We start from the raw sequence: 72,089 nt of genomic DNA, 5'->3' as shown, positions 1-72,089 counted from the left end.
AAGAGGCAAGTGGATCAAATTACCTGATTCAAAACAGGAGCCATAGAAAGGCTCCACCCCACGACCAATCACGTATCAGCTGCTGGTCTTGTGGGAGGAAAGGACATAAATCAAGGGACTGTGACGCCCACAAGGAGGCTCCAGCCAATGGGAGCTCTCACCAAGTTGAACAAAGAGCTAGCAAAGGCAAGAATGCAGCTTCTGGTCACAAGAGGGACAGAGCTACAGAAAGGCCAAAGAAAGAAACTAAACAGAGTGCATTTATAGCTTATGAAGTTACACCGAGCTACCAGAGAAATAGAGGCTCATGGATTATTGACAGTGGATGTTCACAGCATGCTACTCATGACAAAACATTTTTTAAAACTTTTGATTCATCAGCCAATGGGCAAATTAAGGTGGCTGATGGGAACTGTGTGGAGGTGCAAGGCAAGGGGTCTGGAACTTTGATGTGTCTAACACCAAATGCAGTCTATGAAACTACTGTAAGTGACGTGGTCTATGTTCCCAACCTTGACTGCAATATGCTCAGTGTGTCAAGTCTCGCGAAAAAGGGTTTTGATGTACATTTTTATGGTGAAAAATGCACAGTTGAAAAGGACAATGAAATATATTTAGAAGCTTATGAATCTAATGGCATATATAAAGTCAGTCTCTTAGATGAACAGGTGCAGATCAACACAGCGCAAACGGTGCAAGAAGAAGTGAGCAGCCTGGACCTGTGGCATCGCAGATTTGCTCATAGAGACACAAGTGCAATCCTGGAACTGCACAAAAGGAACCTGGTCAACGGACTTGAGGTAAAGCCACATGACAGTAACAAAACATCCAGGTGCGTAAGTTGCCTTACAGAAAAAGGGGTCAGACCCTCATTTCATTCAAGTACTGAACAAAGAAGCACAAAAGTGTTAGACTTGATTCACACTGACTTATGTGGACCAATTAATGTACCATCGATGGGAGGCAACAGATATATTCTAATTTTTCTGGATGTTTTTTCAAGGTACTGTGTCACCTACCTACTGAAGGACAAGAGTGAAACCCACAACCTTCTGAGGAAGTACGTGGCCATGGTGAGCAACAAATTTGAAAGAATGCCTAAGGCTTTTCAGTCAGATAATGGTGGTGAGTACATTTCAAACCACACACAGACATTCTTTGAGGAACAAGGTATCCTACACAGAAGGACTGTTCCATACACACCAGAACAAAATGGAGTAGCTGAGAGAAAACTAAGGTCTCTTCTGGAGATGACTAGATGCATGCTTGCAGATGCAGAGCTACCCACCAGGATGTGGGATGAAGCTATTATAACTGCTACTTACCTTCAGAACAGACTACCAACAAAAGCTACCACAAAAACACCATTTGAACTTTGGCATGGTAGAGTCCCAAACATCTCACACATTAGAGTTTTTGGGAGCATTGCATACTCTTACATTCCCAAAGAGAAAAGGCATAAGTTGGACTCTAGAACTGAACAAACAATTCTTATTGGGTATGCTTCGGGTGTCAAGGGTTACAGAGTCATGAATCTGAGAACTGGTGAGGTCAGTACAAGGCACGTGGTTCACTTTGATGAACAAAGGAAGGCTGACAAGAGAGGGACTGTGCTAGACAACTCTGATGAACAGAATCAATACAGCCAACCTCTCCTAGACATACCTATCCCAGTGCCCTCACAAAACGAACCAGAGGAAGAGGAAGATGACGATGAGATGAAGAATGAGAGCAGTACACCAACAGAAGGGGATACGGATGGAGCAGTTGACAACTCTGCAGAACCAGAGGATGGCACCACGCTGCCAGAGGTTCCAGAACCAGAGGTCAGACGCTCATCACGGTCCAACAGAGGTGTGCCGCCGCTTCGCCTGTCCTACCTTGCAAGGTTGCCGCAGACAGACGAGCCAGCGAGCTGGGAAGAAGTTGAACAAATGCCAGCACAAGAGGGAGCCAAATGGAAACAAGCTGCGAAAGAGGAGATAGAAGCCCTACACAAGAATGAAACATGGACATTGACAAAGTTACCAGCAGGAAAGAAAGCAATCGGATGCAAATGGGTATTCAAAGAGAAAAAGGGAGCAGATGGAGAAGTGGAACGCTACAAAGCAAGATTAGTTGCCAAAGGATTTCTACAAAAGTATGGAGAAGACTTTGATGAAACCTTTGCTCCAGTTGTGAAACACAGCACTATAAGAATGCTCCTGAGTATTGCAGCATCCAGACAGATGCTAGTCAAGCACCTAGATGTCAAAACTGCATTTCTTCATGGCGAAATTGAAGAAGACCTCTACATGCGACAACCACCAGGCTTCATTGACAAGAAGCACCCCGACTTTGTCTGCAAACTGAAGAAAGGCCTTTATGGACTGAAACAGGCAGCCAGAGCCTGGAATGAGAAGTTGAACAAAATGCTACTTCAGCAAGGCTTCACGCAAGGAAGAGCAGATCAGTGCCTGTATACTAGGAACAGGAATGGACACTACACATATATTCTAGCCTATGTTGATGACCTCATAGTAGCAACCCATGAAGAAGGGGAGTACAGAGGTATAGTACAGAATCTGAGCAAAGAGGTAGAAATAAAGGAGCTGGGAAATGCGACATATTATTTGGGTATTCAAATTGAGAAAGCAGCAGATGGCTCATATTTATTGAGTCAGAAACAAAAGATACTTGAACTGTTAGATATGCTAGGTATGCAGGATGCCCATGGTGCTGCTACACCAATGACTACAGATTTTTACAAAAGTAAAGAGAAAGGAGAACCTTTGCCCGACAATAACCAGTATAGAGCAGCTATAGGGAAGCTCTTATACTTGACAACTACTGCAAGACCTGATATTGCCACTGCAGTAGCAATATTGAGCAGAAAAGTCAGCTCACCGACACAGAGTGATTGGACAGCAGTAAAAAGAGTAGTTAGATACTTGAAAGGGACCATGGACTTTAAGATAAGACTGCCAGCTAGTGACACCCCAAAACTTGCGGGAATGGTAGATTCGGACTGGGCTGAGGATCCAGAAGATCGTAAATCCACTAGTGGTTTCCTCTTTATGTATGGGGATGGTCCTATCTCATGGGGCAGTCGTAAACAGGATGTTGTAGCTTTGTCTTCCACAGAAGCAGAGTTCATTGCAGCGGCAGAAGCATGCAGAGAACTGCTATGGCTGGAGAAGCTGCTGACGGACTTCGAGATAGAAGGAGGAACACCGTTCCAGATGATGGAGGACAATCAAAGCTGCATCAGGCTATCGCATGCAGAAAAGATGAACGCGCGCACCAAGCACATTAGTGTGAGACATGAGTTAGCGCGAGACCTGGTCCAGAGGGGTACCATTCAGATGACCTACTGTCCGTCCACGGAGATGACAGCAGACATCCTGACAAAACCTCTACCAAGAGATCGCTTCCAGAACCTGCGAAGCATGATGGGACTTGTTGAAATTTAGCATGCTAGATTGAGAAGGGGTGTTGGATGGTCAAGCAATCTAGATGTAAATTTCAAAGGGGAAGGGCCTGCAACACAAACTAACTTGTTTGCTTGTTTGTTTACATGCTGACCAATTAGAAAGTTTGTTGTTCTCGGGTAGGGAGGCTCCACCCCTGTTTCCGGCCCTCCTGGCCATGAGGTGATTCAACCACCATTGTTGGTCACCATTCCTGCACACGCTCTTCACCTGGAAAGATGTAAAGGTTCCATGCCGGCCCACTGAGCCTGGAGACCTCTCCAGCCACGTGGGGCCAGACCAGAAGAACATTGTATTCGCTATTTTTATTCCTGTATCTACCTGAAACCTTCTAAATGCTTATCTTCGTGAGTAGAATATAGATTTCTTTCTTTTATACAAAAAGGCCTCCTGAGTGTTATTCTTGAGTGCTAGTGTTTGGTGAGGGGCGGGTACAAAGGGAAACTTCTAGCTAATTCTGCCTGAACCGGCTGGCACTTCCGCTGTGCATTTGTACTGGAATTCAGTACAGTACCAGAACTCTCAACAACTTCTTCCAGCAAAAAATGAATTCCGTCCAACATGATTTAGGTCATGCACGGTTGTCAACAGCAGTCTGTGCTTTCATGTAATTTGATAATTACATGATTAATGCTTCTGGATACATGTTCACTGTGGCATTTCTTCTTATATGAAGTCGATGCCAAATGTGCCCTTTAATAAGCAAGGAAACATTATTTTGATTCATTAATCACCCTCTACATCACAAGCAATCTAGAGACATTTGGGAATCATGGGAATTATTACAAGATATGATCTATCCTTAGCAGGCCAGCTTAGTATCCCAATGCACACGAGAAGAAATCATACCTACACTGTTTGATTTTTTTTGTTGTTGCTTTTCCATTCCACAGCAGTTATTCCTGACCTTCTGCTAGCTTCTGTGCCCTCTTCTCTTTCCCGTCCATCTTGTTGTTTCTTAAGTATTTGCAGACATGTTCGAAATTACCCCTGCTTTTTTACTGGCAGTTCCTTCAGACATCAGAAGCTGACAGTTGTGAAAGGTGGTGATGACAGGGGCACACATGGAAATCCAGCCCCCAACATAGGTACATACCAGCACTTGTAAGTGTATTCAGCTCACATGAAAGCACTGCCAGTGTTTCTGTGATTAGAAGGCCTGCCTTCTCAGAGGTTGTGACCACAAAAATGTTGTGTGTTCAGTGAGCATACAAAGATCTGTCTGACATTGAGATGGGGTGGGAATGTGAGGGGTAGGGCTTACCTTTGTCCCCAGGTCCTTGCCCCACTTCAGTTCCTATGTGGTTAAGGCTAGCCCATCTTTTGTTCACTAAACACAGAGATACAAGTTACTTACGACATGCCAAAGGCATGTAAGGAAATCCCAAGAGCCACCATAGAGGGAAAGCATACTCTGGAAAACAGCTGATAGTAGAACAGAAGTTCAGAAACCGTGACACAGATAGAATCATAGAATAATGGAGTTGGAAGGCCTGGCAAAAAAAGCGAAAAGAAAAGAAAAATGTATTTGCGAAGGGATCTAATGGTTGTTGTGGGTTTTTCAGGCTCTTTGGCCATGTTCTGAAGGTTATTTTTCCTAACGTTTCGCCAGTCTCTGTGGCCGGCATCTTCAGAGGACAGCAAGAAAAGAAAAAGTTCACCCTCTGTGCCCTTTCCTGTCACCCCCTCTGCAGAGAGGGCAAAGCTAGATTTCTTGCAGGTTATGATTTTACTACCATTGATTTCATCTGCACACGTGATGCAAGGCAAGATGACAAAGTGGAAATCCGGAAAGGGTGTAATTGTATATACAATCATTTGAACCAAATTTGTAATAATGCAGCTTGTGATAATATAAAATTACAGTTTGTGCCACAAGTAGAGAACTGGAAGGGTCAAAGAACATGAACCATAGAGGTGTTAGGTTTGGAACAGAGACAATAAGCTGATTCAGAAAAGAAAGAAAAAAGACAATCTGGTGTTACAAACCAAAATAGGTTGGTCCCAGGTGTCATGCAAAGGTACGTCCCCTGGTTGCCATCATTCGGTTTGCCCTGGGAAGTTGTTAAACAATCCTCTTGGTGCTGGGTTCAGCCCCACTGGCAGGGACAATTATTGCAAGAAGAACCAGAAGGAGGAGATAAAAGCTTTGTTTATTAAACTCTTTGGGTACATTGAGATCACCATTCAAAAAACATAAAGGGATATTTGTATAACTCTAAACTGTACACATGCTTCTGTTCCGTTGCTCTAATTATTATGAAAGATCCATATTGACAGAAGTGCCATTGTATACAACATAACACTAATGGGTTTAACTCACAGAAATGGGACTAGATATCAAGCCAATAATCAGGTTTGTTTCACTTCTTTCCTTCTGCTGCCCCAAATTTCTGGACAGGAGAAGAGGACACCAGTTTTAAGAGATAAGAGGCCTCAGATGTCATGGACCTCATTAGCATGTGAAATGGAGTAAAAATCATTTGATTAGGCAACAATTGATCTTAATTACTGTGGGATGGCTTCGGATGTGTTTTGTCTATACATTTTGTTTGAATGGAGTGTTATTATTGTTATTTTGTTAACAATCATTTCTTTCAGCATGGATGGAAGAGCTGTCTAAGACTTTAAAATCCATTATTTCTATTGTTGCATTTTCCCTCTTACATTACACATGAAAACATTAAAAGAAAGATGACTGTATAGATAAAATGATTTTTTAAAATGAGCATTTATAGTGAACCCAAACCTATGCCATTTGAAATGTTATTGACCCTAGCGGGAGAACTGTAAGCAAGTGGTTAAAAGGTCTGGAATTTGGGTTCTGAATCTGGAATTCTATGAATTGTACTGTAGATGTGGTCTGGATAATATAATGAGAAAATCCATACTATAACACCTTAGAGTTCTAGTTGTTAGTAGATCTTCGGTTTATCAAATAAACATGTCAAAATGCCATTTGAAGATTTGTTCTTTCCTTAAGCAGGGATTTCTGACTTAACAAGCCAGTCTCGAAACAAAACCTTTCATTTAGAACATTAAAGGGAAGCTCCATTGAAAATGGCTATTTAATTCTTTTGAAAGAATGGACAGGGCTGCATCATGCTATTTTAAAAACCGAAGGCTGAATAAGCCTACATCCAGTTACGTACCTGGTGGAAAACTTAACATGAGCTCAGTGAGATTTACTTCCAAGCAGAACTTCCAAGCAGACCTGTATAAAATTGCACTGTAAGTCCAGTAAGAACAGCCGTGCAGTGACCTCCAGATCATGAATTGGCCACATTGTTCAGTGAAGCTGCCATCGTCTTCTTTTGCAGAGAATGAGTGAAAGCTCTGTACTGTAGAACAAGCCATGAATAAGAGCAGAGATTGAATGAGCCTGTTGTTTTGGGACACAGAGATTTCAAAATCCCATAATGGGAGTTTCTTGGAAGTCAGGTAAAATGGTCTGACAATTGTCTCCTAAAGTGAAAATGGCTATTCCAATCAATAACAAAACTTTTGTAGCACAGATAAGAATTGTACAATTGCCGGGAAGCTGAAACTACATCTTATAGATTGGGTTGTAAGAGAAGAATCAGATCCTTTAAGTGCTCTGTGCTACAAAAAATGAACAGGGACAAAATATCTTTTGTTCTAGAAGAGATTCGTAATTATCAGTACAGTGCAAGTGGGCAGGACTGGGTATTGAAAAGGAGGGAAGGTTACTTCCATGAATATTCAACCACAGTACTGTATGTTGCTTTAAATAGAGGTTGACTCAACTTACACATGGCCCTCACTTCTCAAAATCACACACAAGCCTAGAAGAAACTATTTGTTTGTTTATTAGACAAACAGACATCAAGGGAAGAGATGTGTCCTCTCCCCTTAACATCCAAGGCAAGTTTCTAGCTTCCTATATTTGCCTAGGGACAGGGGAGACACATGCCTGAGTTAATGTAATAAGCAGCTCGAATTGATGAAGTACTGGAAGCGGAAAAATGCTAGATAGAAAGAATGGCAGTTGTGCTCATTTTTAGAGAGATCTGATCTGTTCATGGTGACATATGCCTTTGTTACATCCCAGCTGGTTTACTGTAATGTATTCTATCTGGGAATGCTATAGGCAGTGTCCGGAAATTTCAGCAGGTCCAAAATGCAGCAGCCAGATTGCTCACTGGGGCTGGTTACAGGGATCAGATAACCCCCCCCCCTCCCCGGTTACAGCAATTCCACTGACAGCCATGTTGGTTCCAGGCACAATTCAAAGTGCTGGTTCTAATCTATAAAGCCCTAAATGGCTTGGGTCCAACCTATCTCAAGGACCATGTCTTCCTTTATGAGCTTGCTTGGGTGTTAAGATCATCAGGAGAGGACTTTCTCTCAGTTCCACCACATTCACAGCTGCATTTGGTGGGAACACAGGAGAGAGCCTTCTCTGTTGCTGCTCCAAGACTTTGGAACTCCCTTCCACAGGAGGTCAGGCTAGCTCTATCTCTGCTGTCTACCCACAAGCTGATGAACACTTTTCTCTTCAGGCAAGCTTTTCCCCAGTGACTGGCTGCTTGAGTGAGGTTTTTAAATGGATGATTGTACTTTTCTGCCATGAATATGTTTTGATATTTACTGTTTTCCAGTGTGGCACTTCTTTGACCCTCTTTAGTAATTTTATCCTACTGTTTTTAGCTTCAAATATTGTCTTTTAATGATGTAACTGCCTTGGGTCCTTTTTAAGGAGAAAGGTGGGGTAAAATGTTTTAAATAAATTAATTAATATTCATTTTGTAGTACTCCATATGGAAGACTCTACCAAAATAGAGGAAGTTAGATACCTGTGTTCCCAGACACATCTCTGTTGATGCATCCATAAAATGACAGATCCTACAATACAATGTGCACACATTAAGACAAAGAATAAGAAGTAGGGGATGAACTGCCACTGACACACTGAATTGTCTTTTCCTGCCTAAGACTATTTTACACAATAGGTAAACTGTTTTCCCAAATGGATAGACCCATGCCCTTTTCCATCTCGACCTTCTTCCAGACATGAATGTTGTATAGGCACTTACTTATATGCAGAATACATCATGCGAAAGGCAGGACTAGATAAATTCCAAGCTGGAATTAAGATTGCTGGAAGATATGCAGATGATACCACTCTGATGGCAGAAAGTGAGGAGGAATTAAAGAACCTCTTAATGAGGGTGAAAGAGGAGAGCGCAAAAAATGGTCTGAAGTTCAACATCAAAAAAACTAAGATCATGGCCACTGGTCCCATCACCTCCTGGGAAATTGAATGGGAAGATATGGAGACAATGACAGATTTTACTTTCTTGGGCTCCATGATCACTGCAGATGGAGAAAGCAGCCACAAAATTAAAAGACAGCTGCTTCTTGGGAGGAAAGCAATGACAAACCTTGACAGTATCTTAAAAAGCAGAGACATCACCTTGCCAACAAAGGTCTGCATACTCAAAGCTATGGTTTTCCCAGTAGCAATGTATGGAAGTGAGAGCTGGACAATAAAGAAAGCTGACCGCCAAAGAACTGATGCTTTTGAATTGTGGTGCTGGAGGAGACTCTTGAGAATCCCCTGGACTGCAAGGAGAACAGACCTATCCATTCAGAAGGAAATCAACCCTGAGTGCTCACTGGAAGGACAGATCCTGAAGCAGAGGCTCCAATACTTTGGCCATCTCATGAGAAGAGAAATCTTCCTGGAAAAGACCCTGATGTTGGGAAAGTGTGACAACAAGATGTGAAGGGGACAACAGAGGATGAGATGGTTGGACAGTGTCACTGAAGCTACCAGCATGAATTTGACCAAACCCTGGGAGGCAGTGGAAGACAGGAGGGCCTGGCATGCTCTGGTCCATAGGGTCACAAAGAGTCGGACACGACTTAACGACTAAAGAACAACATGCCATTTGAAGCAAGGTAAGAAGTAGAGTTTCAGCACTGTAACCTGTGAGCCTTCCTGTTGCTTACACTCTGGAGAAATTACACAGGCCCAGGGAGCTTGTAGAGTCTCCATGTGGGCTTTCTGTAGGCCTTTCATAAGCCCTAGCTGCTGCCACCATAGACTAGGACCTCCCTGCATATCATCTTCCAGTCCTTGTCTGCCCCATTCCCATTCCATGATACCACAAGGACTTGCCCTCGAGGGTGTAGTTACACATCAGAATATGGCTCCTTTGTGTCATACTTCATATGCTTGAAACTGAGCTTAAAATATATCCATTTATATGATGCACAGCTAAGTGCACTTTTTTACCTGGGAAATGTGGAGTTTTTTATTCAGAACTTGAGTTTGTTTAAAACAAACACCACGTTTCTTTAAACACGTAACTAGGGCAGTACAAGGTTTTATTTTATGTTTTTGGTGCAATTTCATTCTGGTAATTCATAGCCTCAGGAGGGTGAAACACAGGAAGCTGGAGCCCTGCAATACCAATTTTAAAACATTTAAAAGCCCACACAGCCACACATCTTACACCCAGATTACAAGTTGTCCCAACAGGATGCACACACCAACCCAAAAACCATGTGACTGCTGCATGACTTCAAAACGATTTTTAAAAAAACCAATCTAGACCCTGGTTTATAGTGTAACCATGCTGTGAGTCTCTGATTTGGGGCCTGAAATTTCAGGGAGTGGATTGTTGTGGACCTGCCAAGCAGTATTCTTCCTGTTTTCTCATGAAGTGCTTCAGGCTACCTTTGTAATGCATGTCTTTATGCTGTAGTGTGGTGGATTTTCCTCTGGGTCCCACACTTCCTTCTTCAAGCAATTTTCTTCATATCTGCCACCGCCTTACCTCACACTGATTTTAACCCAGGCTTTTCACCAACGCAAGCATCATGTTAGAGTTCAGTTTTCACAGCAGAAATTAACAACAACAAAAAAAAAAAACCCAAAAAAAACACACCCTGATTTACTGTGTCTGATTGAGAAGAAATCTGCCACATTTTGCCTCATGGGAATGGAAGTCATGCTGCTGTCTCAAAAAGAAACATGAGAAAGGTCAGTCAGTATTGGTTGCAAAGAGAAAGTTGGATAGCTCTCACGTATGACCAAAATAATTCTCTGACCTAGATATATAGCTTCATCATACCTGTCCTTTGCTTTCAGACACAGATGTGACTTGTATGAACACTCCCCTGTCATAAAGGGAAGTAGTCTTTATTACTTTGGATACAGTCCCAGACATCTGGAATACACTAGAATCCAAAATAATCACATACCTTTTGTGTATTATTGGATGTATTATTCACTGATTTTCTTTCTTTAACCAAACAACCATTGCAAGCAGACAATAATAACATCACAGGAGCAGTTTCCAAATACCAGTACATACTTGTCAAAACATGAACACTTTCTGTAAATTACCAGCATTTTCTCACAATCCTGAGCTACTGTAGCATAAATAAAAACAGGAAAGCTATGCCACCTAGAGAGAGAGAGAGAGAGAGAGAGAGAGAGAGTAATATAGAGTACATAGAGAAAGAAAGGGACCAAGTATGAAGGGGGAGAAGAGGCTGATAATTACCTTGCTAGGGATATTTAAGCTAGCTGGATAGCTCAGTGAGTTCAATTCCCCACTGTGCCAGCTGTTAGTAGAGCCTTGGGCAAGCTGCACAATCTGAGGGCACCCCCCAGAAGAAGGGAATGGTGAACCTCTTCCGAGTATTCACTACCTAGTCAGAATTGACTTGATGGCGAAAAAAGAGGAGGGAGCTTTTAGAAGGACAGTGGCTCAGTAAATATCAGCCAAAGTGCTGATCACATTCTGTCATCAATGATTGTACTGAGGTAGAATTACAAAAGAGACTAACATCAATAGGATTTAAAAAGAAGCAAGGATTCTTAGCAGATGATAGACAGACATGATATAGCTATAGCTAAGGGGCTCTTCTCCTTGATACAGCCTATGGCATAACTATTCCTTTGAGGAAGTTGATTATAATCCACATCTGCTAAAACACATCAACACAGGTACATTGAAACATGAGTAATAAACTGAACAGGCTGGCTGGTGGATTTTGAGACTTAAAATTCATAGTTCTTAAACTCTAGCTGAGTTTATATGAAGGGTCATGACTCATTGCTTTTCATCAGAGCAAACATGATTCTCAGTACCTAGAATGATCTGAGGTATCTGTCAGGTTTAGCTTGCACTGCATGTGTGTTTCTTTGGGCCAGACATTCAGCATGTTCTCAGAAAAGTTGCTTCTTCAAATGGTGAAATGTGTTAATCACCTAAGGGTCTAAGGCTACATTTGCAAAGGATATGTCGACTTGTGGATTAGACTGGCCTACAGATATATTGCTCATAGACTGGACTAATGATCTGTGGAATGGCCTGCCTAGTTACCCAGAATGAAATTAGTTATACGTAACTATGTAGCTAGTTGCTTCTAAGCTCTGGTTAAAATAAACCATTTTTGAAATTTAATGTATTGGTTTCAATAGCAGAGGTAAGCTTCAATGAGTGCAGTGATGTCAATAGAAACACAACATTTGGTCTCTACCATTTCTGTATTTTTTTTTAAAGCATGTGTTAAGTTTTAGAAATGTCAACTCTGAATTCTCTCTCAGTTTTCAAACTGGTGTAAAGTTTTTGTTTCATTTCTAATTTAACTGGTTGATCTGTCTCCCCTCACTGTACCTGCCATGCATCCTTAAGGTTTTTCAGTTGCACACACAATACCCAAAGGTTAAGAAAATCATACATACATAATTTGCCAAAGATAACATGCTGGAATGTGGCTTTTATTCTTCATGCTAAGGGCACTTGGATTCTGAGAGAGTTCACATTTGCACATGTTTGGGCTGGATCCATCAACAAACATAATGGATGTTTTAATTAACAGTCATTAGACCAGAAGACTCTGATTACACTTTCCCTGCTGAAATTAACTTAATTCCTCGCCCCCAGTAATTTTAATTTGTCTTGATTGTTCATTGACATACTTGCTAAATCTCCTGATGATGTTTAAATAAATTCTGCCTTTCCAAAAACCAGGTCAAGAAAGACAGCTTAATCTCTGTGTGTCCTCTCCTGCCATTTTTTTTTTTAGGTGCTTGTGATTCAAATTGTTTTTGGATGTATTGTGTTGACTAGACTGTGAGTATAATTTGTTGGATAATGTGAGGCAATTCCTGCCTCTCATGCCAATGGGCAATATGCATTAACATGCCACAGGAATTTTTAAGTTTGGTTTGGTTTTTTCAAAGAGGCCCCTTGACTAACTGCAGGATTTCAAGTTGTTCTTCCACTAATAGTTCTGAGCAGCGTGTTTGTCACTCTCTCACACCTGCTAATAGATTCACTAACAATGCTCATTTATCTAAAATATTTTTACTCCACCTTTCTCCTTAAATGGGACCCAAAATGGCTTACAGTGGGGTCTCGACTTGAGAACTTAATCCGTATTGGAAGGCGGTTCTCAAGTCAAAAAGTTCTCAAGTCAAATCTGCATTTCCCATAGGAATGCATTGAAAGCCGTTTAATCTGTATCTGCTCTTTTCTGTCCATAGAAACTAATGGGAAGCTGCTATTCCGCCTTTGACCACTAGAGGGGGATATTTTGTTTCTTTTTTTCTTAGGTCAAGAAAGGTTCAGGGAAGGCAGGGAAAATACAGTCCAGACAGTACCAGGCAGTCTGAAGACTGTCTCCCAATCCACTCTCTAAACGCTGGGAGGAGTGAGGAAGCAGACAGGCACCCTTTTCACTGCCCAACAGTTAACTGAAAGTTCAAATTTTGCACTTTCCCTGCCTCCCACGTGGGTTTTTTTTCAGTTCTTAACTCAAATCTAAGTACTTAAGTCAAGTCAATATTTTCCTATGAGAGCGGTTCTTAAGTCAAAATGTTCTTAACTCAAGCCGTTCTTAAGTCAAGACCCCACTGTATATCTTTGAAAGACAGTATTTAAAGCTGCAAACAATGAGTATACAACAGTATTTTACACCATGAAAAGTCAATATTTATTTATTTTATTTATTTATTTATTTAATTAATTTATACCCCGCCTATCTGGCCCACCGGACCACTCTAGGCGGCAATATTCATACAGGCCAGACCTTTGGGTGGGCTAGCTTAAGTCTTCTTGCCTGTTATTCTTTTATTGGGGAGTGCAGGCAGCAGGGAGCCCAAAGAAACACAGTGCCCTTCTCCTTCACTAAAGGCTGGTACAAAAGAAGGAAACCCAGCATGCTTATGAAGATAAGAGGGGAAAGAAGTATGGCAGTCCACTTGGCCTTCTCTCCCTGCAGGTACATTTTTCTAGTCAAGATTATACAGAGATATATTGCTTGCTAGAAGTGAAACAAGGCATGACACCTCCCATTCACCATCCCACGCGTCCAGAGAATGGCTAAAGGTCTACTCACCAGAATCCAAACAAAGAACCTTTGTTTGGATTCTGCCACAATAAAAGCAAACCTGTAAAAATTTCGTTGGTGTAACTCAGCAACTTGCAAGAGAACTATTATCATGTGCATGGTGAGTTAACATGAACGGGGCACCCAAATGGCTTGAAAACAGCCCTTTGCAGGGAAGTCAACACCAGGAAGACCTGATAATATGGAAGAATTTAAATCTCCTTGGCTTTTGTTTTTGCTTACAATTTGGGCAGGGAGTCAGAGATACTTATAACAATTCCTTCCAATCTCAAAAATGTTAAGATTTATCACAAAGCTTAATGGTCAAATTATTTTTTTGTTGTTGTGGATGAGAGTGTTGTTGCAATTTGGTTTAAAGTAAATGTTACATGGGGTCACGAAGAGTTGGACACGACTAAACGAACGAACGAACGAAATGTTACAACATGACAACCTAATATTTCATTTCTCCAAGAAACTGTTCATAAAAGCATGAAATGGACATGTTTATGCTAGAAGCATATGCTAGGTATATACTAGTTTAATTACACTAATTACCTTCAAAGAATCCTGGGAAACATAGGTTGATGCTCATGTTAGAAACACCTCTTATGGAACTACAGAATTTTGAAGGTGTCAGGAATCTTGGAAAATGAACACTTATATGATCAAGAGTAGCTTTTGAAGAATCCATTTCTCAAAAACAAGAAATCAGGAACTACATCCATCTACGTTACTCTAACCTGAATTATCACTGTCTTAGCTTTTTCAGCACAATCCACACATACCTGGGGAAGAATTTTTACTCTGTATAAAGACCTATCCTAGAAATACGATGCATCATAGAACTCTCAGGACTATACTGAAATAGAAGTACATTATTCATGTTTATGAAGCCCACTGTTGTCCTCAGCCTCTGCATGCTATTTGCTGGTGGAAGAATGAAGGATTTTTTCATACGTAGTTCTTCATGGACCACTAAAAGCAGCAGATTTTGAGTATCTGTTTGTGATCCTTCCCCCCCCCCCAATGATTCCTGAGAGACAAGGCTGCTCATTGTCTTGGACCAGCTTTCTCATTCAATGTTTCATATTGGATGGGGGTGGGTGGGAAACGAGTAGATATCTACCAAGAGATGAAAACAAAAAGACCCAAATATAAAAACAACAATAGTAAACAAGTTATTTACTTAATAAAGTGGAATTAACCCGATGTATGGTGTCCCAAAGTATATATGGGAAACTGGTGTTGGAGCGCAATAAAAAAAGGTTGAAGAGAATTCTGAAAAGTAGATTTATCACTCATTTGTTGAAATCATATTTTTCAGAGGCCACTGCAGACTTTTAATATTCTGGGTTATTCCAAAGTATGCCTTTAACTTACTGTGTTTGTACGTGAAGCTTTCATTTCCTGTCCTTTAACCAAACAGATTATTAAAGGAGAGAACTCTCTGGAGGTTTCTCTAGATATTAATTATCACATTGGAAAAGAAGCAAATGGTGTGTAGCTGCGTGCAATGACCTCCAGTGGTTCCCTTCAATGACTATTTGCAGTGGAATAGGGATGGGGTAGAAGGGGGGTTCTTTTCATTTTCCCTTGTCTTTTTTCTTTCCCCCATGAAACTTCCCACACGGAGATGTTTCTATAGCTCCATGGTTCCGGATCTACACCACAGTTAAATGTGAGGTCTAGAATACTGACAAATAGAGTTTGTTGTAGGGAGTTAAGGGAAACCAGTAGAGGATGAAAAAGGCATCAGTAGATTTGGCTGCAGTGTATTCCAGCAGGACGAAAAGTGCTTGTGCGGGCAGAGAAAGGTCGTCCTGAGGGCATTAAGACTCACTCGATTTATGCCAAGGTAACTTCTGTGGCTTGCCCTTGAAGCAGAAAGGGAATGTGCAGAGCAGCTGCTTGGGCATAAGGTCATGCATTTGTTAGATTTCATCTGGTGGGCTTATAGAACAGAGAGCTGGCAAAACAGGTAGAATCCCTTTGCCTGGCATTATGTCAATCTATGGCAACAGAGGTAGGTCACAACTTGATTTGCTTACCAAAGGTTTGTTTGCTCCAAGTTAAAACTTAGGCAAGTTTTCTTTGGCAGCTACATCTTTGAGGGGATTTGGGGAGCCAAAGGTCCCCAAGTAACCTGTGCTGGGTTCAGTAAAATACCATGTTTTCCTGAAAATAATACAGTGTCTTATATTATTTTTTTGCTCCAAAAAATGCAGTAGGGCTTATTTTCAGGGGATGTTTTATATTTTTTTCCATGTACAACAATCTACATTTATTCAGACACAGTCATGTCATCTTCTAGTTACTGCACAAGGGTGGAGGGCGGGGTTTCACTTAACTAGGGCTTATTTTTTGGGTAGGGCTTATATTAAGAGCATCCTAAAAAATCATACTGCAGCTATCCTCTGAGCTATGGCAGCAACCTGTCCTCCGGTCCTTCCACTGAGGAAACACCCACCAGGCAGCTTCTGGTACAAACAAAAAGGAGCAATTGCATTTTCCATGATTCACATTTTATATTTATTTCATTTCATTTATTAGTGTATTTATGTGTTGTCCTTCATTCCAAATGAATTTATATCTGCATTTCCCCCTATTAAATAGAAGAATTCCAAAGAGCAAAACATAACGAATCAGGCCAAGGGAAAGCCCAGTTGACTTCTGTACACAGACAGAAAGCTTCAGCCCTTATTATCAGCTCAGCCAGTAAAGCCCTTGGGAAATTATAGTCCTTGCAAAAGTTTAACGGGGGAGGGGGGAATAAAACAAAAACAAATGAGCTGAGAAAGGAAGAGGAATAAATAAACGAACCTGAGGAACAGCCCCCCCCCTTCAGCTTTCCAAAGCCAAAGGCAGGAGTAATTATGGGACTAGTATAGTTGCAATAAAATGAGAGGTGGTTTTAAGTACTCGTGCCATTAACACATTCAAACAAAGTAATTGTGTTAATTAACTAATATACGTACAGTACTTTAAATGTGAATTGCATCAATGATGCTTAAACATGCCACCAAGTTGGTTGGGTGGCATTTTTCAACACTTACTCAGAGATTTCATCATTGAGCAAAAGAACCCGCTGCTCTAGAGCAGATTGGACAGTTTACTAAACATTTTGTCCAAAATTTGGAAGGCGGCACTGAGAATGGAGGTTTGTGAAAGAATTGGTCTGTTTTTTTCTTTGGGCAAACAGTCCTCTGCCTATTGTGAAATAAAAGTGCCTCTGCCAATATCAAAAGTGCTCAAAAATGAGTACAAAGACTTAGCCAGAAATGGCTTTAAGAGGTCGCTCTTAGGACCTGATATCTTCTGCAGGTCAGTGCTGTTAGCATGTGGAGGTGCCCTTGCACACAACCCAGATATGGCATATAGTACATTTTCCAAAAATTGCCCCCAATATGTGAGAGCAGTTCTTCCTACCCAGGGCTGAAGAGAATTCCAAATATCCATCCGCAGAACAAAATGCCTTTTTAACTTCTCTGTCACTTCTACTAACCTCCAAAATGGGTTTCTCATGGTTGGGTTAGCACATAGGAGTCCCAGTACCAATTGTATCCTGAAAAAGCAGAGCATAGGAAAGCAGAATATTCTTCTTTAATCAATGTCTCAAAACTGAGTAATCTTATATAATCTTCATAAGAGTTGTAATGTTCATCTAATGTTCACATGATGCACAAATATACTATGTTTAGCTTACACTGCGTTGCGCTACATTAAATGATGGATAAATTAATGTAATTTGTGCAAAGCTCATTTTTATATCCATGTCATTAGGCAACAGAAATGATGCTTCATATGTAAACACACATACATACACAATTCTTTGCTCCTTTCCATCTTTCTTTCCTGACTGATTTCACTTCTTCCCTGTATTCTGTGCATTCTCACCAGAACCTTTACCACATATTCCTCATGTTGCCTTCCCCCAACTTTGGTGTCAGTTGCCTCACTCTGCTCTTCCCAGGTTTCCTTGGAAGCACGGATAAAAGATTTATAGACATATGTCTCATGGATAAGAGGTAATCATCTGTAGGGTCTGTGACCTTACAAAGAGGAACAGTGATACTGTGAAGCAAAGTGAAGTAGTTGGTTCAGGTTGAAGGTGCCAGAACAGAAACCGTTTTCTTAACTGGTTCTCCCTGCCTCCCAGCTCTGTACCTGTTTTTAACAAAATGGATCAAGGGGGAAGAGGGGAAGGAAATATTTTTTTAAAAAATATCTGCAGAATTATCAAAAGCTGGCACTGCTTGTAAAAGAAAACAACAGGCAATATGGTTGGGATTCACAGAGTTGTACAAATGTTTGACATTATATCAAAGTTTTGAATTGCAGCAATGAAATACACCCCTGGGTAGTCCACTTTCATGTAAACAATTGTACATTAAGAGAGTAAAACAAGGATATTATATCTTATCTGAATTGGAACATAGATTAAATAGTTCCCTTATGGCTGTCAACTTGTTTTCTAAAATCAGCTTTCAGCCACAATTTTAGTGATGAAAAGAACACCTTTTGTAGATAATACACTAAAGGACCAAATAATTAAGCCATGCTAACTGCAGCTGGTTTAATGAGGACACTAGGCTTCAGAGATTCCAAACAGCTCTTCCTGTGAGTCACATTTACAGAAGTACTCCCTTTTCCAGAGTCATTAAGGAAATAGCTCTACATCTCTCACCAACAGGTCATAGGGCAATACTGCTTAACTAGTACACAGAGCTCTTCAACTGTATTACAATAATGCAGATATAAAGGTATATTTGAAAAGAAGTTATTATCCTCACTGTAGGGAAAGTAATGGGAATATTTCTTAGGAGAATGGATGCATCCATATGGTCCTAGAATAGGTAAGGGGTCATGCCCAATGTCAGATTACAGATCCCTGGAATAGTTGGAAACAAAAATTTGACATCCTGCCCCCTCTTAAGGCTGTCTACACGTCAGTGTCACACTGCTGTTTCAACACATTTTGCACTTTTCAACTTTTCTTCCTGTGGAAAGAACCATTCAAAGGCCCATTACGAACAAAATGTTAAATGCCAGTAGTAACAAAGTATGTGGTAGAAAATTGCCTGCTAATTCACTTTAGAAAAAGGCTTATGATCTTGCCCCAAACTTGGTCCCTTATATAAAATCCAGTAGTGAAACCTCTATGGCTCTGTAAGTTGCAAGAATTTGTAGGCTAGGTTTATAGGTATGTAACACTTTGTGTTCAAATAAAGCAAAGCGTGCTGCTTATATACCGCCCTATAGTGCTACAAGCACTCTCTGGGTGGTTTACAAGTTAATTAAGCTGGGTACTCATTTTACCAACCTCCTCGGAAGGATAGAAAGCTGAGTCAACCTTGAGCCGCTTACTGGGATTGAACCCCAGGTCGTGAGCACTGTTTTGGCTGCAGTACAGCGGTTTAACCACTGCGCCACGAGGCTGGATAATGTTATGTTCAAATAACATTATAGAGGCAAATAAAAGGAGACTGCTACTGTATCAATGGTCCATTTACATTTTCAAAAAGATGCAGCCCATGGGACCATTGCGCTGGGCTGTAACTCTTTTCTCCATGCTATTTTCTCAAAGAAAATTGGACCATTCCCCAAAAGTACATATCTAGTGACAGGAAATCAGACCTTGAAATGGCTGTTGTTGTTTTTTTCAGGCTAGAACTCCCATAATTCCCACCCTGTTTGGCCAAAAGCATGCACTTAAACCCCTCTTCAGTTAAACCATTGTGTCTTACAGTGTTTTAAAGCAGGGATGGATAGCTCTGTGGTTTAGGTATCTGGCTGCAGAGCAAGAGGTTGAGAGTTTGATTCCCCACTGTGCCTCCTTTGAATAGAGCCACCCTATGTAGCCTTGGGCAAGCTGCACAGTCCCAGTGTGCACCCAGAAGCAGGGAATGGCAAACCACTTCTGAGTATTCTAGAAAACTGAGTACCTAGAAAACCCTGAAAAGGGTCACCATAAATCAGAATTAACTTGATGGCACTTTTTTTTTTTAAAGGGGCATCTGATCACATGTATTCAATGTCTTACCTAATTTTGCCTTTCTACTTCTGATAATTCTTTAATAGCTTGTGAACAAAGCTTAGAAGGTTACTTTTTAAAAAAATCTACAAATGCAGCTGCCACTGGTAAACTACAATTTACCATTGTAGTTACTTTTTATGTTTCAAAAAAAGTTGCCGTTTATTTCACTTTTTGCAAAAGCAACAGTAATTGCTTCTTTAGCAACTCCCCTTTCCACAAAGCTTTTTGGATGCTTTTCCTTCAACGGCACAGGGAACACTGGGTACTAGCAATGGCTTATTCTCAGCTTTTGTTATCTGCCCCTGTGCTCTTGGGCTAAGAGTGCCTTTGAAGGCTATCCAACTTCGCTGACTTGGCTCACTATACATTTGTATTTTTTTTCCTTTCTTTCTTCACTCTCTGTGTCTGCCTGAGCAATTGTCGGTAGCTGAAAAAGATCAGAATGAACAAGAGATCCAGGTTGCCCGAAGGTTACATCCAGTTTCACTTTTTGTAAATTTGGAGTCTGGGCAGATATCCCATTTTATTGAACCACCATCATACTGGGAGACTTTCAAAAGTGTGTGAATGTGAGTACTCTGTGGTTTTGTGTGTGTGTGTGTGTGTGTGTGTGTGTGTGTGTGTGTGTGTGTGTGTGTGTGTGTGTGTGTGTGTGAGAGAGAGAGAGAGAGAGAGAGAGAGAGAGAGAGAGAGAGAGTTAATGAGTGAGAGAGAGAGAGAGAGAGAGAGTATTGTACACCTTTTTAATTGTGGTGAGGGGGACACCCAAAGACCATAGTAGTAGTAGTAGCAGCAGCAGCAGCAGCAAAAATAATAATGGGAACAGCATCAAGAAATGTCAGTATTGTAAGCAGTAGCAGATCTCAGAAATAACCCCATCAGAGCTACAAAACCCAGCAATATTAGGAACAGCATACATACTGCATTGATGTTTAACAGATACATAGGTTTTGGGTTAAAACTTGTATCTGCTATACAGTATAATGCTAGTCAATGTTTTTATAATTTTAATTGACTGTGCCTGGTATTTGTGAATATTTTTGAAAAACAACAAAACAACAACAACAACAACAACAGCCCTTGAGGGCCATATGCCACCCAATCCTGACTTAGTATTGTCATACTAATAAATACTCATAATGTATTTATTGTATTTATTGCAGCACAAACATATTTGGCCTGTTTGCATGTTTCCCAAGTGTCTGTATGTGAGATAATATACACTTGAGAGACATCTTATTTTCTGTCTACAGATTTATCATGTATCAGAATTTCTTTAGACCTTACTTATTGGAAGGAACACATACTACATCGACTTTGCTAAATGAAAAGGGGGTTAGGCTTCCGTTATTCTAAAACTCTTCTATATCTTAGAACCCCTTGCTTCAGCCAAAGATTTGTGGCAGCTCTTTCGTTGTAGAGATAAAACAAGATATTGTATTCTCTGTGTTCTAATGTACAAGGACTGAGCAATTTCTGTGTGTAATCAGATTTCAGCTTGGCTCAAGCATTTGCAGCACCCCACTGTGCATGTTTTCTCCTAAGTAAGTCCCTTATTCCAATTAAGTGTACATAGAATTAGACTACTGAGAATATTAGAATCAGCTACTTAGAAAAATGTCAGATAGGAAATACCACCAAGTATTATGCAATAAGAATTTGTAGGTTATTCTCTGTAGCCTCCGTTCTTTTTGTAATGTTCTGTGTTGTCCTCAATATTAGTGTGGGTTTAATTTCCCATCTTTGGCTAAGCTTCCAAGTTTAGTAGAACTTTATACTAAAATGACCTATTAGAAAACTGGAACATCTGTGCACAATCTCTGGGTTTTAAAGTGCTATTTATATCTTGTTCCTTGCTTCCAAAGAAGACAATACTGTTTGGTTGCTAAATGAGAAAGTGGTGGGAAAGAACAACAGCTGAATAACGATACCACATTCCTTGTTTCTTGAGTGTCCATCTGTGGTGTCCACCCAGGTCATGAATATTAATATGCTATCTGCATGGACCAATGAGAGTGCTGGAGAGGCAGAGTCATGAGATATAAGAGTCTCTGTAGGGGGAGGAGAGAGTTAGATTAAGAATTTTAGATTGGAGGATTGGTGGTTTTGGAGTTTGGGTGGAGAGAGAGAGGGTTGGCGGTTGAGGGTGGATGAAGTAGGATGTTTTGTTAAGAGTTAAAAGCATTGATTGTACCTTCATCACCTGTAATAATAAACAACTTCAATTCGGTTCTATTTAGGTTGACACATTGCCTGGACCTCTATTATTAATAATACATAATGTTCATGTAATCAACTGGTGGCAGCGACATGACATGTAGCTTGTGCCTCTTGATTGGTGAAACAACCAAGGGGCAGGTGGGAATGTGACACCGTCTATATACATTTGTGTACCTTTTGCATTGACCTATAAAGTTTCACTTGAGTATGGAGCTGAATTGTGATGATGATGATGATGATGATGATGATTGTTGTTGTTGTTGTTGTTGTTGTTGTTGTTGTTCTTATTATTATTATTATTATTATTATTATTATTATTATTATTATTATTATTATTATTATTATTATTATTATTATTATTATTATTATTATTATTATTATTATATTTATATCCCGCTCATCTGGTCAAATCGACCACAGTCCTGTATTTGCTTACAGCAAAAGATATTTAAAACAGGTTCACTACCTGAGATGTTTGGGGTTTAATCACCTTCCTGAAGCAACTGTGTGATCAGTCGGAGAACACTACGTGTTATATAGGAAGGGGAAACAGCATGGATTCCTCCCATATTACCTAGATTTCTAAGATTTTTAACTATCTGGGGAAAGTACTGTGGCACAGTAAGTTTCTGTACCAGTAATGCTAACTGGAAAGAGGCACACAGAACATGGGCTGCCATGGCTATCTGAATGGTTTTTTGGTACATGCTTATTAGGGGACCATAGAGAGCTATTCACCCCAATCACAAAGGGTCAAACTATGTGAGATACATATTGTCAAGAGACAGAACTCTTATTTTGTGGTTTCCTTTCCTCTTTGAGACTTATAACATCCCTCCAAAACGAAATATTGTCCAGTGGTGGACATATACTTAATAATCCTTGGCCAACTGAAAAATGAAAAGGAATCTCTAGCACCATAATTTGGGAGCGGGGGGATGCTAGAAAGCTCTAAGACCCTCACTAGACCAATAATCTCAGGATTCTGTTGCATGGAGCCGTGATAAAGCGCTGTCAAACTGGCAAAACTGTGTAGTGAAGATGCATTTCAAATTTTCATAAATAAATCACTTTGTATTAGGTCCATGTTCAGTGCACACTGGTGCTGTCTGTAATGAAGTAGAGTGGGTGGAGGGTAGGAGAGGAAATGTCTTTCCCTTTAAGAAAACATCCAGTGGTGTTTTTAGGTGTTCACTGCAAAATTAACTTCTTGCGAAATGAGCCTTCATCTATTAGCTCAAATTGATGTTATCGATAAAGTTTTGCTTTAGGTCAACATGACCGAGCTCTTTCAGCAATACAAACACTACGAACAGTGAAAGGGCACCTTGGCAACATTGCAAAACTGACTGGAAAGGGGAGTGCTAGTTGTCACGCGTTTATTCCATGATCCTCATTAGAGTGCATCTAGACTGACAGTTCCTAGCACTTCCAACCAAAAAGTGGAGTAGGAGAACTTGAGAGGTTTAGCAAATGGAAGCCAGCATAGTCTTGATATCCTGTATACTTCTGGAATGCAGGGAAGAGGATTCCGCAGTAAAAACTTCTCCTGGAAGCACCTTTAGGGCCATGAGGGGAAAGGCTAGGTCAGAGGCAGGACACCAGGGCAGGACCAGCAGTGTGGTTGCGCTCCTGCATCAACATGGGAGTGACTTACACCCCATTATGACCAGTTCTGTTCCTACCTTCTTCTCCCTCCTCGCCCATTCCACCCATTTTTGTTATGAGGCTTCTTACTCTTTTGCCCTCCCAAGTTTCAGGGCCAGACCTGGTTGAGAACTAGGATAGCCACATAGTCTCTCTTAAGGAAGGGCAGGCCCTGTATTGCACTAGAGTCAGTTCTTTCTGAAGAGTGACTATTCCTTTTACTGTATATCTGAAGTGGATAATCCACTTTCTTCAACTGGGCAGCTTAACTAGCTGTGTTCAGCATGAGACAATGGATCTTGGAAATCCAGTTTGGTGGCAGGCAGGCTTGCATGTGTACTAATACTGTTGTACCTAGAAAGGGTGGGACCTGACACATTCGAATCTGGGCTGCTGATTCAGCAAGAAGCCTTTTTTCCCTTTGCTTACCTGGCAGCATCACAATTCGCAACTTGATACAGAACACAGAGGGACCCTTGCTGAAATGTATCCGTTTCAAGTAGATGACACTACAACACAGCTTGAAGAAGTTGGGTTTTTTAGGCTACAAAACCCAGGACCTCCTAACCATCAATGCTCATGTCTATGCTGGCTGGCTGATTGATTCTAGGTGTTGTTGTCTGAATTTTGCTCTAGAAGCTATCTGAAGCCTTCACAACCAAGCTAACAATGCAAAGGTTATTCTTCATATTGTTAGGGTTTCAAAAGCTAGTTGAAGAAATGCAATATACTTCCAACACTCTATGCTTTAGCAGAATAAGCTGTTCATAACCTAACTTTTTGGGGACGTGATGGCACTGTGGGTTAAACTGCAGAAGCCTCTGTGCTGTAAGGTCTGTAGATCTTCAGTTGTACGATCGAATCCACGTGACGGAGTGAGCGCCCATCGCTTGTCCCAGCTCCCGCCAACCTAGTGGCTCGAAAGCATGCAAATGTGAGTAGGTAAATAGGGACCACCTCGGTGGGAAGGTAACAGCATTCCATGTCTAAGTCGCATGGGCCATATGACCACAGAAGATTGTCTTTGGACAAACGCTGGCTCTATGGCTTGGAAACGGGGATGAGCACCACCCCCTAGAGTCAAACACAACTGGACAAAAATTGTCAAGGGGAACCTTTACCTTTACCTTAACATAACTTTATCATCCTGTAATATCATGTATTCTTATATATGACACGTAGCACTTCGAACAGGTTTTGTAGGTGAAGGTACAATTTTTGAGTGAGGTCAATGTTAAAACAAACAAACAAAAACTGAAGCACTAGGTCCTGTTCTACAAGTCTAGTATATAAGCATGTGCAGATCAAAGTCAACAAAGCAGAACTTTTAAAGACATCCTGATATATTGTAAAATATGGTCTAGGACTCAGTTCAAAAGCTGTTCCTTTTTTGGGACTCTCATTAATGATTTTGCTTTGTCTCTACTTGTTCTAGAAAACAAGTAAAATGCTTTTCCGCTCCGTCTTGAGAAATGAACTACAGCATATCACAGGTTTTTTCCCAATGTGATCCACATATTTCATCAAAGTTTGTCTACTCTTGGTATGAAACTTAGACCAAAGCACTACTGAAATGATGCTCCCGCCTGAACTACTGACATAATCTCACACATAATGCAAGCCCAGGAATTCCATACACTGCAGTTGCCTACAACAGAGCCGGTATCTCTCAGGCCTAGGTGATCTCTTTTGCTTCTTCTGGAATTCCAAAGCTCGCCAACCAGAGCTAAAGACAAATTAGTGGAGTTGGAGTCTTCTGGGGCAGTTTTACCACTCTAAATACCTCATCAATCAGTGATCATAACAGAAATGCTCCTGGCATCCAGACGAAACTCCCCTTACCTCATTTTCAAACACTTATTTTTCCCTGAACATTTTATCCCTCCCCAAACCTTTTGGTTTGCTTTTCGTACCACTTTATACTCGGGAAAGTAATGCAGCTTCCAGGCACTTCCTAGCCTTAGTGCTTACGGAGCAGTTAGCAAACATACCCATGCCTCTCCCACACTTTTTGAAACTCTAATTTTGTAAAGACCTGTGGAAGCACAGTAATTTCCAGATGTTGTTTCCCGGGACAGCTGGAAGCCCCACACAAGGACAAGCTGAAGTATTAATTCCTCCATATCCAAGGGAGTGGGGCATGGCATAGTTTTAGACTTTGGAGGCTTTGAACCCCTTGTTCCAGAGCTGTCCACCCACTCCATGCCATACACCTCTTCTTTCTCCAGTGTTGGAGCCCTGATGTCAGAAGGGAAAGAAAAGGAGTAAGGGTTGGATTGTCCTGTCCATCCACTGTCCCACCTTCCCTTATGACTCACTGCTTTCTCAGGGGTCCAGACCTGGGCAGCCTTTATCGCCATCCCATGCCATTCCTGTGGCCACTGCTGCAGTGAAGACGTTTATCCCAGTAAGTTCATATGTCTTTCAACAATTTGTAAGGTGTACAGAAGTCCTGGGAAACCTCTCTTATTTGAGCTACTGTAGATCAAAGTCACCAGGAGAACAGTACAAAAAACTGGTCAAAGGCAGATATACAGTGGTGACTCACAAGACAAATGCCTTGCAGGACGAAAAACTCACAAGACGAATGGTTTTGGTGATGGGGTTGATGACTCGCAAGATGAATGTTCCTGTGGCTGTGCTTTGCAAGACAAATGTTTTCCATTTTTTGTTCCTGCCTCATGTTTGCTGATTTTTAAATGTTTTTCTATGATGTTTAAAAAGTTAAAGTTTTTTGATTGAAACTTTTGAAATCATAATGCGCAATATGTATGGCTTTAAAGAGCACTTAATAAAACCTTTGTAAACCAAATTTGACTTTGTTCTGATTTTTTTTGCCCATAGGAACGCATTGATTAGACTTTAATGCACATGCACTCCTATGGGAAAACACATTTCGCAAGATGAATTTTTCGCAAGACGACATAAACCACAGAACGAATTAAATTCGTCTTGCGAGGCACCACTGTTCTTCTTTTTGCCTACCCACCTTTTGAGGCCAAGAGAATGGGAGTGATTATTGAACAACTGGGAGTTAGATGCCATTGTCGATCTGCTGCAAATCATCCAGAGTTCTACCAGTAGATTCTGAACCTGATCTACCTTCTGCCTGTTGCGATTTGCACCTGCCTCTCTTGCCTTCCATGTTGACAGGTGAAACCAGTGGGGAATGGAAATCACAGTACACTGAGAGTACTGATTGATTCTGAAATCAGTTTTCTCAGGTTTGTGTGTTTCTGGTGTCTTGATCCAGTACATTTTATTTGTTAGCAGATGGATAAGCTGCTGAACAAGTCAAATTCCACACACACCCCCTTGTTTTCATTATATTTTCTTATGAGCAGCCCTCTTCCACATGGAAGATTAAAAACAGATCTGCTCCAATTTTCCCGTTGTAGTTTCTTTAGTCTGGCATTCAGTTCAACCAAGACAGCAGCAAAATACACTTTGCCAACTTGTGTTCTTGGCAGAAACTTCGTCCTCCCTTTCATTTTATTCTGGAACCCAACAAAGAAAAAAATATACAGAAGGCAAAGGCAATAAACATACTTGAGTACAACAAACCCTTTGATCTCTCCCACTGATGTTTTACAATATTGTGAAACAAGCAAGCATTCATATACATTGTGGATTTAAATTGTCAGGTGCCAGAGTCTGACCCCTAAAATCATGCTTAGAAGTGCCAATTGGACAAGGAGTCATTTTTAGAACTGCCACAGGAAGGTCTAAATTTGAGAAACTCTTTGTGATGAATTGCTTCCATGAGGTAACAAGCTTCTATTATAGTGTTGTTGATAAGACACTCCTTATTTATTTATCAATTTGTGGTGTCCTGCCCTTCATAGAAGGACATCTGAGTATATCAAACATGGCACAACCTAATCATCTTCTTGAAACAACCTCATGAGGCATAAAAATATATGCCACGCTGGCTAGGAGATTCTGGAAGTTGTGGTCCAAAAAAGAAACCTTTTGAAGCTCCATCTCAGCTTTCTAGATTGCTTCATAAAATTAATCTTCCTCTACCCTGCTATTGACTATACCCTGAAAAGTGCCATATGTGGCAAACAGCACATATGGAGGCAAATACGATTAGTGAGAGCAATTCTGACAAACAATGGGTGCAAAGCTGTGGCTAAGAAGGGAAACACAGTGCCAGATAAATGGCTGTGCAAATGCTATTCTTTCAAAATGAAAGAGCAGCAGTACGTGTGCATTATAAGAAATGCAATGGATAATTTGGCCCTAAGATACCATCATCTTACCTTCCAGCAAAAGAATTCAAGGAATACGCTAGGTGGAGAAATCTGCCTTTTGCCTCAAGTTTTGGTTGAGAGAACGGTGTGCTACACATTGATGAAGTCTGAGGAAAATACAGATTAATGCATTCGTTAAATTTGGGGGAATTACAGATTAACTGGTCTGAGGCTAACATGAGAGTACTAACAGGAATTAGTAAATCCTCTGCAAAAATAAATAAATATTCAGAACCAAATGTAGAAACAATGGTCCCTTACACAATGGCCAACGTCTCTCCTATGATGACTAACTCAAGGGGATCAGCACTTGTCATCCAGATGCTGTTGGACTACAACTCTCATCATCCCACACCATTGGTTATGCTATGTAGAACTCATTGGTTTTTCAGTCCAAGAACATCTGGAGCCCACATCTTCCCAGCCGGAGGAATCACACTGTGTTGGTTTTTGCTGTCCTGAGGGACATTAATGTGTGCCTGTTGGTCCCAGCACAAAGGAAATGAAGCACTACTGCATGCTTAGGACCACTTTCCACTGTCTGGGAAAGTGAGAGTGTGATGAGACGCAGCTCATAGTCTGGAACTGAATCCATATTTAACCATTCTCTACATTGTCAGTGCCACTGAATGTGCCAGTTTGAAGCAAAAACAATTCAAAGAAAAATATGTCCTGGTAAGTGCAGTGAGGATATCCAGTGTTGAACAGTGGACAGAAGGACACAGTAGGATCCAGGAGACATGCGTTCAAACCTCTGCTTGGCTACAGAAACTCATTGGGAAAAGATTGGACTGGTAAAACCACTCCTTATATATCCTTAAACTTCTCACTTACCGAGAAAGCCCTACTGGGGTTGTTATAAATCAGTTCTGATGTGACAAACACAGAGAGAGAAGTTCAGCAAAGGCTACCTCAAGCAGGGATCATAGGATTGCATAGACTTTTAGAAAGGTGTTTTTTAGGCAGAAAAGCTTCATCAAAAGGCAGCTTACCCACAATTATTTCACTTAAAATTCCAATGGGAGCACAAGGTGTGTTCTGGAAGAGTCAACCCAGTCAGGGTTTGGAAGCATTCATCCCAGAATCCCCCAGCCAGCATGGGGTTTTGGTTTAAAAAACTCTTTTCCTAAGCTCTGACTCCATTTTGTGTGTGTGTGTGGGTGGGTGTGTGGGTGGGTGGGTGGGTTTTTTTAATGAGTATTCCAAGAATGATACACAATGGCTCAAAAAGGTAACCAAAGAATGCCCAAAAATGCCTCCATATTCCCAAGAATTTGTTATCAGAATTTCAGCTTACATGCCAAGTCTTTTGCACATACAATTGTTTATCTTTTAACCTGTCTTGGTCTTGATTTTAGCAGTCTCATTTAAAAGGTGGGGGGGAAGGACTTTGTTGTTGCTGCTGATAAATCACTGTGAGGCAGAAACAACTGCTGATGTATTGCAAACTTTATAGAACTCTCCAAGTGAACCATGATCTACCTTTTGCCTCAGAACACTGGTTCCCAACCTTAAATAAGCCAGGTTTTTCTTGAATGGCAACTCCCACAAATCCCAGCCAGCTCAGCTAGTGGCAAAGGCTTCTGGGAGTTGCAGTCCCAGAGCACCTGGTTTACTCAAGGTTGGGAACCGCTGTCCTGAAACATGTTCTGAAATTATGTACAGATGGTCAAAAAAAGAGAGAAAGGTTACTACATATCCCAGAATACCCCCATAATGGCCTTCCTGAATGGAATATTCTTGCAATCTTAGGTGGAAGGGGCCCTATGGATCATGGAGTCCAGCTCCTGCCAAGGAGACACAGTGGGGAACTGAACTCCCAGCCTCTGGCTCTGTGGCAAGATACCTAAATCACAGAGGTATCTAGTAGTTCTCTTGAAGTTGTAGACCACCCCCCCCCCAAAAGGAACTTTCCCCACCTCTATCCATAGTGTGATTACCCCCCCAGTTCCTCAGTATTTACACTGATGCAGAAAGTATGAGAAAAGAATACCACAACAGCATAGAATCATGTGGTAACAAAACTCTGCGAGTGCTCCCTCTCTCTCCTCTAATTTTGTCTATTCATCCAAGTATAAATTGGCAAGAGATGTGAGTCAGGGTTTAGGATGCCAGACATCTGGCAAACCAACTCAGAATAAATAAATAAAGTTAAGCTCTGCCCACTGAAATAAGCAGAATGACACTTACGTAAGGGATTACACTTCTCAAGCAAATGGATGTGGTCCTTGAACAAAAGATAATACAGCATGCAGAGAAAGAGAGAGAGAGAGACCTCCGATGACAGGGAAGAATTGCAGCTATCGCTGCTGCCTCTAGAATATTATGAACGGTTGCTTATGGACATATATATCCCACCTTATCTCAAAGCTTTACTGTCAAGTAAGCCATTGTACAATAAAGCTTCCGTGTCTCAAATGCAGATATGGACTCTTTTAACACTTGAGTGGTCAGGTGCCCCACAGAGATGGGACGACAGTGCAGTCCAAGGCAAAAATGCTGTGCTGTTGGACTGCCGTGGAAGGCCATTCGTATGCAATCTGAGCTTCCCAGCTTCCCCATTCTTAGCTTTGGTAGCTTTCCCATTGCACAACATGCCAATGATATGCATCAACAAAACAATACAGCATGTTCTGCTGTGGCTTTCGCTTCTGTCATGTGGGTTTTTTAAAAAATAGGCTTGCTAGTGTAGCTAAGAAGCACTTTTACAAAAGACAGGTTTAAAAAGAAAGACGCCACCCACAACCACATTTCTTACCTGCCCATTATGTCTGTGCTAGTTACAACCAGACAGCTGACCAAAATAGCCTCCACCCTTAAACTAAGGGATAATCCACAGAAGCAGACTGGTTGACCGGATCAAACTTGTTCTTTCGACATGTATGCAAGTCCCACTGATTCAACAGCTTGTGCCCTTTTAGGACAAATCACAAAGTTTAATCTTTAGTTCTCTGAAATCAGTAATTTGCTAATTTGGTAAATATTCTGAGTCCAATACAATTTTGTGAACATTTTGGATGGTGTGTGGCCCTTCTCTGTAAGGGCCACTGTTTTCTTGGACACATAATAGAATCTACCAGTTTATTAGCTTTCTCATGCTACAACTGCAGTGAAGTCTCATTATTTGTCCCAGAGCTACCAAAGGCAAGCAAGCAGCTGCTCAAGAGTGATGCTCCACCACTGTGCCTCTACACAACTAAAACATCACCATTAACCTTTTATGAGAACACAACTTATCTATGGACACATTTGTACATCACAATCAGCCTGGAAACCCAGGTTTATCACCAACTGGGCAGGTTTGTTTCCATCTATACCTTAGAGTGTAACATCAAAATTGAGCAAGAAGGATGCTCTGCCTTATCTATCCCCCAGGCTATTGTAAATCAGACTGTGGGTTATTTCTTTGGTGTCTCAGGGGAGATGCGAGCCAAAAAGCAGGCTTCTGTTATGTTTGGATGTCGCAAAAAACCAGCCATAGACAGCAATGGTCATGATTTTAACCATTCATTCTCACTTCAAGTGGGAGGACTCGGCCAACAAACATCAGCACTCTGGCTCACCCACAAGCCCAGTCCTTTCTAACCCATCACGATTTCCACATGCACCATGCCCTGTCCTATATGTTTATATCCAAATTCTGTAATTCATGGGTAATCTTCCTAGTCACCACCAGTCTCCTCTTGTATACTGTTAGCTGCATACATGAATATGAAATGTTACTATTCAAGAGCATATTATGGCACTTTTTTCTGGTATCTTTAAAAGCAAGTTCAAGTAATCTACAGCCAAGGCGTAGTCATATTCACTCGGAGCAGCATGCCAACATCCTCATAACCACATTTATGATCTGCGATATCCTAGGTTTATCTTGTTCATGTTAAGTAGGAAATAAATCACACTGAGTTCAACAGAACTGTCTTCTAAGAAAGTATGCACAGCTCGCCAGCCTGAAAATCAGAATGTCAACATTCTGAAGGTATGTTTTCTTGTGTCAGCCTTGTGCTCAAGAATATAAATAGGGTCTAAATCCAATATTGTACTAGCTTTCCTCTCTTCCCTTTCCCTCCTATTCCAAAGGCTTTTCCTGCAATCCCCAGGTCACATTTTCAGACTTCACAAGAAAAAGCTCTAGGGAAGAAGAGAGATCCATCTCCTTCCCTGTTCATCCATCAGCAGAATGAGCCCTCTGGATCTTGTCTGTAATACGCCACCTATGTCAAAATAACAAAACTATACTGAAATATTCATTCAAATCATGCTGTAAGGGTTGTTATGAGCATGAACTGAAATTTGATAGTCTACATCCTGTTGAAAGCTTTATTTGAATGAGATTGGTGAAAGAAATGTTTTTACTTGCTTTTACAGAGTATTTGCATACTTCAGCTTATTTATACTTATGAAAGATCTGTAAAAATAATCCAGTGGTGTTGCTCCCTGAATTGTTTTATGCTTGTCTGTGTCTGATATTTTAATCCAGGACCTGCAACCTAGAAAAACAGTTTCTTACATGAAGCTCTGTATGGTAAAACATTGTACACTACCAATGAAAAGGTTTGCTGGGGATGCATTAGGCTGCAATTCTGTATTTACTTACCTTAAAATAAGCACCACAAAACTCAATGGGGCTTACTTCAGAGTAGGTACATATAAGATTTTCTTCTTAGCTAAAATGCACAGTTTGGCTAACAGGACAACATTCAACTGAAAGAGCTGTAAAGCCTACATTCAATGGCATCTTTACAGGATCTCCCCATCCTAGTCATTTATTTCTTCTCACTTGAACTGATCTGAAATGCAAGTTGTCACTCATTTATTTATTTATTTATTTATTTATTTATTATTTATTTATTTTATATCCCACCTATCTAGCCAACTCAGGGCCACTCTAGGCGGCTAACAATCATCAAATAATTAAAATATACATATATAAAACAGCAAATAATAAAAAACTTTAAAAAATCATTTTCACACGTCAAAAAGACATGGGAAGCATGGCTGGTTTTTGTACCTACGTTTGCTTTAGCCAAACAATGACCCTAACCTGGACCAGAATTGCAAAACTGCTCCAAGCCAAAAACCGACAGGGCAGCCCAGCACAAAGAGTACTTTTGTCTCCTTAAGGTCCAGCTCATGAGAGTTCTGCTATCTGAGAAAAACAGTAACAAGGTGTCCTCTTCCATTCCATGTATAGAAGCGCTGTGGATGGGTACTTGAATGCTCATCCCAGGAGTAACCACTGTCTCCCAGGACAACTGAAGGTGACAGGTTTCAGCTGAAGGATCCAGAGAAATTGTATGACACACAAGCTCTGCCCTTCAAGAAAGGAAAACACCATGGGGGGGGGGGGATAGCAAAAGAAATTTATGAGAATAGGCCACTGCCTCCTCCAACAGCCACTAGCCAGAAGAGGTAGCCATCCTATGCTTAATGGTAGGGCTGGTTCTGATCAATGTTATCTTCCAATCACCCAAGGCACCAGTCCCAAGGAAAACAGATCGGCTGACTCAATGGAATTTAGATCAGCGTTGATTTATTATAGCTGAAACTAGCAACAAGATACTGCCACTGCCCTCTTTTTCTGCAATCTGAATAGCAGAGCTTTTAAGACATATTTCTCACTTGTAATACTCAGCTTCTAACTCTACCTGCCTTTGAAGTTGGGGAGATTTTTTTAGATCTTTTTTATTCTCATGCAGCCCAAACTATTAAAGAACCTTGGCAGACCTTTTAAATAAAATACCATTGAAACAAACCACAGAGTTTCAAAAGAGTAACAATGCTGGATGTTCTTTCGCTTTTACGTAAACAATCATGAGGGAGCACCATGAAATAACTAATGCTAAAGCACTGCAAACGTGTGGTATACTCTGTGCTGAGTCTTTTTCTGGTGGCCTTACTCCTTGGTAACAGCCTACAGGACTGCCACCCAAATATTTCTAGCAGCCTTCAACTGATGTGGGGCAAATCACCTTAAGTCCTACAGTTACCATTCATTCATTTCAGAGGAACAGAATCTGCACACTACGCATGTGGGTTGAGGTGGTTTCATTTGTACAATACTTGCCTTCTGTGGTTCATTATCATGAAACAAAGTCCTGTTGCATAGCTACACCTGCAGAAGGCAAACAGTGCAACTTACAGGGGCTTTTTGCTGCTAATTAACAAGTCCCTGCTAGGAATGTGCCAGTCCAGTGAGTTGGTGCCCACTTGAAAATCATCTGGAGACTCCTTAATTGCCATCAAGAAGCTGTAGCAATTAGGGCAAAGGGAGAAAAAAAATCTCATTTGGATATAAAACAGAGCCCACTCCAAACATGTTGACAAGCAAACAGAAAATATTGATGCAATGTCTTCCACTGTTTTATTTTATTCTCATCACAGCAAATCAATTTTTGGGGGGGCAATTGTACTATCTGCTAGATAACTGGCTGCCTTTGTATTATTGGGGGGGGGACAGGGTTCAAGGTGCCAACATTTAGTTTCATGGAAAAGCCCCCAGATGATATGAATTTCAAAAGGAAATACACCTTGTCCCGTGTTTACAAAGGAAAATCCAAGGATCAGAACTTCCATTTTTAAAAAAATAAAAATATCTGATGAGAAATAGAAAGATAACTGCAATACTGAATGAAATGCAAGTAATTCCTGCCCCATTTCTGCTTTTATCAAAATAATAAAAGCAGGAAGGAGACAGGAGTAAACTTTCTGCCCACCAGGGACTCGCTTTAACATGTTTTGGTATCAAAGCTGCAATTAAAATGCAAGGTGTTTCCTTTTACTGGCTACAAGAACACAAAATAACATTAGTCTCCCACAGTGTTTCTTCAGAGAACTGAGCACCTCTCCTGCAGTCAAGATGCACCACAACGCCTGGACTTCTTCCCTTTCAGATTTCACCATAAAAAAAGCAGGGCGAAATCCGCTTCTAATTAAAAGCGGGGGAGGGGGGCAGCTTTCTTTTGTTTTTAACGTGACTCTTCCAAGGAGGTAACTGGGCGACCATTAAGTACCGTCGTGTATCCTAACGATGATGTTTACAGTGCATAAGGAAACACGCGCTCTTTTGAGAGCGGGGGGGGGCTGAGGTGGGTTTCGGGGGTGAAGGATCCAGGAATGCCTCCTCCCGGCGTTTTGCAAAGCTCTTTTATTGCACGGCGGGCAAAACGACGAGGAAGAGCAAGGCGGGAGTCCCTGAGACGATGAAAAGGGGGGGCAGGCGGGAGGGGGGCTGCGGAAAACGAGGCGGCGGCGGCAGCTGCTATACGAGGGATTCGCACACGGGCACCGAGTCCGAATCCTGGCTATGCATGGAACTCAAGCCCGTGTCGGAATCCTCGTCGTTCTCCTCGCTGTCCTTGCACAAGGTCCGCGCCGCCGGTTCCGCCCAGCCCTCCGAGGGGCTCGGGGCCGGCTGGGGAAGCCCGCTGCCCTCGCCCAGCGGCGGCGGCCCCCCCTCCTCGTTGGCCTCGGCGACCTCGAGGGCCCGGAGGGTGTCCAGCAGGGCCTGCAGCTCCCGCTCCTTCTCCTCCCAGGCGCGGCGCGTGCCCTCCAGGTCGGCCTTGACGGCGTCCAGGTCGGTGCTGAGGCGCAGGCCGATGTAGAGGCTGGTGCTCAGCTGCGTCTTGACGCGCTCCTGCTCCACGTGGAGCTCGCCGCCGCTGCCGCCGCCGCCGCCGACCAGCTCGGTGGTGTTGCAGTCCGCCTCGGCGAGGCTGGTGCGGGAGCCCTTGGCGGCGGCGGCCAGCTCCTCCCGGCGCCGCGCCATCCAGCGCTCGTTGAGCTCCTCCTGGATCTGGCCGGCCAGCTGCTCCACCAGCTCCTCCTGGCGGCGCCACTGGTCCTGCAGCAGCGCCACCTGCTCGCACTGCCGGGCGTATTCCGCCAGGTCCTCGCCGCCGCCGCCGCCGTTCGCCGGGGCCGCGGCCGGGCCCTCCTCCTCCTCGTCTCCCTCCCCGGAGGGCTCCGCGTCCCCTCCGTCCAAGTAAGTGTCCTGGACGTAGTTGACCCCGTGGCGCCTCATGCGGTCCAAGTGGGTCCGGGCCTCGTAGCGGTCGATCTCCCGGTCCAGGTCGCGGATGCGCTTGATCTGCTGCCGGATGGTGTGGTCCTGCGAGAGGACGAGGTGCACCAAGGTCTCCATCCTCTCCGCCGCCGGGGCCGCCTCCTTGGCGCTCGGCGAGCCCTCCTGGTCCGGCGGCGGCGGCGGGGGCGGCGGCGAGGGGGGCTGCCCTTTGCGCTTGTTGATCTTGGCCAGCTTGCGGAAGGCTTTGCGCACTACGCGGCGCTGCCGCTCCTGGCTCAGGGCCAGGCCGGCCCGGGCTGCGGCCACCCCGCCGCCGCCGCCGCTGCCGCCGTCATGGAAGCCCGGGCTCTCCTTGCTGGGCACCACGCGGGCTTCGGCGCTCCGGGGCCCCGCGTTGGGCAAGGAGGCCTCGCTGCGCACCAGCACGAAGCGCACGTTCTCCTGTTCGTCTCCCCAAGCGGTCCAGAGCCTCAGGATCTTGGTCTTGTTGGGCAGGATCCGCTCAAAGCCGCGCCACTTCTCCACGATGCAGTAGGACTGCGGGGGCCCCGACAGCATGCCCCCTCCGCCGCCGCCGCACTCCTGCAGCGAGGCCAGCTGCCGGCTCGGGGGCTGGGGCTGCTGCCCCCCTCCTCGCCGCCCCCGCCGCCCTCCTCCCTGCCTGCTGTCCTCCAGCAGCACCCGCACCACATCCGAGCAAGTGGTGCGCTTGGACAGCCCCGAGATCAGCTTCTCCTCCTGGCAGATCCACACCGAGACCTTCGGGTGGTCCTCCGGCTCCATCAGGGCACGGCTGGGCGCGGCGGCCGGGGCCCGAGCCTGCTGCCACTCCCAGCAGACGGCCCCGCCGCCGGCTCCCCCATAGAAGAAGCGGGGGCCCGGCAGCGCTTACGGGAGCGGCGGACCGCCGGGGGCTGCCCGGGAGCCCGGCCACCCGGGCATGGCTGCCAGCCGCCCAACGCGCCCTTGACACCCGGCTGCCACGTCGTCGTCGTCCTCCTTCTCCGCCTTCGGGGATCTAAATTAATTTGAAGCTGGACTTATCCATGGCCAAGGGAGTCCCCACCCCCCTCAGCTGAGGAGCGAGAGAGACGTGTTTCACCTCCTGCTGCTTTGCTTCCCTTCCAGCCTCAAGGCGCGCGCGCGCACGATCAGCCGTCGGAGCCCCGGAAAGTTGCCAGCTTTTCCGGCTGCTCCTGCTCCCGCAGCGACCGGCCGCCTCTTTGCCCCAACTCTGCCTTTATTCTGACACTGCCCTTGCCTCGCTGCCGCGTTTTCCTCTCCTGTCACGTGATCCCCACGCCCGCCCGCCCTCCCTCTGGGCGGCGGCGGCGGCAGCAGGAGCCTTGTTTCAGCCTAGGCTATCCTTCCCTCCCTCTTACTGGTTTCCCTCTTGGGCTGCCTCAGGGAACCCTTGAGTTTTCGGGTAAGAGGGTTCCGGAGCCCCTTTGGGGGTGGCCGGCCAGAGTCAGGAGGAAAAGGAGCCCTCTTTGCTTCCCGAGAGCTCCAGAAGAAAGGATGGGAGGTGAAACTTCAAAGGAAGGAGCCCCAAACCCCTTCCAATTGCTTTCATTTCAATAAAAGCCCCAGCCCTGTAATTAAAGGGGGTTCGTGTGCGCCAAAGCACTTTGCTGATTAAATGTACAGCGGATCGTAAAACATGTAACTGTTGTTAAGTGCTTGGTTGCTGCCAGGAGTCCAAAACAGAAAGTGTCATTAATTCCAATAAGGGAACGATTATTAAACTTGTACGGCTGCCATCTTACAGTCATTCTCACTTGGAGCTCAGCTCCATTGCATACAATGGGACTCCTCCGTCAGCACACTTGGTAATCTAGGGTAGCCTTTGAGTGCCAAATAAAACGGGCGTTGGAGTTTGGTTTGGGATTCCCCCCCCTTCAGTTTTATGTTACGCAGTTATTTCAGGGATGGGGTATCGATACTGAGAGACAGCCATGCCAATCTATACTCTGTTGTAGCAAAACCAAGGGAAAGCTTGGTGAAATCTGAAAGGCTAACATGCCTACCTCTAATAAAACTTTTTAGTCCGTAAGATGCCAAAAGGGGGAGAAAATGATTAGCAATGGTGAAAAATGGCAGGATTCCTGTGGTGTTTCAAGTTTCTTCAGGTGTTTTCAGCCATCAAAAGCCAGAGACATGAAACACGTAGGCACAAACAACCCTCTGTCCATCATCTGACAAACTGACATGAGGAGGAGGGCAATGGTTCTTAATTTCACTGCAAGAGAAAATCCTGGTAGATGGTTTGTGAAAAGGGGAGGTCACAGTGCCAAGCACTTGGGAGGGTTAGCTCATTGTGAGCCGCCATAATTCATACTTGATTTATGACTTCAAGTACCACTGATCTAGCTGGAAGAAAAGTGAAAGAACACCATGTTGGGGCTGAAATCCAGCATTTCAAGAGCAGATATGTTGAAATCCAAAGGACTTACATCAGTGGTGACTAATAAGGCCCGTTCATTCAAGGAGTCTATTCTAGGTGGAATGAACCTTTTGGAAGGGAGCTGAGGAAAATGGTTGTGGACAAAAAAAATCATATTAACTTGCAGAGATTATGAGATCTGGTTCACATGATTAATTAATTTCATGTCTTGCTCTTTTAAATTGGAAACTGAAAACCGATAACCTAATTCATAAGGCGCTGTGACCAGGGGAATCATGGAATCATAGAAAAGTGAAGTTGGAGGGGGCCTACAAGGCCATCAAGTCCAACCCCCTGCTCGATGCAGAAATACAATCAAAGCATATCTGCCAGGTGATTATCCAAGTTTTTCTTGAATGCCTCCAGTGTTGGAGTGCTCACCAACTCCCGGGGTAACTGTTTCCACTGTCATACCGCTCTAACAATTAGGACATTTTTCCTGATATTCAATGGAAATCTGGCTTCCTTTAACTTGGGCCCATTGTTGCATGTCTTGCACTCTGGGATAATCAAGAACAGATCCTGCCCCTCCTCTGTATGACAGCTTTTCATATATTTGAAAAGTGCTATCATATCACTTCCTCTCTTTTCTCAAGGCTAAACATGCTCAATTCTTTCAGCCTTTCCTCATAAGGCTTGGTTTTCAGCCCCCTGATCATCCTTGTTGTCCTCCTCTGAACTCGTTCCAATTTGCTAGCATCCTTCTTGAAGTGTGGTATCCAGAACTGGACACAATACTCAAGGTGAGGCCTAACCAGTGCTGAATAGAGGGGGACTAGCACCTCGTGGGATTTGGAAACTATACTTCTATTAATGCAGCCTAAAATAACATTTACCTTTTTTGTAGCCACATCACACTGTTGGCTCATATTTAGCTTGTGATCTACGACGATTCCAAGATCCTTCTTGCTTATAGTTTTGCTGAGCCAGGTATCCCCTATCTTGTAACTGTGCATTTGATTTCTTTTTCCGAGGTGCAGTACTTTGCAATTATCCCTGTTGAATTTGATTCTGTTGCTTTCCAGTGCTCCATCCTATCAAGGTCATTCTGAATTTTGTTTCTATCTTCTAGGGTATTAGCTAGTCCACCCAATTTTGTGTCATCTGCAAATTTGAGAGGCATTCCAAGTAATTAATAAAAATATTGAAGAGCACCAGGCCCAGGACTCAGCCTTGGGGTACCCCACTAGTTACATCCCCCCGATTAGAGAAGGACCTCACCCTCTGAGTATGATTCTGGAACCAATTGTGTATCCACCTGACACTTGGTCTATCCAGCCCACACCTAGTTAGCTTGCTAATCAGGGTATCATGGGGCACTTTGTCAAAAGCTTTGCTGAAGTCAAGCTTATGTTTTCCCGAAAATAAGACCGGATCTTATATTATTTTTTTGCTCCAAAAATGCATTAGGGCTTATTTTCAGGGGATGTTTTATTTTTTTTCATGTACAACAATCTACATTTATTCAAATACAGTCATGTCATCTTCTGGTTGCTGCACAATGCTGCACAGTGGTGGAGGGCAGGGTTTCACTTAACTGGGGCTTATTTTTGGGGTAGGGCTTATATTACGAGAATCCTGAAAAATCATGGTAGGACATATTTTCAGGTTAGGTCTTATTTTCGAGTAAACAGGGTATACCACATCTACAGCATTCTCTCTGTCTGTCAGGGAGTTTACCTGATCAAAAATGAGATTACATTAATTTGGCAGGATTTGTTTTTGAGTAATCCATGTTGGCTTCTAGTTATTACTGCATTGTTTTCTAGGTGCTTACACAATGATGGCTTTATGATCTGTTCCAGAATTTTGCCTGGGATTGATGTCAGGCTGACTGGCATGTAGTTCCCAGGTTCCTCTTTTTTGCCCTTTTTGAAGATAGGGACATTAGCCTTCCTCCAATCCTAAGGCCCCTCACCCGTTTCCCATGATTTCAAGAAAATAATGCACAATGATTCTGAGAGTTCTTCGGCCAGTTCCTTGAGTACTCCCAGATGCAGTTCATCCGGCCCTGAAGGGGAAACAAAGATTATAGATCCTTGAAGAGGTGACCTTGGAGACAAAAGAATGTTGGTGTTGGATTCAATTAGACTTCCATGTTTGATTTCTCAAACAGAGGAATCCAAAACATAAGTCCCAAGCACCGATCATAGAACAAAGTAAACTAATTGGCAAACTCCAGGGGCTGAAGGAAATTCCTGCTGTAACACTCACATGTCATAAGCCCTTGTACATTTCTTCTTCTAATGACAGTTTTCCTGAAACATCTTGTTTCTGCCTTCACATCTGTTTAGCAGTGCCAGGAGATCATTCTCCGGGCTGGACATGTTAGAAGAATGAAAAGTAGCCAAGGGTGACACCTCCTGCATACCTATTCCTCACTCTGAGGTTATGATATTCCAGGAGAACGTCATCTGCCATACCTCCCTGAGTGCTTGAATAAACTATTAAGAATATTGCATTAGAAAACATTCCCCTGACCATAATGCTCTCACTTTCTTAAATTACACCTAAGTCAAGTGCTGCCTCTGATCCATGTAACAGTATATATTTCCTACACTGGGGAGGAAGGATAAATATCTTGGTGACCTGACAGGAAAGAGCGAAACTTTGGAACTTGTTAAACTGTTGGGGTAGTTGGCATTTGCAAGGGAAGCACGTTAGGTGGGTTAATTAACTGCTCTTCAGTGACGTACAAGCCGCTTTGTTACAAATCTACAGCAGTTGCTTTAGGCTGCATGCAGGCTTAGGCAGATTTTATTGGTGCGGTTATGCTAGGTTTCTGCTTGGAAAAGTTTCTTCAAAAGCATGACATGTACACACTTTAAATGCTCATACAGTGTCTTCAAGAAGAAATGTTAGATTTTGAGGCACAAGTCTCTGTGTGGTGGGGTAGTGAACTCAAAAGCAAGGGAGAGGAGTACCCTTACTGGACCACTAAATTGGTATTTTTAGTGATCCAGTGAAGGCATCTCCCAGCTTTGTTTCTAGATTATGTAACAAGGACCACACAGCTCTTTCGTTTTTTTTTGTGGAAGTAGCGAATGCATATGTTGCCAGATAGTCCCTAGGTGCTCTATTTAGCCAGAATTTCCCTGCCCTTTTTCAGAAGGAAGCAGCCTCTTTACTAGGAAAGCTTATTACAGCACCCAAATGCTTTTAAAAATGAATTTTGGTCCTGGTTTTCTGTCTCATGAAATACAGGTCTCCTTAACATACGCTGAGGAGGTTCAGGAAGAATTCAAGATTTTTATTGATTGATTGATTTCCGTGTGAGCAAGGTTTCCACATTCAAACTGGAGAAACTGGAATGATCTTTTTGAAGCACTACCTTGAAATAACTCCTGACATGCTACAGTTTTACATTTTGGATTCTGACTTTTAAGTGGGCTTGCTTTCTCTTTGGGTCACTCCTCTAAGCTATTCACATTTGTGTTGATGTTGGTTTTGTGTATTTATCCAGCATTGTTATGTGGTGTGTTCTTCATCAAGGGGTATTTCAGCAGATGTGGCTTATCGGTCAGGTTCACGCTTCTGATTAGTATTAAAGATGCTCAAACCCTGTCCACCTTTTCATCTGACCTCCTTATGTTTTACAGTTTCAGAAAAAGATGCACAGCTCTTTGTCAAAGCGGCTTACAGTTTGGGGAGAGACTGAGAGGGAACTATACATGAAAGTTAAAATTATTAGCCTTAATTAAGTGATAACATTGGGGACATAGAAACGGGGAAAGACAAAATTGTGAAAGACTTTGGACAAGAAAGAGAGACTTCAAAAGTGAAAGGGGTGACATGGTGTTGATATTATGGAAGCTAAAATACCAATTTTAGCCAGTTGGATAGCTCGGTGAGATCATGCATATGTGCCATTGATTAGTGGACCTACTCTCATGCAATTTACTATGCCAAGCAATAGGATTTTGACTATTACAAGCAATAGGATTTTGACTATTATTAATGAAGTAGTGATTTTAGTCTGTTGATGCTTTGGAGGATCAGTCATCTGCCAGAGTCAGGATCCAAGCAGGTAAGCTCTGGACATTCTGGGTAATGATCCAGGAATCTATTTCAAGTGAGTCGATTCCTAGACATCAAGCCAGTCATAGATACCAGCTAAAGATGGGCACGAATTTTTTTTAAAAAGGTGATTCGTTTTGTTTCATCAAGGTCAACGAATCATGAATTACAAATTTACATTTTTTCTGACAAATAGACAAAACACCCACCAAATAACCTAGAGACACCAAGATTGCAGGGAAGCTTCTTCAGACTCTTCTACAATTCTTCCAATTTTCATGAAGACTGGGTTTCAGACATGCAAGTTGCCTGCCCAAAAAGTGCATCCCCCAAGGAAAGTGCCCTTTAGCAGCTGGCTTGGGGAAACATAATCTTCATCAAACTTAGAGGAATTGTAGAGGAAAGTCTGAAGAAGCTTCAATGTGATGTTGGTGTCTCTCAGTGCCTGGAGGAAACTTTCCTGGGGGGGGGGGGCTCTTTACAATTTATTTCAGACATCTGTATGTGCAATTGTTACAGATTGAGTGTTTGTGTGTATTATTCTTGTGAAGCTGGTGAAGAAACAGTAGGAACAGCTTCATCAAGAGGAAGAAGAAACAATCCAAGTTCAAAACTAAGCAAGGGTTGAAATACAAAGTCATTAGAGGAGAAGCAATTTTTAAAAAAATAGCTGAAAAGCTCAGGCCCATTGGATTGTAGGGACCAAGAAGAGTAGGCCTGGCCTGGTTGGTTTTCTAAATGTCTAAGGGCAGTTTTAATGACGCAGGCCTGGAACAGAGGCTGGTAGGGAAGGAAGAGAAGGGGAATGGCATGTGCTCTGGAAAATGAAGCCTTGAGATGAACTGACATGCTCAGGATCAAAGATCATGAGCCAGGAACATACAGAATTCTAAGAGCCAAAAGGTGAGGTGAGCCAAGACTTTGAAGAGGCCTGAAGAACTCCTCTAGTTGTTAAATCATGGGAGGAAAGCTAATAGAGGAACTGGGGAAGCTTCCAATTAATAGCTGGGCAACCATGGCATTTTCTTCTCAAACTGTCAATTGATTTCTATATCTTTGACATATAAATTCAGAATCAGTCGTTGGGTGTGCCCATTTTACTTCAGCACTGGAATGGAACATTCATAGTGAAGCAGTGTCACAGCATAAGGGTAGGAGGTAGATCAGGTTCAGAAAATGACTTTTGTTCTGCACAATATTTATGAGCTTGTCTTTGTGTTATCCTGGCTTTTCAAAGTCCTTGCTTCAGCTTTTGCTTCTCCCACCACCACTTTATCTCAGTAATTTTGAATTCAACAGTGAACCTTGCAGTGTTTCTCTCCTCAGAAGAATGTTGACTGCAGTATGGTCAGCTTTTGATTATCACACACACTTCACAGGAAGGTCCTTCCTCTGCACCTTGACTTATCTTGCCTGAGAAGTACCTCACTGAGCGTGAGAAGGAGCCCAAGTGATGATGTATCTTAGCATCAGGTAAAAGGAAGTGAAACACACATGCACTTACCAATAAGGCGAGAATAGCCTGATGCTCATCCTTTCCTTACCTTGTGTTAGTAAATAATTACAGGGCTTCAGATAAACCTAACAACAGTAGCAGCAGCAACAAATGAAAATTGTACCTTGTACAAGTTGGAGTTTCATCAACAAGCAACAGAAAGTACAAAAATTGCAAAGTGCCAGCCATGAAGGCAAGACATTAAAAGAATATGGAAATGAGATCAGGTTATCCTTGTCCCTATAGTATTTTCAGCAACTGGGGTAATTCTAAAGTCAATTTAAAAGAGCTGCCAAAAGCTGCTGATTTGCTTCCTGAAATCTAAAAATCTGTGATTTTGCAAACATATCACCTCACTTGCAAAATTTTATGAATTAACTCCTGTTGTTTAGACTTGACCCTTTAGTTTGGATTCTTACTCCACCCCAAGCATTACTACTACAACTGATGATGATGATAATAATAATGATGATGATGATGACGATGATGATGATGATGATGATGATGATGATGATGATGATGATGATGATACATGATAAAATGGCAATGTTAGTGCACTGGTAATTATGCAAAAAAATATAACTTTCCAGCCTCCAAAAAACCCTGGGAACATCAGGTAGAGAAAGTGTCAGAAAGTGAAGTAGTCAAGATTTTGTGGGATTTCTGGATCCAAACAGACAGACACCTCAAACATAACACACCAGACATAGTAGTAATAGAACGAAGAACTGTTTGGATCATTGACATTGCAGTTCCAGGGGATGCTAGAGTTGAAAATAAAGAAGTGGAAAAACTAACGAAGTACAGTGGAACCACTACTTACGAACTTAATTTGTTCAAGAAGATGTTCGTTAATTGAAATGTTCGTAAGTAGAAGCAAAATTTCCCATAGGAATGCATTGAAAACTGATTAATCCGTTCCGGCTGGTTCTTATGTAGAGGTGCTGTTCGTAGGTAGAGGCATTCGTTCCCATAGGAACTAATGCAAAACCGGTTAATCCGTACTCTACCACTAGGGGAGAATTTTTCTTCTTTTGACCTAAGATGAACATAGGTCAAAAGAAGGGCAGGAAAGGAGGGGGGGAGGGAACACCTTCTAAACAGAACACCTTTATAAACAAGGACCTTTTAAACAAAACCAAGCACCTTTTAAATTAAAAAACAGGGCAGGCAAGGAGGGAGGGAGGAAACACCTTTTTTTTTTTTAACAGAACACCTTTTAAAAAGCCACAGAATCCAGGAAGCATTATTCCAGCACAGAACTCCTCATCACAAAAAGAGAGCTGGTGGGGGGGGGGAGAGACTTGAGTCTAAACTCCATTTTAAAGCCTGCCTGGCTGGCTGGCTGCCTTCATCTAAAACCACCACAGCCCCTCACAGAATATTTTCTGATTTTAAAACAGACTGTAGAGCCACATTTTAACCACACAAATTTGAAGCTAAAATCTACACTGCAAGACCCATCAGAGCACAGAAACATAACTCCCTCACCTAGCCCTACCCCACCCACCAATCTGCAAAAAAAACCCTGTACAGTACAGTAAATACAGTGTACTCATCCAGAACAGGCAGTGTCTCTGTTTTTTAAAAAAGTCAAAAATAAAAAATGAAAAAAAGCCAAATACAGTCTGTACAGTACAGTACCAGGCAGTCTGAAGTCTCTTTCCGTATCCACACTCCCTAACTGCTGGGGCAAGCGAGGTAGCAGACAAGCAGCCTCTTTGCCGGCCAACTGAAAGTTCAAATTTCCCATCTTCCCCACTTTTTTCTGTTCATAAGTAGAAGCTCCGTTCGCAAGTAGAAGCAAAATTTTGTGAACTGAGCTGTTCGTAAGTTGAAATGTACGTAGGTAGGGGCGTTTATAAGTAGAGCTTCCACTGTACAGAGACCTGGCAATCGAAACATCTCACCTCTAGAAGAAACATACGTCAGTGGTCCCCGTAATCATTGGGGCTTTGGAAACAATATCAAGAAAGTTCACACAGTACTATAAGCAGTTGTAGATCTCAGAAATCACACCATCAGAGCTCCAAAAGTGGATTCTTAGGTTTATCGTTAAAATTTGTATCTTTTATATAATACCAGTCAATGTTTTTATAATTTTGACTCTGCCTGGTGTTTTTAATAATAATAATAATAATAATAATAATAATAATAATAATAATAATAATAATAATATTATTATTATTATTATTATTATTATTATTATTATTATTATTATTATTATTATTATTATTATTATTATTATTATTATTATTATTATTATTATTATTATTATAAATCAGTTACCTGTTGAAAACCAGGAATGCTATGGTTGACTGCATCAACCAAACTTTCTCCTGATTTCAAAATGGGGGGGGGGGGGTGGAAGGAAATTCAGGCAAGTAATGTTATGTTTGAGAAGTGCTTGGTAAGCCTCAGGAACATAAGTATTCCCCTGCCATGTCTTCTCCATTCCACACTAAGAAGTAGAACTGAGGCTGGCATTTCCACACTGTGGCTTTGAAATGCCTGGAGCACTGACAGAGCAGCAGTAGGGACAATCTCAAACTCACCGTCCCACAGAAAGCTCAAGGAGGAGCATTTCCCAGTTACCTCAGGGATTCATTGTAACGGTATGAACAATTCCCAACTCCCTTTGTAGCTGCAACTTAGGTTTTTAACTTCAGAGGCATAATATAAGGTCAGAGATAAAGCCCTGATCCCTTAAGGGGGCAACACAGTCCTAGTGATTAAAGCCAGCAGACTGACCAACCAACTCATATGGGATTTACATATGTTGTTGGCTATTCAGCAATTGAGTCAATCAATTGGGTTTATTCTCTAGTTGAGACAAGCAATAAGATACTGGCCTAAATATAACCATGGCATGTATGTATCTAAAGAATGATCTGCAGATATCAAAGAAGAACGGAGAAGAAAGAACTGAAACTACACATATGACAAGAAAGAAAAATAAAGAGGATAACTAAGAGCTTGCTACTTGACTTGATGGGCATAACATTATTTACTACAAAACTCACAAAGTTCATTTAAAATTGTGCCCTTTCAAAGTAACTTTTTAAAATTAACAGAAAATCTTACTAATTTCATTCTGTTGCTTTTGAAATATAACTATATTAAGCTATCATTACAGAAAGAAGGAAGGAATTTAAAGGTAACTAACTATATTATTTGCTGTGGGGCAACTGGACGGGAAATGTTTGAGTAGGTTTGGGTGTGAGGCTCAAATTCCATAATCATCTTCTTTAATTATTAGGCTTCATCTTTCTTCTTGAGTCCTTTCCTCCTCTTCTCCAACTCCCTTCCTGCCTCATCTGTCATCCTTCAAGAAAAGCAGGCCATGTCACTCACAGGAAGCATTTCCAGAAAGCAAGACTTTTGTGAACAATGAGCAGCTCCAGATTTGAAATTTGAGTCATTTGTAGGTTTTCTTGGTTACATTAGTGGACGCAGGATAATATATAGACTAACATGCTTCTCTCAGTAAAGGCAGGACAGGATTTCCTTCCTGTAAGTATTCAGGTGTAAAAGCAAGACAAAACAGTGCAGAAAACAAAAACAGAGAAGCAATTATGTACCTCATATAAATCTGATTTTTCCTAGCTTCCTGTTGTTCATTTAAAAAGAATCTATTTCAAAAGGTAATCTTGTACCTATGGGTTATAGCACTGGTTCTTAACCTTGGGTTACTCAGGAGTTTTGGACTGCAACTCCCAGAAGCCTTCACCACCAGCTGTCCTGACTGGGGTTTCTGGGAGTTGAAGTTCAAAAGCATCCAAGTAACAAAGGTTAAGAACCACAGGGTTATAGTTACAGGATTTTCTGTTATCACTATGCACCTGATAACCATCTTCCAAATTAAAGTAGTATATTCTCAAACAAATGTAAATTCAAACTCTACAATCTTTGACAACAATTAAGAGAATATTGTTGGTAGAAAACAGTATTTACTGCCACCTACGTCATACTCTGCAGAATTTAAGACTCGTGTTAATCCCTGGGCATGAGTAGAAGCAAGATATTTTATGAATTTAGCGTCTGTGTCTGCCCACATTTTGAATTGGACTCTTTCGTATCACTGCTAATGCATTATTTTCATTGGAAGCTGCAGTGCGGCCCTGTAAATGTGTTCAGTGGGATACAGTGCCAATTAAGCTTGCCTAGTTTTGCACCCTTCATTGGTGTGCATAAAGTGCCTATACCAGGGACAAGTGGTAAACCTTATTTCAATGGGTTCCTGGGGCTAGGTGGGGCCCTTGCAGTTTCACCTACCCCATACTTTCTTCACAAGGAAGGAAGGGGACTCGGAGCAGGCAGAACTACCTGCTGTTATCTCCGATGAGTGCCTGTTGCTGACAGCAACTCCCCTTCCCAGCTGGGATGATGTGTGGGCGAGGATTTGATGGTTATCTGTGATGAGAGAAAACAGGAGAATCATCATCCCATATTTCACTTGTTTTCACATTGAAAGGTAAGTGGTTTACAGTGGGATGCCCTCCCCTGGAGCTTTGCTGGGGATGGGCGTTTCTCCTTTGGTCAGTTGCCCAGGGATTGTCAGTGGGCCAAATTAGGCCCATTAGTCAGAGGTTTCCTTCCTTGAATGAGGAAGTAAATTCACTGCACTCATTGGGTTGTACTTGCATGGAGCTGGCTGGGTAGCCGAGTGACTTGAGGACCTGACTGCAGAACTAGAGGTTGGGAGTTCAGTTACTAACTTGTGCCTTACAGGAGAAGAGACAGCCTGTGTAGCATTCGGCAAGCTGCACAATCCCAGAGAACCTCCAGAACAGGAGGATGGTAAACCCTGGGAAAAGTCACCATAGGTTGGAATTGACTTGATGGCACATTGTAATAAATTTTCATTCACCTTACACGGAACTGGTATAGCTCAGTGGATAGAAGCAGCTGGCTCCAGATTCAGGAGCCAGGACTTCCAAAGTGCCTCCTGGAAGAAAAAACAGCTCTACACAGGTGGAGTGTTTGTGGATGATGGGCTTCATTACCTGTGAGGCCTTGGGCAAGTTGCAGAATCCCAGAGCAATACCAGAAGAAAGGCTAATAAACCACTTCTGAATCCTTTGTACCTAGAAAACCCTTTTTACAACTATAAAAACTTTACATTTTATTAAAGGTGGTGAAAAAGTGAAAAAGAACAAGGCCTTGAAGCTGCTTTTGTCACAGGGATAAGGTGCAAGGGTTTGCTGCCTTCCAGTTACGAGTCTGCCTTCCCCACACCCTTGGTCAGCTTACCCTAGGCACAAAGTCTGATTTTATAAAAGAGCAATATAAACCACGACCTCTCATTTTCCCAATTTCTTGACACCTGGCACAGCTTTTACATTTTTATTAGTTGACTAGGTACTTTCAAATAAATCAATAAAATGTTCAACAAAATCTTTTGGGATATGTGTTTTTTCCCTACCTATGAACAGGGTGGCCCCAGTCCCTTAAAAAGCACCATTAATGTTGCAGTCCTCTGCACACTTACTCAAGATTGAACTCAGCGCAGTGTAGGAATGTCCCACAGGTTCCACTGAAATATACAGGTCTGTACTGAGTGGTGGCCTTATTTCCTGAATCACTTCACAGTTTTCAAGCTCCTCTACTAAAAAGGCAGAGAAAAGTTAGCAGAATGTTATATATACATTGGGAAGAAGCCGGTCTTCTTTCTCTGCAGGGAGTTTCAGAAAAGCAATGTCTGGGTTAAAGGAGCCAAGGTGAGCTCCAGGTGGCCTTCCAGCCATGGCTGGACAGGGAAGGTGCTCTTTGTTTCTCTTCTGAACAGCAGTGTCCTTTGTTCCGTGACACTGAACGGAACAAATGGGTTCCTGTTAGTCTTCTTTTACGAGGCTTTGCTGTGGAGGCCTCATGCTCTGTTGTTTTTGTAATGGTGAGACAAACATTGGGGCAGACCTGAGGCACAATAAGACCATTAATCAGATCTGTTACAGGCTCTATGAGAACCTGCCTGGGCTTTGAGATATTTGAATAGGAAGAGGCTACCTGAGCAGAACATATCACCCTTTCACAGATGCCTTCGTTGTTTCGCTCTGATTTGTTCCCCAAAGTATAAAAGCAGGTAACCAACTTGGGGAAATCTACCGCTTTTCATTAGAATGCACATCATGAAACGCTAACCCCCCTCACCCATTTCAATAGCTAAGTGTAGAAGACGGCTCCGGGACAAATTCTCCCTGCCTTTTTGCCATCCTCTGCAGCTGAGAAACAGTTTCTTTTCCAACAGTGTATGAGCTAATCATTTTAGCTAATGGTTTGCAGTTATGGCAACTTGGAGAAGTTCTCTTATTATTAGGTTGTGTTTTTAATTGTTCTTACTATCATTTTAAGTTTCCTTTTATTTTCTCTTCATTTTTTAACTTTGTATATACACACATACATACCCCGAAATGGTAGATCTTATCTGAATTATTAGTCTGGAAGGTAAACCCAAACACCCAGAACATCAGAGTTTCAGATAACTTACAGTATTGTTCATAATAGTCTGTTTTTGCAAGGGTCTCCTGGATTAAAGGATAATTAATGGTTGAGAGAGAGCGCTTCTAGAATGATGCTGATGCATTCACAACTTGCTTGTTAACCCATTAACAGGTTAATTTCATTACATTACAATACTGATTTCTCAACTGAACTGGAAGGATGTTTTTAGGCAGGTTTTGCTTAAACAGTCCTGAAGGGAATATACTGTTCGTCTGGTGCCAGAGGCTTTTGTTGAAACTGAAGCTTTACCAGAGTCACTAAATTAGCATTTAAGTGTCTTTTCTAACATATGAATAAATGAATAACTAAATACGTAAATAAAATCTGCGGCTCATTGTGTGAGTTGATATCTTTAGACACAGCTCGCAACCTCAGATAGTGTATGCTGAAAGAGAAGCCTCGATTCTTTTCCGTTTTCCTCCCACAAGGAAGGATTTATTGAAAAGTTCATATTTTGGTTTATAAGTACACTTGCTTCCACTGAGGCTTATAAAATTTAGGAATACAGTTCTGTTGGCTTTGAGATGCATCTGTTATGAGCAAATATGAGCTTCACTACAAATACTGAACAAAATATTTGGGAGCAAAATGTGCTAAAACAAAGAAAACAACCAACATCCCACAGCTCCTGTATATATGAAGTCTTCTGTGTCATGATTTCATTGTCACTGAAATCAGATAAATTTCGAAATTCATGTGGAAGAGAAATAAATGGATTTCAGTGAGGGTCTTGACACACCTCTTCCTCCTGGCGTGCAAATAAAATGGTTCAATTTTCTTTAGTTCCAAAAGGAGTGTGCAAAAATAAAATAAAATTATTCCTGGTCCAGTTCTTGTCCTTTTAGCTTCCTATATATTTCTTCACGGTTAACAGTTCCTCACTTTAAAGAAAGGTGGAAAAACCCCTTGAGCACTGGGAGTTTTGAGACCATCCACTAATGTGTGAGGAATGGGCAAGCTGTGCTACCTTCTGGAATTCATTTTAAAATTCAGAAAAGGCCACAGACACTCTTGGAAATTAGTCCAAAAAAAAATTGGGGAAGAGCAGAGAAACGGGAGAACTTCCTCCACATAGGGTAACAGCCATAGAGGCTAATGCAGGAGAGATCAAATTCCTGCCAGTTTTTAGGGAAGACATCTTCTCCCATGTTTCAGATGGCAAGCAACGTGCTGCTCTCTCATGATTCCCCTTACAATCCCCAACTCCTGAGGGGAAGGTGCGAACCACCATCACCCATGGAAAGTGGCAGTGGCTTTGCAGTTTCCTGCAAGCTACCAGCAGAGGGAAGAGATGCACAGCATAATAGGGTAACCAATTTCTTCAGGCAATTTCTCCTTTCTGCTTTGGGTCTGAGAGGAGCCTCATGGTGCAGTGGCTAAACTGCAGTACTACAGTGAAGACTCTGCTCAAGGCTTGACGTTAACTGAGCCCTACATCCTTCTGAGGTCACTGGGGGAGGGAGATGTGTAACTTGCATAATTAAGTTGCAAACCACCCAAAGAGAGCTTTAAGCACAGTGGGGTGTTATATAAGCAGCACACTTTGGAGTCAATCATTACCCCACCTCCACACCAATTATTTGATGTGAGTCAATTGCCAAGTTGCATCACCTGCCTGTTCCTTTTCTGTCAAATATGTCCAGGGTCGTATGTGGATGCATTGCAGCTTACTCCAGTGTGGATAGTGGTGGATGCAATGTAGGGGGTGGTCCTAGAAAGCTGCCAACAGGAGCAGCCCAGGCAACCATGCTAATGAGACAGAATGATGCATTTGCCACAGCTTGCAGCTCTGCCATCTGAAGTGACTCTATAGCATGGTGAATGGCAGGATCAGCTCTGGTTGGCATCTGCAACAAAAGTCAATGGTGTGGAGTGCTCCCCTGCACAATTCCAAATCATCTTCTCCCGCCAGGACATTCCTTCCTCTTCTTCTCCAAGTACATCCCCAATAGTAATTGAAAAGTGCCCACTGAGTGTTATCACTTTTTACTGGGTTGGGCTGAGTTTGGTGTCTTACATTTTTAAGTGAGTTTCCTACTTCCCCCAAGTCTGTTGATCTTCTTTTCTTGTGCAGAGGTGGTGGTGTTTTGGCTGCATGAGGATCTCTGTTCAGAGAAGGGCATCATTTCTGATAAAGAGGATAGTTTCGGTGCTACAGATCACTTTCCATCTGCTTGATAACTAGACAGGTATTTGATGGCTGTATGTTGTGTGCATGGCAAATTTTACAAAGAAAGGATACATAATTATTCCAGACAGAGGCACCACATGTGACAAATTGTGGGTAAATACATTCGTTCATTGGCACAGAGCACAGAAAGAATAACACAGAATCAGTGAGGGGTAAAAACACAGCTCAACAATGTTGCTTGCTTGGACTACAACTCCCAAAATCCAGCAGCCAGTATTGCCGATGGGTATGTTGCCTGTGATATTCTCAGAGTTCAGTCCAAAATGTCACATTTCCAAGTTCTTCAGAAAAGTAACATGAAAATGACGATTTGATGCAAATATATATTGATGGAACATTTTGCCTATACTGTGAAATGCAGCAAAGACAAGACAGAAGAAAGTCAGATGTGCCAAAAGCTGCAATCCTAAGCCTTCAGTAAATCTGACTGAACTCTGCGTAGTTAATTCCTAATTATGCATATGATGATGCTGCATATCTATTCCTGGAGATTTCAAAGAGTCTCATCTTAACGTATTGGTTGATGGCATTCAGTGGAAATAAGTTCCATTTGATACATTGCAAAGACCATGCAACAGCATATAATAGTCAGTACTTTTATTGGCTACTGGCCTTAAATAACCTTTGCAGTATTTAAATCCACTTCAAGGTATGAATTGTTCATGAATTGTGAATGTCCCTGCTGCCACTGTGATTTAGCAGCTTCTTTGAGGACTGGGAGGTGAGATCCACTCCATCGCCAAGAGCAACTTTTAACTTGATAGAGGGGCCCTGAGTTTACACATCAGAATCCTCCATTCAAATCAGAGGCAGGCAAAGTGCAGCCTTCCAGATATTGCTGGACTGCAGCTTCCATCATCCTTTACCATCAACTATTTCAGTTTTGGGCTGGTAGAAATACTTGTCCCAATTCTGGGGGGGAAGGTAGGTAGGTAGGTAGGTAGGTAGGTAGGTAGGTAGGTAGGTAGGTAGGTAGATAGATAGATAGATAGATAGATAGATAGATAGATAGATAGATAGATAGATAGATAGATAGATAGATAGATAGATAGATAGATAGATAGATAGATAGATAGATAGATAGATAGATAGTCTAATTGTGATTGCTCCCCCCCCCCCGGCCTGGTTGTGGGTTGTGGGGATGCCCTCTTTGGCCATGAGTTCCATGCAGTCAAGACTCTTGTCCCTGTTCCCTCTCTCTCTCTCTCTCTCTCTCTCTCTCTCTCTCTCTCTCTGTCTATCTCTCTGTGTGTCTGTGTGTGTTTCTTTTTTTTTTAATTGAAGAGGGGAAACAGATTACAAAGACTGGGTGAGTGCCTGGTGCACCCCATCCTGACAGTCTTCAAGGAGGCAGAGTTAACTCCACTAGCCCCCCCTGCTCCCAGTTCTCAACTGGGTCCTATTTTCTGACACTGAGCCAGTATAGCCCAGAGTCCATGGCTGATGTCCCCCAGCCGACTGATACTCTTCAAGGAGGACCAATGACCCAGCCTTTGCCCCCTCACCCAGGTGTGACTTATCCACCTTAGCCTCCTTCCTCCCCGCCAGGGACTTTGCTCTCCTTTTTTTTTTTTTTTTTTTTTTTTGCGCCCTCATGCCACCCTGACCCCAGGGTCTCTGTCAAGTGCACCAGGGGCCCAGGGTGACTTGAGGGTACCAGCACATCCCCCTCACACCAGCAATGTATGAATTGGAACACTTTGCTCTCCCTTGTTTGAAATCCATGCACTGGCATAGAAGAGCAAAGAGTACATGACAATGTGAGTTACCATTAAGTAAATAATTCCATGGTTATTTTGAAAAATGCATTGTAACTTTCAGTGTTTTGTGCCAACTTTGACACATGAAATGGGTTTGAGATGTTTCAAGAAAAGCGGGAAGTGAGTTTGAATAAATGTTTCAACCACAGAACCCAACAATCAACTGAACAAGAAAATACAAGATGAGAAGGAAAATCTGAGTCTCGCTGGAGGGAGATCTGGGGAGGAAGAAATGTTGAGGAACCTTTATTTCTCACTGTCAGCATCACGTCATTGAGAAAGTCATAAATAATTATCATTTCAATGCCTAAGGGTTTCGGCAGTATATATCTTTGGGCCCTTGCCACAGGTTCAATTCAAGGCTGCGATTGCTTTAAGCCATATGGCTCGGCTTTCAAGGCTCTCACCTTGGAGATGAGCTCGTCTCGTTATTAACATATTCACAAGAATTATGACTTCTTTATTAACCCAGAATACTTGCCTCTATATGGCCTTCTGGCAAAGAGTTGAAAGGGAATGGGGAATTCTTGTCATCATCCCTTTAATCTTTGTGGGTGGGTGACAGGACATACCTGGCTCTATTTAGGAAAATTCCAGCAGCACGTTTGGGTTATATGGTTTGGGGAAATAGGCTTGATGTAGGAGTAATTGATTAGTTTAAGATAGAAACATATGCTCTGGGTCTCGAGGATTGGCCCGGAGACTTCCGGCTTGCAGATCCATTCTCTGGGTCTCTGACTGAGGGCAAAAAAATTCAGGGAGTGGAGTGTTGCCAATCTGGCAACCCTAGGTATGGCATTTCATTCCCATGGCTTCAGGCCATGCCATTTACAAGTGTTCAGAAGCACCCTTTTTCTTTCTCACTGTCTAGCACACCCTAGAGCTGCTGCTTTTGTTGCTGCTACTGCTGCAATTCACACATTGGACAATTCGCACGTTGTCCTTTAAATGCACCCTAGAGTCTGACACACAAAAAAGAGGCACATATCCCAGAGCTGCCACTATATTGAATTCCACTGCATAATGCAATATTAATGTGTTGTGCAATGGGAAATTGAATGTGAAGGATGTGGATGTGAATGAGAGGGCTCTGTTTCCTGTGTAATGTGCAATGTTTTCATGTTAATGATGCTATGTTCTTGTGTGTTTTATTATTATACGTACTGGAGATGGCATGTAATTTCGTTGTACGGAAGTACAATGACAATAAAGTAAATTCAAGTATTCAAAAGAGACATCAGGATTGTCCTGTCCCGTATCTTTCTCTGGAAGTGTCATGGGCAGGCACTAATCCAGTGGTTCTCACCCTTGGGTTCCCAGATTTTCCCTGGGCTAAAACTCTCAGAAACCTTTCCCATTAGCTGTGCTGGCCAGGATTCCTGGGAGTTGTAGTCCCAGAACATCTGGAGATCCAGGGTTGGGAACCAATCCAAAGAATGGAATGGAAGAAATGAGAGCCTTCTTTGCCCCTCTCCTGCTTGGACCAAAAGACCACCCATGCTCCAGACCAGCATTGATGCCATTAAGACTTTAATCCACCTGGGAGATTCCACCACACATCTCTTTCTGTCAGTGAGCAGGGCCTGATTCTTCCTCTGAAGGCGAGCTGCTCCACAGAGTCCATCATGTTTGGAGAGTCTGCTTTTCTACCTTCAAGGCAGAGTCAAAGCTCAAACTCTGGGACCATTTAGAATGGGCAGATGATGGGCATGGTTGTTCAGGGCGAGGGGCAAAACCTAAAAAAGGACCCAAAATGGAAGAATTGCTGCCTGTTGCAAATCGTCTTCCAAAAGAGTCAGTGAACCACAAAGGTGAGCAGAGATAAAAGACCACCATGAAGCAAGCAGATCAAAGAAGCAGATGCAACACAGCTGGGGAGTCCCTTCCTGTCTGTCGTTCTAATGGAGTGAAGAGAACAGCTTGCCCGGGGTGGGGGGCAGCGCTGCTTTCTTAATTACTTCAGAAAAAGAGAACCAGAAAGGGTATGAAGTGAGAGAAGGTTTTATATTCCAGTTGCAAAGCTTGGGGGATTTTTAAAGCTAGTCATTTGGAGTTAATTGCTTTATATTTGATTCTAGGTCAGGCAAAGGACCAGAGTTTTGAATGAGTTGGATCCAGTTAATTAATTGGGACTGACACTCTGTCCCTACACATTCTGGCATTGCTTTACCTACCTGCTTCCCAGGGACAATTTTGTGCTTCAGAGTTGACACTGAGATTGGAAATGTTGCCTTGTGGTTGTGACTTTTTTGTTTTTCTTTACTACAATTCACAGAATCCCCTAGCCAGCCCCTATGGTCACTGAGATTCGGAGTCCAAAAAAAGTAGCATTTCCAACAGCTGTGTTGAAGACATGACATGTCAAAGTGGCTGCAGAAAAGTCACTAACAGCAGACCTATCCCCTCTTCCTTCCTACTGAAACAAGATTGCTAATGTCGGTTTTGACACCCTGGTGCCTTCCAGAGGGAGTGGACCACAACCACCACCATCATCCCCAGCTAGCATGAACATGGATCGTGAGCTGGGTTGGAGTGATGACCATTGTAAGAGTTTTCACATGACAGACATATTTCGTGACACTTGCCGTCATTCCTTGCCAGCACACTGGTTATGGTCATGCTGGTTGGGGACGATGGGAATTGTGCTCCAATGCTTCTGGAGCCACATGGCAAAAACCAGAGCACTAAGAACCAAGGTACCAGCTGCTTCTGAGCCCATGTTCAACTCTGACCTTGGTCAGCACTGAGTCCCCAGGTCTTTTCATGAGATGCCACTCCTGATTTCTCCTCAGCCTAGTTCTGATTTAACAGGGTGAGGACAATGCACTCCCAAGCTTGCTATTAGACAGTAAAATCCTTGCTCTTTGAAATCTATGGGAAGATACTTAACTAACTTCCATCCATCGCTGACCAAGAATCAAGGAAGCACTCTTAGGGTGGCAACTATACAATCCCGCCACTGCCAGTTCCACATCAGTGGAGCCCCGTACAGCCTGTCAGGCCTGTAGGCATGATCTGGTTAGCAGGTGTGTTTGAAGCAAGAGTTTGGCTCCTCAAGAGAAAACTGAGGAAGGAAGACAATGCCTGGATGAGGAAGCTGAAAAGTAAGTATCCCTAGGCAGTGAAGCCAGGCATTGACTCTGATTCTTGTTAAGAGTGAATTTGCTTTTTCTTCTTTTTCCGTCAGTGCTGGAAATGTCTTTTGAAGGGAAATTGTTTGATAAACTGCTGAATGCACAGCTTCAAGAGCCTCCAGCATTCAGCAAGAGACACTTTCTTTTAATCTAGCCCTTCTGTTCCTGTAATAAAGTATACATTTTCAAAGCAAGCAGAGGGAGCACATTACCTCAAACACGAGAGGATATAGAGATGAACCACAATGTTGGTTGCTTTGAAAGCCTACCTTGAGGGAGGCAAAGGGAATGTTTCCTGCTGACATGTAACGTTATGGCAATAAAGCAAAATGTACTTCCTGTACCAGTGACAGCCTTTCATTCTACCCCTGGTCTGAACCCAGTGACATCTCTTAAGACAGGGGAAATTTGGTCTTTTCCCATACTTACAGCTCTATATTACCAGTTCAATGGGCAAATCTGAGGTGGAGCTTGCCAGCCCACTTTTGAGGACTCAGAAGCCAAACCATGCTTTTCTGGATATTCAAAATGGCTTCCTGACAAAAAATGGTCGCCAGCCTTCGTGATAAAAATGAGTTACTTAAAACTAGGGCTGAGGGAATAATCATGTTTCACCTTCCTTTTTAAGTGAACCAACCTTATTCACACTTCCCAGACTTATATGCAGGTCAGAACACAGTAGTCTTTCAGGCTCAGCACATCTCCAAATTTTATGATGCATTTCTTGGCTCCAGCATGGCATATGAAAATGCATATATTAAGGAATGGTGTGTAGAGACGTGTATGATGGGTGCACTTGTGTTCAAAACTGTGTACATGAAAAAAAGTTAGGGGGAAGCATGGGGGGATGCAGTGTACAAAACAGACATGGCAAGAGAAATGGCATACAAAAATAAGTGTGCACAACAGTGGCAGACCGATACAGAACTTGAATGGAAGAGACTTCTAAGTGAATACATGCAAAATTGACACAGAGTGGGAAAAGTCTTGTTATGGAAGGGAGCTGTCTAAGGTCAGTTCAGCTTTTTCACAGATGGGTTTGACCATGGTTGTAACTCCTAGAAACAATGCCAGCCTTCATTTTGAGAGAGCTTATCATTAGAACCATTAAGATCTTTGTAGGAAGATTTCAACATTGGTCTGAAAGTTAGACATAATTTTACCAGTACATACCAAGCAATTTCCTGAAATTTCTGGCTAGTCATTGATCATAGGAAGCCCATGGTCTTAGGGCAGGAGGGCCACTTCACCTGAAAATTTTACAGAGAAAACAGAAGGAGCTTGAAGGCTGAGAAGCAGGATCCAGTGTTCTAAGATGAAGGCAGAGCCTGGAACTTTGATTTATTTGCAGTGCAATAATGTTAGTGTTTTTCCAGTCGTGATGTATGGAAGTGAGAGCTGGACCATAAAGAAAGCTGACGAAGAGTTGTGAATTGTGGTGCTGGAGGAGGCTCTTGAGAGTCCCATGGACTGCAAGGAGAACAAACCTATCCATTCTAGAAATCAACACTGAGTGCTCACTGGAAGGACAGATCCTGAAGCTGAGGCTCCAATACTTTGGCCATCTCATGAGAAGACTCCCTGGAAAAGACCCTGAAAGCAAGAGGAAAAGGGGACAACAGAGGATGAGATGGTTGGTCAGTGTCATTGAAGCTACCAACATGACTTTGCCCCAACTCCGGGAGGCAGTGGAAGACAGGAGGGCCTGGCGTGCTCTAGTCCATGGGGTCACAAAGAGTCGAACACGATTTAACAACTAAACAACAACAAATGCTAGTGTTGGTAAGTTTGATTAAAAAGGCTGCTGGTAGAGTGGTGTGTGTAAAATCTATGTTTCCCTCATTTGTCATGAACATTCATTTATTTAAATTTATGTGTCAAATTGGAGCTTAAAGGCTTACATAAAACACTCTGTGTGTCACTGATAATGTGTTCATCCACGCAACTTGCATTTCATTCATTCTCCTGCGGTTTCGTCAGCTGGGTATGATAGTTAATAGTTCTGAAGTGCACGTCAAAGCTAGACCAAGATCACAGGATGCAAGGAGTACAGTTAACAAGCAGCAAAAGAAGCCAGTCAAAAGATGAAGATTTGCTGCCCTCTCTTGGGTAATGGTGGGACTCTAAATAAGCATTTGTTGAGGAAGAAACTTTCTGAGGAGTTCCAAATAAAAACAGAGACAGCCATGTAGTCCATTATACAATAAAAGTTCAGGAGTGGTGATGCCTTTATTAGACCACTAAAAAAGAAACATTCAGTGGGAACTTTTATGATTAAAAATCAAGCTGTTACACTAGCTCCACTGGCTGCTGATCCATTTCCAGGCACAATTCTAAGTGTTGGTTTTAATTCGTAAAAGGTAAAGGTTCCCTTGACAATTTTTGTCCAGTCGTGTCCGACTCTAGGGGGCGATGCTCATCCCCGTTTCCAAGCCATAGAGCCAGCGTTTTGTCCGAAGACAATCTTCCGTGGTCACATGGCCAGTGCGACTTACCTTCCCACCGAGGTGGTCCCTATTAATCTACTTGCATTTGCATGCTTTCGAACCGCTAGGTTGGCAGGAGCTGGGACAAGTGACTGGCGCTCACTCCGTCATGTGGATTCGATCTTATGACTGTTTGGTCTTCTGACCCTGCAGCACAAGCTTCTGCAGTTTAGCCCGCAGCGCCACCACGTCCCACGGTTCTAATTAGAGTTGGATACAAACCTTGGACAGACAGAATGGTTTCCTATAAACAAAAGAGTCAGACAAATGTGCATTTTATCCCTTTTATCTGTTTAATTTGTATGCAGTATATGTCATACAGAAACCCAGACTGAATTCAGATGAAGGAGGAGTGAAAACTGGTTGAAGAACCATCAATAATTTAAGATATGCTGATGACACCATCTTACTGGCAGAAAGCAACAATGACTTGAAATGACTTTTAATGAAACTGAAAGAAGAAAGTGCCTAAGCAGGACTGCAGTTGAACATTAAGAAGACAGAAGTCACATGACTACAGAAGATCTATACAACTTTAAGGCTCACAATGAAGACACTGAAAGAAAAACAGATTCTGTGTACCTTGTTTTAACCACTGATCCAAATGGAGAGTTTGGTCTAGAAATCAGAAGACTGAGACCATCTACACTCTTGTATTTCCAGTTATCATTTATGTGTGTGAAAGCTAGAGAGTAAAGAAAACTGAAAGGAAAAAAACAGATTCATTTGAAGTGGTGCTGGAGGAGAGCTTTTTAGATACCATGGACTGCCAGAAAACCTGAACTATCTCTGGAGGCAAAACTGGCGAAACTGAGACTGTCCTGCCTTAGGCACATTATGAGAAGGCAGGATTCTCTGGAAAAGACAATAATGTTGGGAAAGGTGAAAGGCAGCAGGAAAAAGAGGAAGACCAAATACAAGATGGCTTGACTCCCTAAAGGAAGGCACAGACCTGAGTTTGCAGGAACTGAGCAGGGCTATTGAGGACAGGACATTTTGGACATTGTGCACTCATGTCTCCAACTTGGTGGCACATTACAATAATGGAGTGATTTTAAACCAATATGCGTCCTAATATGCGGAGTAGGGGTAATGATGAGACTGGGCTGCTCACTCTGTATTTCTTACTCTGCTAATGAAAAAAGAATAATGAAAATAATATTCCCAACAAAATCTAGACCATTTTTAAAGTATCCCAAGATTCCATTTTTGTTGCATCAGACTTACAGGATTTCATGAAGAATATACATACACAAAGAGCACTCATAAACATTAAGTACTGAATGAGAAAAATTTAATTTGCTGCTTTCCATCCATCTTTCATTAAATGAAATAGAAACAAAAATAAACCTGCCTTTCAGTGACAGAAAGTAAAAAATATTACTAACCTTGTCACACCTAACTAGATTCACTGTGGCTTCTCCACTGTATCAGACAGGGGAATACAATATATTTGTTCTGTGGAAGATGAACATTACTCTTTCTTCACCCATATGCTGATTCTCCTAATTCTCAACCATTGTTTTTGTGGGGCTGTGACTTGTATTCGAAGACAGTCTATATCATCCTCACTACTCTTGTCTTCCATTTCAAAAAATCCATCCTTAAAGACCCCAGTTCGTTGGAAAGTCAGGCATGTCTGGCCGTCATGGGAATGAACTTTCAGTCTGCCCTTTTCTACATAACCATCATAAAGAATGTCCTGGTTATATTCAGCTGATCCTGTGTGAATCTGAATTTTCTGGGGGACAATGGGATGTGCAAAGACAACTGTGAAGAAGCTCTTAGATGTGATGTTCTTGCCCCAAAAGACACCCCTACCAGGAGGACACACATCGCTGGGCATGTAGTTTGAAAAGTTGGGAATGTTTGTGAAACAAGAAGCGAGAGGAAAATCTCCCAAATCGCCATTGTCTTCTTCAAATTCTGGGTCTTTGAACTGAGTCTCCATGCTGTGAAATGAAGAGACTCTACCTATGTGCTGAAACAGTGAAGGCCGGAACATAATGGCATGTTCTTGAGCTTGGGATTGATGGAAAGCTTCCAGAAGCCAATCTGCAGGCATTGCATCATAGAACAGCAAGAGGAACCGGGCCAGTTTATAAAGATCAGAGCTGTGATAAAGTTTCCCAATGGAACCCAACCTTGAAAATGCTATTGTGGTCCAAGGTGCCTCCCTCTGTCTCACATAGCGTTGTATAATGGCTACAAAACTGGTGGCGCAAACAATATCATCTTCAAGCATTAGATAATAGTCAGAGAGACCAGCGCAGAAGTTAACTAAGTAAGCATAGTCTACATTCTGTTTGGCTCTGGCTCCAGTTTTCCCCTCATTTCCCCAGTGACTGGCTTCCAGGGTGCTTAAGTGGGGATAACCAGCTAAAGAGCTTTCTATAACAAGCAGCCTTCCTGAATTAATATGTGCACTGAACTCAGCCTCAATTTCTCTGGCACTTTGCTCATTTAGCTGAATGTTGTTATTGGCTAGATATATGACTAGGGTTATCAGCTGCAGCTCTTCTGGGGAGCAGTGACTGAAAATGGAGCTAATGGTCTTCAACAAATACTCTTCCTTTACTTTGTGGACAGAAGAAATTCCAATGGTCAAGAATCCTAGAGAGGGTAAAAACAATATCACATTTGCACGGCACTTCTTTCTTTCTGATGCTCTGTACAACCACCCTCTCAGGTAGATAATAATAAGATAATTGTGGTGGTGGTGGTGATGAAGATGCAGCCACTGCCTACTGCTACCACTGACACGGTTGGAATATTATGGTTGATTTAATTGTTCCTTTTATATGTGTCTATATTATTATTATTTCTGTATATTATATCCATAGTTCATGCATTTGTCCATCTAGCCACATTTATTTGTGAAATGATGACGAGAGGCAGACAATGAGTCAGCTCCAGAAACCACACCCAGCTCACCTTCATATTGTAGACACATCCCCAGTTTTCCCACCTCTCTCATAACAACAGACCCAAGCCAGTGACATCTCTAAAGTCCCCTAGGGAGACCTTCCTTGCTCACAGCCTAGTCTTTTTGCCACTCTGCAAAAGGTCCCATTTATGTATAAACATGTAGTGTTATCATTCTCTCAGGCTGAATCCCAAGTGCCGAATCTCTTACAATCAGCTGCTTCTCTTAAAGCAAGCCAGTGGACAGGGCCAATGTGGCAGGTCAATCACGTGTGTGATTGATTGATTTGCTCTGACTTGACTGGTGCAGCTTTCAGTAAAGGAGAACCTGCATAATAAGGCCCACTGACCACTTAAGAGATTCTTCCAGCTGTGTAACTGCCCCCCAAAATGCATTTGCTATACAATGACAAGGGAAAATTGCCAAAAGGAAAAGTCATGTATTTCAGACCACATATTTCAGATCAAGGATGCACAGAGTTAGGAGTAGCATCCCAGAGATGATTCAAGTCCAACCCCTGCCAAGCCAGGAAATAATTACTTTGGCAATTTGCTACATAGGTGTTGGATTAATCTCTCTCTCTCTCTCTCTCTCTCTCTCTCTCTCTCTGACACACACACACACACACACACACACACACACACACACTTACTTTTGTTTCATGTACATCAAAGATTACCACATTCATAATCACCTATACTCACTCTTTTTCAAGGGTGGTGATCCCACGAGATATGTATATTGCACAGGCAAAGGACCCATTGCATTTTCTATTACACTGACATTTGATCTTTGTGACTTCTTCCATATGATATCGTCCAGATTCATTGTATTCTGTTCATTGGCAACCTTAAACATAAAATAACACAGTTTTTCCAATGCTTGCTGTGTGGATTCTCCCCACATGCACCTGCACCATGATGTTTGTCGTATATTTCACCCTTCCTTAATGAAATCAGTATGTAGCTCTCCTTACCTTATTAGGGTGGTATGCCCAATGGTTGAGCTGACTGAATTTCTGAAAACCGGAAGACTGGCATTTTTGACGTGTTCTACTTAGGGTATGGTTTCAGACAGGCATTTAGTCTGCGTTTGGTCTGTTGCAAAGTTGGGTTGGTTGATCATACAAGAAAACTGCAGGAGTGAACAAGACTGTCCCCAGAGCATTCCTAACTACACCTTTCTGGATCCTGTTAGGGACTACTTTTTTTCAGTGTGAGTAGAATCACTCTGTTTTGGTTTGTTTCCAGCATGTGTGATCACTGGAAACAAACCAAAGTAGGTTTTTAGCTCTCAAGGCTCCTGCCATGGCCAGTAATTCGTGATGGATTTGTCTCTGTACAGGTTCTCAAACTGACTTTTAAGACAAATCAAAATAAAAAGGGGGGGGAAAGATTCCCCTTGTTATCATTTCCCGTTTCCTCCCACTTCCAGGAAGAAGTTTTCAATATTTAAACATTCTTTATAAGTGAGGTAGCACATCTGCACTGTCCTAATAGGTTTTTTTAAAACTTCTGTCTCTTCACAAAGGAGCAGAAGAAGTGTTTGATTTGCCAAAAAACCTGAAGTTTGCCCTTTTCTTAAGCCACTTAACAATATGGCAAATTGATAGTGGAAGGAACTAATAAAATAGGGTTCCTTGAGTTCTGATATGCCATTTGAATATAAGGATCACACCAAATGGCATACCAAACCTCTACCTGACTCATGCGACCCTATTGAGCCCACACCAGTTTGCTCCAAAACAGCCCAAGTAGACAGGCCCTTACTTCATTGGTTAATATGGAGGTTGTAATTCTGTGCAAAATATGACAGGCTGAAGTTAATGACATCAGGCATGCCTCACTGCATAAATCAGACTTCAAGGCCCAAGGAACAACAAGGATGCAGTTCTAACAAGCTGAGATGGCTGATGATTGGCTGAGCTGGTACTAAGGCAGCAGTTAAAGAGTACTTCTGGGGTAGGGGTGCTGCTTTGGAGGTGGCTATACCCCTCAATTTCGAAGGGGCATGGATTCCGAAGGGGCAGAGGAACTAGAGACCAAATTGCTAACATGCGCTGGATTATGGAAAAAGCCAGAGAGTTCCAGAAAAACATCTACTTCTGCTTCATTGACTATGCAAAAGCCTTTGACTGTGTAGACCACAGCAAACTATGGCAAGTTCTTAAAGAAATGGGAGTGCCTGACCACCTTATCTATCTCCTGAGAAACCTATATGTGGGACAGGAAGCAACAGTTAGAACTGGATATGGAACAACTGATTGGGAAAGGAGTACGACAAGGCTCTATATTGTCTCCCTGCTTATCTAACTTATATGCAGAATACATCATGCGGAAGGCTGGACTGGAGGAATCCCAAACCGAAATGAAGATTGCCGGAAGAAATATCAACAACCTCCGATATGCAGATGAAACCACTCTGATGGCAGAAATTGAGGAGGAATTAAAGAATGTCATAATGAGGATGAAAGAGGAGAGTGCAAAAAAAATGGTCTGAAGCTCAACATTAAAAAAACTAAGATCATGGTCACTGGTCCCATCACCTCCTGGCAAATAGAAGGGGAAGATATGGAGGCAGTGACAGATTTCACTTTCTTGGGCTCCATGATCACTGCAGATGGGGACAGCAGCCCTGAAATTAAAAGATGCCTACTTCTTGGGAGGAAAGCAATAACAAACCTCGATAACATCTTAAAAAGCAGAGACATCACCTTGCCAACAAAAGTCCGAATAGTCAAAGCTATGGTTTTCCCTGTAGTGATGTATGGAAGTGAGAGCTGGACCATAAAGAAAGGTGACCTCCAAAGATTTGATGCCTTTGAATTGTGGTGTTGGAGGAGGCTCTTGAGAGTCCCCTGGACTGCAAGGAGAACAAACCTATCCATTCTAAAGGAAATCAACCCTGAGTGCTCACTGGAAGGACAGATCCTGAAGCTGAGGCTCCAATACTTTGGCCATCTCATGAGAAGAGAAGACTCCCTGGAAAAGATGCTGATGTTGGGAAAGTGTGAAGGCAGGAGGAGAAGGGGACGACAGAGGATGAGATGGTTGGACAGTGTCATCGAAGCGACCAACATGAATTTAACCCAACTCCGGAAGGCAGTGGAAGATAGGAGGGCCTGGCGTGCTCTGGTCCATGGGGTCACAAAGAGTTGGACACGACTAAATGACTAAACAACAACATACCCCTTGAGAGTCCCCTGGACTCCAAGGAGATCAAATCTATCCATTCTGAAGGAAATCAACCCTGAGTGCTCACTGGAAGGACAGGTCCTGAAGCTGAGGCTTCAATACTTTGGCCATCTCATGAGAAGACTCCCTGGAAATGACCCTGATGTTGGGAAAGTGTGAGGGCAAGAGGAGAAGGGGACGACAGAGGATGAGAGGGTTGGACAGTGTCATCGAAGCGACCAACATGAATTTAACCCAACTCCGGAAGGCAGTGGAAGATAGGAGGGCCTGGCGTGCTCTGGTCCATGGGGTCACAAAGAGTTGGACACGACTAAATGACTAAACAACAACATACCCCTTGAGAGTCCCCTGGACTCCAAGGAGATCAAATCTATCCATTCTGAAGGAAATCAACCCTGAGTGCTCACTGGAAGGACAGGTCCTGAAGCTGAGGCTTCAATACTTTGGCCATCTCATGAGAAGACTCCCTGGAAATGACCCTGATGTTGGGAAAGTGTGAGGGCAAGAGGAGAAGGGGACGACAGAGGATGGGAGGGTTGGACAGTATCATCAAAGCTACCAACATGAATTTGACCAAACTCTGGGAGGCAGTGCAAGACAGGAGGACCTGGCATACTGTGGTCCATCGGGTCATGAAGAGTCGGACACAACGTAATGACTAAATGACAACAAATATTTCAGGTAACTCAAATCCAATCTTTACCAACTTGGAGGGAAGGATCTGCTGAAGACTCTCTGCATGTTTTGTGTCTCTAACTCATTCAGGAGCGGTTCTACCATTCCTGTAAGTCTCAAATCACATGAACCATGAAACCAAACTAGTTTGTTTCACTGGGAAATTCATGAAAGTTAGTGATTACTAGTTTATGAATAGCAAAAAAAAACATGAACTATCACAAACCACTGTTTGCCCAGTTCATGATCATCTCTACACATTATTATTATAATTAAAGTTGAGACCGTGGCAGACCACAAACACTGGATATATATTCAGAATAGTAGAGTAAATCTAAATCGTTTGGGGATCAACTGTTCCCTTTTGATGAATATTGTTACACAAGTAGCCACGAGACTAAATCTGTTCAGGATTTGGCTCATATACTGGATCCCTTCTCACTTGCCTTTGACTTCTCTCTCTCTCTCTCTCTCTCTCTCTCTCTCTGGTCTTCCAGCAAAAAAAAAAAAAAAAGGTTTGAACAGAAAAAGTAATTAAATTACACATCCGGACCACAGCATTGCTGCTATTTATCCTTCATTGGACTTCACTAGCTTTCAGGGACATGGAGAGGAGCTGGCTCCTGAGCAGCAGATGTGTAGGGACTGTGATCACAATGCATAGCCAGGGGTGTTGCACTCAGCCTGAACTGGAGGGCTGGCACAAAGGACAAGGGAGAATACCTGTGAAGATCCTTGCAAAGCCCCTTGCACCGTGCATTGGGGCTGGGGCGAAAATGCAAATACACTTACGTCTCCCTTACATCGCTTATCATCCACCACCTGCCATCATTTGGAATCCATCAGTCTATGTCTCTGTTTATATTGAGATCTATGTATATGTGTTAAATGTCATTCTTTTCTCTGCTAATATCACGTTAATCACTGTTAGTAAATTTTTTTTTGAATCATATCAACTAATAATCAATTTGAACTTGTTCTTGAAATTAAATTCATGGGGCCAGGGGAAATATGATCTTCCATTCCCTGCTTGGACCAATCAAGATCCTTCTTGCAGATCAATAGGCATTTTCTCATGGAATGTGTCTCATCTACAGTTATGCGTGTAGAATTTATAGAAGGTATTTAGAAGGCCTTTAAAAAGAAAAGCCCTCCCTGCATCCCACAGTAGTAGCTGTACTTCTGAAGTAAGGAAATTTAGATTATGGATCTTCTTTTGCTTTGACTCCAAATAAACAGAAGAAATGAGCTCCACATATTGACTGCCTAAAGGGAAGAAGCTTTTGTTTACCTAGGATAAAATACATTGAACAAACAATGAGACTTAACTTTTGCCAAACATTGATGAATGGGACCAGATTGCTGAACATTATGTAATGGTGGACAGGGCTTTGCTACACATCTGTTGTTTGTAGTTGCTGACACTGTCAAAGTCTGTTTTATGTTTTATTGCTTTCACACTATTGCTGATGTACTTACTATATAGCAGTTGGGGTGGCTAATGGGATTATATTGTTGTGTTCACTCAGGGTACAAGAGGAGCATATTAGTGGGGCTATGTTTCCACTGAAGGGGGAATTGACTCATCTTCTGCTTCTGCTTTTCCTTTCTTTTGGAGGTAGCATAACGTTTTCCTTTAAATTTAAGCTTTTAAAAATAATCCTTTTGAGAATTCCTGCTTTTTAAACTGTGTGAGCACGTAGACACCAGTGCTGAGAAAATAAAGTATGCTGTAAGTGAACAATTTATGGAATTTTTTAAAAAAAGAATAAACATATATGTGTAGTGAATGCGCAGCAATAACGTCTCCCAAATCAGCTGGATTTCTGAGGAAATCACATCCACTCACAAAGACGAAGAGTCACCACTTAAGCCTACAGGGAAGGGATAGTGGAAAATCACTGTTTCTACCTCGTAACAGCCACCCTAATAGAGACTTCACACTTCAGGAGGTGGCTGGAGTGGTAGGACTGCAGCATCAATTAATAATCACTGTAATAAAGAGACTACCACTATTAAAGGGAGCACAATCTCAACCATTTGTTCCCATAGGAGAAATAATGTAAAAATAAGTCACCAGGTGACCATAATGACTGCATAACAGATTGGGATCCTAGCATCATCACAAGAATAGAAGCAGTAGTGTCAACCCAGTACTGTGGGACCTCAGTGGTAATGGAAAAATCAGTACTTTTGATGCTGTGTGGTCTTGTTGACTTCAGGTTACAGCCACATTACACTGTGTAACCAGGTAGCATAAAATCAGCATTAATTGATCGACTACAAATATGCTCTAAACATTTTCCCAAACTAAGACCTCTGTAGGTATTTGGCAAATATAATGGGTCTTTAATACAAGGTTATTTTCAGTGTAGATTAGATCCGGGTTTATTCATATTTAGGAGAGATCCTGGCTGGATAGCTCAATGAGTTGGGTATCTGACTACAGAGGGAGAGGTTGGGAGTTCAATTCCCCACTGTGCCTCCTGTGAGTAGAGCCAACCTTGGGCAACTTGCACAGTCCCAGGATGCCCCCAGAAGAAGTACTCTAGACCTAAAAAAAACCCTGTGATGGCATGAAGTTATTGTAATTGTTGTTGTTAGGATAGATCCACTGGCTGGATCCCAGCTGGATTTTACCTCACACATAAGGCCATTTGTGCAATCAGTTTTCAGATTTTGTAGGCTCTCTCTAACATGATGGCTTGTACAACCACCCCATGACCAAACACTGGAAGGACAGTCCACACATCTGAGCACGCTGCTTGTGAAAGCACTCCTCTTCACTTAGTGACTCCAACAGGATTCTGGCTGCTAAAATGAATGAGACTGAAATTAACTGTGAATAAAATAAACCCCACTGATTTCAGCAGGTCTGTTCCAGATGTGACAGATTCATCCCATGCTTTGAGAAACACATACAGTACTGTTGTTTTGTCTCAGCAGGTGCATTGTTGGATATATAGTCCTTTAAATGGAGATAGCCATGTAGGAAGTTTGCCTACAACCATGTCAGTTACTTACCACAAATCCAGCTTCTTTCCCTTTTGGACATTTGCATTTATCTTTGTTTTGTTTCCAAACAATGGCAAACAAGATGCTGAGGAGTCCTAGGAGAAGAAATAATCTAGAAACGTTTCCCCAGTAATGGGCTAATGGCATCTGAAAGCTTCTGTATTTCATCACCATTTTTCATTCTGGATCCCTTTCAGTTGAAGCAACAGGTCTTAATGTTCTCAGCTAGGGCAATAAAATGTTTCAGAATTACTATTATTGTGTTTTGGTTTACATCAATGTATTTTCTTTCACAAAATCTATAGAAACAGAGAGCTATAAAATATTACATCTTTAGGCAAGTGCACTCTCGTACAATAGTTACAAAAACTAATCATGTCAGTCAGCCTTCCTCCATATGGAGCCTATAGTCTGATGCATCAGCAGGGCACCATTTTGGGGAAGAGTGGTGTGGTCTATCCGTGAGACCAACTTCTCTACGGTGTAAGAAGCACATGGCCTGAGAGACTGTGCATCAGACTCAGCCCTATGTAAGAACAGTGGGTTGAGAGTTCTGCACACAGTCAGGAAAATACTAACCAGCTAGATTACACTGAGAACAAAAGAACCTCCTGTTAACAGTTGTGATTATGAATATAGATGCTCCTGAGTTTCACAGTAGCTTGGATTGGAAAGTGAACTTTGCAGATGCATGCTGCTTGCCTTCTCTATGGGATAGGTATTGGAACCCCCTGAGGTCTTCTCCAGCCCAGATGTTGATCACATCTGTAGATGAACTGACCCCTCTCTCCCTTCCAGCCTCCTCCCACCCCCACCTCCCTCTAAGAGTCTCTCAGATCCCTTTCTCCTGTTTCATTCCCAGTTAGCACCCGGCCACAGTTCTCCATACCTGAGGGTCTCCAACTCAGGTCTCCATTTTTTAGGAAGGAAACAAGAAAGATAAATTTATTTCTTTTTCCTCTCCTGTCTTCCTTCAATGCTTAATATTAATGTGTGTGGGACAGAAGATAGCTGCTCACATCCTGGTGAAAACTACAATCATTATTTAAAAAAAGAAAAAGAAGAAAGGAGTCTCCCTTCTGAAGAATACTGCTTTTGATTCCACACTAGTTGCAGATGATGTCTAAGGGCAGGCCCATGCTGGATTGACTAGGCAGTATAACAAGCAGATTGAAAGCATGGGAAAACACATTGAATAAGATATGGGGCCTCTTTGCTCATGGTAGAAAACCAACCATCCAGTTTTCCACATATCCACCACCCATCTCCTCATAGGGTTTTGCAAATACAAAACTAAATTTATTATACATAACTAAATTTTAAAATGTCTAGATTTCATAAAAAGGGTGTTCTCTAGATCAGTGGTCTCCAACCTTGGGCCTCCAGATGTTCTTGGACTTCAACTCCCAGAAATCCTGGTCAGCAGAGGTGGTGGTGAAGGCTTCTGGAAGTTGTAGTCCAGGAACATCTGGAGGCCCAAGGTTGGGGACCACTGCTCTAGATCACCACTCATTGCTTAAAAGCCTGCCTAAAAAGGAGGGTCTTTGCCTGATGATGGAAGGGCAAGAGAGAGGGGGCCAACCTGGCTTTTTGAGGTAGTGCTTAGTTCCAAAGCCTGGGACAGCCACTGAGAAGGCCTTCTCTTGTGTCCTCGCCAAACAAACTTGTGAAAGGCGGTGGAACCTAGATAAGGAACTCCCCAGAAGATCTTAAAAGCCAGGTAGGCTCATAGGGGTGATACGATCCTTCAAATAGCCTGGATCCAAGCCTTTATAGATAATAACCATCACTTTGAATTGAGCCCTGATACACAATGGCAACCAATGAAGGTGTTGGAATAAGGGAGATACATGCTTTCTGTAAGCCAGTCAGCAGTGCCACTCAGCAGTTTGGCTGCAACATTTTGAAGCAGCTGAAGTTTCTGAACAGTCAAAGTTCCACAATACATACATTACGAAGTCCAGCTGCTACTACACAACTTACAGTCTCAGAATGGGACTTGTTCCTCCTGAATTTTCCACATTCTCCTTTTTACTCTGAGCAGTGTTGCTCCTTTCAAGGAAACTCACCCGCACTTATTATATGGTTCAGCTTGCTGAGGATATGCCCAGAAAGCTTGAGTGGCAGAAGAAGCTACTGAACATCAGTGGTTCTTCTGACTATGAAGGCTTTGCACGAGTAACATCTTCCAACAAACTCTGGTTTAAACAGACTGAATGGCT

At 42.4% G+C, this 72,089-nt stretch overlaps 2 protein-coding genes across 2 annotated transcripts; both read right to left on the bottom strand.

Annotated features, from left to right (window-relative positions):
* Positions 1–34,345: 34,345 nt before the first annotated feature.
* RASSF10 (Ras association domain family member 10) lies at positions 34,346–36,950 on the bottom strand. The gene has a single exon (XM_072985775.2). The coding sequence runs from the start codon at positions 36,811–36,813 to the stop codon at positions 35,266–35,268; it is 1,548 nt and encodes a 515-aa protein (XP_072841876.2). The 5' UTR covers positions 36,814–36,950; the 3' UTR covers positions 34,346–35,265.
* A 22,238-nt stretch (positions 36,951–59,188) lies between these two features.
* Positions 59,189–71,110, bottom strand: LOC110080923 (alpha-1,3-mannosyl-glycoprotein 4-beta-N-acetylglucosaminyltransferase C). The gene is made up of 3 exons (XM_020797214.3): positions 69,877–71,110; positions 63,688–63,832; positions 59,189–62,670 (listed from the first exon to the last, which is right to left on the bottom strand). The coding sequence occupies exons 1-3, from the start codon at positions 70,039–70,041 to the stop codon at positions 61,532–61,534; spliced, it is 1,449 nt and encodes a 482-aa protein (XP_020652873.3). The 5' UTR covers positions 70,042–71,110; the 3' UTR covers positions 59,189–61,531.
* Positions 71,111–72,089: the final 979 nt, after the last annotated feature.

This window comes from Pogona vitticeps, chromosome 1 (assembly GCF_051106095.1).
Source record: "Pogona vitticeps strain Pit_001003342236 chromosome 1, PviZW2.1, whole genome shotgun sequence".
Taxonomy (NCBI): domain Eukaryota; kingdom Metazoa; phylum Chordata; class Lepidosauria; order Squamata; family Agamidae; genus Pogona; species Pogona vitticeps.
Note: the sequence above shows the minus strand (reverse complement) of the source record. Positions and strands in the feature narration are given on the sequence as shown.

Excerpts from the sequence above, each read along its gene's own strand:
- LOC110080923 (XM_020797214.3), bottom strand. The coding sequence starts at position 70,041 with ATGGTGATGAAATACAGAAGCTTTCAGATGCCATTAGCCCATTACTGG. Across the intron at positions 63,833-69,876 it reads GGAAAGAAGCTGGATTTGTG|GTTGCCAATGAACAGAATAC; the intron begins GTAAGTAACTGA and ends TTTATGTTTAAG. Across the intron at positions 62,671-63,687 it reads ATCACCACCCTTGAAAAAGA|GATTCTTGACCATTGGAATT; the intron begins GTGAGTATAGGT and ends TACCCTCTCTAG.
- RASSF10 (XM_072985775.2), bottom strand. The coding sequence starts at position 36,813 with ATGGAGCCGGAGGACCACCCGAAGGTCTCGGTGTGGATCTGCCAGGAG.